Source organism: Melanotaenia boesemani, chromosome 1 (assembly GCF_017639745.1).
Source record: "Melanotaenia boesemani isolate fMelBoe1 chromosome 1, fMelBoe1.pri, whole genome shotgun sequence".
Classification (NCBI taxonomy): Eukaryota; Metazoa; Chordata; class Actinopteri; order Atheriniformes; family Melanotaeniidae; genus Melanotaenia; species Melanotaenia boesemani.
Genome location: NC_055682.1, coordinates 9,985,530 through 10,057,618, shown reverse-complemented (window position 1 = coordinate 10,057,618; position 72,089 = coordinate 9,985,530). Strand labels below are relative to the sequence as shown.

Below are 72,089 nucleotides of genomic sequence, written 5' to 3'. Positions count from 1 at the left end.
CCATGAAGAACTCATTAAATTCTCATTTGTTTTTACCGATCATTTCGTACACACATTTTGGGATCAAAAGTCCTTTCACTTTCACACTGCACAGTTAAAGGATGTGGACTGTGATCTCCAAGGTAACCATAAAAAAAGAGAATGTGAGGTAATTATTGTGGTTTTGCTGTCATGAAACAAAGCCTTTCCAATTCTGCTCTCCTGCAACGACCTAGAAGTGCTGCATACGCAATTCTTTCCATTTGTCACCTAAACACTGAATGACTCCAGATTCTCAAATGAAAGCAGGCCTCTGAGACATTTCCTGGGCACATTAGGTTATAGCTGGGCAAGTCAAAAGGACATTTATGTTGAATGATCTAATCAACGGGCAAATACAGCTTTAGGTGAACACTGAGGTGCTACAGTGGAAGATCAAAGATAGTGGTGAGGTTAGCCAATGGCCTTTTTTATTCCACATCACAGTAAATCTACAAAATCTGGCAACAGCGTTAAGCCTCTTTGGTTTATAACACCTATTAAATGATAAAGGCTCAAATGCACTAAAATCCTGGACATCCAAAATGCTGCTTGGAAGGAAGTGACACATTTTCCCCAATATTTCTGAGGTAATTTTTCTGTGGGCAAATTTACTGAACCACAGAATGCTTTAACAATGTTTTTATTTTAGCATTAAACTTGTTTAAAAAAAACACATTCAAGTGTTGATTATATTTCAATTTAATCTACAACTAGAGATGTAATTACTATGACCAGAGAGGGCAACAAGGTAGTTTAATTTAACAACTTCCTTTAAAGTTCTTTTTAAACTTAAATATAGGGTTACTGATGCCAACTTTTAATAGTATATTGTGTATCCCTGCGGGGATTTACTATGTGATTCTGTTTAACCTCACCGACAGTAATGCAGATGGTCCTTGTTTTTTGTTTTCCTGACAGTTGAGCATGATTACACCTACATTTCGTGTTCCTCCACCTGCAGAAATGTTCTAATCATTCATTTCTCTCACTTAAAGTAGTAGTTTTTCAAAGTGTGGTAAGCCTTATCTTCATGTCACTCTGACACTTGTAATGGATCATTAAGAATTGCTCTGATAGTGATTGCATCTGGACATCTTTTCAAATTGGCTTCTGCACCAGTTACTTTATTTTTTTGCCTTCGGTTCGTATTAATAACGGTAAAATAGAAAAATAAATGTGCTGCAGTGCATCAAATCTTTCCTGTTTGGAAACTAAACAGATGTTATAAATTTGATTCCAAGCAACTGTATCCAAGATAAACAGTCTCATCTCTTTGGAAGAAATACCGACACACTGACAGAAGGGTAATGAAGATGAAAAAAAGCCACAAAAAATTGCAATCATTACTTCTGTCACATTCTTTTTATATTTATTTACATGACAATAGCAGCACAGAGAGACATAAAAACAATTTGTATGAAGATGATGAAAAAACATTGATGGATTACATCAAGGACGCCATCCAAATGAACCACTTCCATCTAAGATTAGAAACAGTAAGTATCCAGGAAATGTGAGAGGAAAAATGGCTTTTAACTGAATGAATTCCTCAAGATTTCTCTGATGTGCCGTTGATATTTCTGTGCGTGCTTCCTTTATCCGTCTCATCGCCTGTGTGAGTCTGGATTCTAGGACGGCAGATGTTTCAGCACATGACTGGATGGTGATGTCATCGGGAAGCAGAGGCCTCAATTATGTGTTCTGTTCCAAAAGAGACCAGGCCCCCACACCAAAGACACAGGATGTATATTCAGTTCTAGTTATTATTAGAAGTCTTCACAGAAGTGCGCAACAATGCTACTAATTCCAGCTTTTACTCACTCAGTAGACTTAGCATTAAAAATAGAACATATTTAACGCTTTAATGGCTTAAGTTATTAGGGATTACCAAAAAGAAGGGTGGTTCTTTAAATATGTTCTAATAAAGGAGAAAGAATCTTCCTAAGATCTTTTTTAATATAGATATATACAGAATAAAAGACACAAAACATGCAGTGTCATTCTGAATGCTGCAAACACCCTGTCCCACCTTGTCAGATGTGCTTTATTGGTTTAAGAACTGTCCCTTTGCAGATCACTGGAGTACATTAAATACACCGTCATTTTCATGAAGTCATTTAGAGAATATTGGCATGCACTCAAGTGAAGAGGCACAAAGCAGCAGCAGCAGCTGCAAACAAAAAAAAAAAAAAAAAAAAAAAAGAAAGATGGGGTTGAATGCAGTCATAACTGGAATTTACAGAATTTGCGTCATCTCTCTGCACAGGGGAAACTGAGCCATTTGTCATACAGTACAGATTGTGCTGCCATGTTGCCTGGAATCCTCAGAAAAACTGAATCTGCTGCAGTGGGATCTGTATGGTATAACATACGGTATATGGTATAACCTTCCACCAACATATGGTATAACATAATATCTATTGTAAAAAAGCGACACAGCTAACCACAAAGGTTGTTTAACATGGTTTGATTTTTTTAAATGTGTTCTTTTGGTAGTTGAAGTGCTGTGTTTGATAACCATGAGTTTTAGGTAAAATGCAAATAGAAGAAAAACAAAAAAAAAATAAACATTTTTTAGAGAACAGAACTTCATTTTCAATGGGCAGCAGCATTTTGGTGTGGGCTGAACAAAAAGACAACATGTATTGTTTGTGATTGGAAAGAATCCAAGCCATGTGTTGTTTGCAATGAATTGTGATGTTTTTGAAAAAGAAAAGTAGAGTTTTCTGGGGTATTTTGCTTTCTAGTGACCTTAATGGAGAGTTGCTTGACAGGAAGGAGGTCAGAGAGAGAGAAAGGGCGTGAGGGGGTATGAAAGGCAGCAAAGGGTCACTTAAATCTGACCAGCTGTGTTGGAGAACTTCAGCCTCTGTGCACAATGCTGTCAATATTAAACAATAAACAGCTCAAACTCTTCAGTGTGCCTGAAGTGGGACTTGAACCCTGGACCTTCAGATTAAAAGTCTTGTTTTCTACCATCTGAGTCATTCAGGTCCTTCAGTCATTTTGTAAATTAGTTCTTTCTTTCCGCTTTATTTATTAATTTGCTGTTAAATTTACATTAATTTTGTTGCTCTTTTTCCACCAGTTGTTGTCCAAGGGTTAAAGCTGATCCACCCATCACATCAGGTAAGCTTTGTGTGGAAGTTTTTGTGTTGCTTGTCTCCTGCTTCTGCCTTAATCCTGACTTTTGAATCTATTTTTTTATTTCTGTCCAAAGTCAGATTTTTAGCAAAGCTTTTCATTTGTCGCATATATGATCCTAAGGTTATGCAAAGATGTGTCCTATTCGAACAGCTTTGCAATGACTTTTTCAAATCACATGTGCACACCCACATGCTCACACATAGTAAGTTATACAGTCCAGCCATGGTACTTTCCATACCTGGACTGCATGCAATAATTTAATTTGTGTGTTGTGTGTACTTTGCAGTGTTGGAGCTCTGTGGCTACATGTTGGTTCCATCTTTCTTGAGCAATATTTTAGATATTATTTTAGAGTTTTATGTTATTTCAGGAGTCTGTTAAATAAACCACCTGAATAAGCTATCGTTCAGATTAAAAACTCATCCTGTCAAGACCATCATTATCATCATGATGGAAATCTACCTTCTGCAATCACAGGTAAAGGCGCTGGGTGATGGTGACATCTAGTGGTCAGAAGCGCATCAGCAGGGGAAATTAATGAGAAATTATTTCAAATAAACATAACAATTAACAGATGGTATTAGCTATATTTAGGGACTTTTTCATTTTAGCCCAGCCCTGTTAGAAAGAAGTCAGTCAAGCTTCTGTAAGAAAGAAAATTAGCCTCAAACATGCAAACAGGGTTAGTTCATGTGTATTTACACTGTTGAGGTTTTGTTTTATTAGTTCCAGCCAGTCTCCCTGAAGATAAATGACAGCTTCTGTTTAGAGTGAAGAGAGTAGAGTTTTGTGAACTTGCCATTGTGATAAGATACATTAAGATCACATAAAAATGAAAGGTACAGGCAGCTGTTGTACATTTTGTCATGATAATTACTTACCCTACAGATAGGAATGTTTATTTGTTGATTTAACATACTGTATTATAAAGAGGATGATGGATATTGTGTTAGTTCTTTTTATTTAGTCCTTTAACTTGTACAATCTTGTAAATAAAGCTGTTTGAATCACAGTCATTATAAGTTAGTATTTACATCTAAATGATTTATAAACTAAAATCTAAATATTTTCCTTGATGCTGAGCATGAAAATCTTGAATCTACTTGTTCCTGCAATGTGTTCCTAATGTTTAGGATTTTTTACTTTTTTTTAACGACACATCAAACTCATAAAAGTAAAAGAATGTAGTTCAGATTTTTGTTTTTAAAAGCCAGCGAATGGCTTTGGGATCTTAAATATAAAATCATTGTAAAGAGAAATACTTTAATTGTCTTGGGTGTATTTTTAATGAAAATCTTGTTCAGATTTAATATTCAACATGTGTTTGCACTAAACAGTTATAAAAAAATAGACGAGAAGCTGCTTGGGAAGAATCTGATATATTGACTGGGGCTTTTGAAATGAGCAGTTAGCGCTTTGGTGATCATTGTGTTAGTTTTTGAAAAATTAATCTTATCCTCTGTTTTGTACCACCAGAGACTAAAGGATAATAAATTGCCACTTGAAAATAAAGATTTTTTTCAAGCTACTCCTACCCAGATCCTAATTTGATTTATAATTCAAATTTCAGTTGAGCTTCAAGCCCTTTTGACTCATTGTGTGCAGTTTTTATTTATAACTAGAAAGAAACGTGACATATGTGTTTGCTAAACCATCACAGCCACATGTGTGATCAGTGTTTGTTTAAACAGAAATCAGAAGAAACTTCTGTGGTAACGTCATTGTGCTTTCACATGTTTTTTCTGTTAGCAATGAACAAATGCAAGGAGGGGAACTTGTAAAAAGAATTATTACCAAATGTTGTGGCTCTATGATGCCTTTTAGACTGCTGAAGCATTCTGTTGTTATTTTAAAGCAAATGTGGTCGGGGTATAAGCTTGATCCACTAAACAATAATCTCTAAGCTGCAACAGCCGGCTATTTTCAGCTAAAAAACATCAACAAAAAAATCCAAAACAAACCAAAACAACAAAACAAAGACTGCAAGTTCTTATTTTGCAGGTCAACAAATACAGAAAAAAGTTTGCTCCAGATTTTTTTCCTCTCTGGACTTAGCAGAGGTCAAACCAGTGAGAAACAAAGTGAATGTTTGTCAGTTGGACAGAATCATGAGTATTTATTACATTCCCTGTTGACAACACTGCAAATATCAACAGATTTTATTTCATAGCATAAAAAAAATATGTGAGGAAACATGATGAAGAAAACACAAAGCCAACAATGTCGCCCTACAAACCTAGAAAAGACAAAGCCCTCCCCTTAGGGAAAATACATCTGACACACATTGAGGCCGGAACAAAGATGTGGCTGGTTGGAAGAAAGAGAAGCAAGTTCTTATGTTCTTCTTGTAGAGGTAGCTGTCAGACAAGAGGAGTCAGCGTTATCAGTCAGTTGATTAATCGCCTCTAATGTCTGTTATGTATTTATATGTATGTTTATATTCAAACTGGCAAACACACCTGTCATGCATCCACTGATGAGAGAACTCACTTTGTATTTGCAACAACACACAACCATAAATAATAAATCAGATATGAAGACAGTTTACATGATTATTGCTGTTGTATTTTTACTAAATTATTGATGGGCTTTCATCTGTTCTTTGGCTCAATGTGAATAACTTTGTTGTTTAAAAAAAAAAAAAAAGAAACATTGGATTGAATAGCTAAATGTGTGTGTGTTGCCCCTGGATGCTTTCCTTTTTATATTACAGATGATTATGAAAAGGATGAAGGAGGATCCAAATGCAAACAAAACCAGGGATGGTGTAACTGCCTTATGTCAAAATGTGAGACCAGGCTTATGGGCTGGTTGACTGATAAGCAGCAAAACAGGAGGCAGGTAACAGTCAACGGGAATCAACAGGAAGCAGGATTACCGGGACAAGGATCAAGCTTGTGAGAGGAAGTGGAAACAACTGACTGGGAGGATGATTGCTATATATGCAGGGGGGCTGGTGGGAAATGGGAGCAGGTGAGGTGGATGTGGAAATCAGGTGACAAAGGGCTTTTGCAGGTTGCAGAGAATAAAAGATGGGAGAAAAAAACATGACTCTGTGGTAATGTGACAAAAAGCCTGAATAAACCTATCATGTCCATCACCAAACGGCACACTGTCTCCATCTATCTCAAAAAAATGTATTAACGCCTGTCATCCAGCCTGTCCAAGGTGGGGCTGCTGTACCCTTATTCCACCAGTTTAACCCTGTCCTTTTCTTAGGAAGGTTCCTAACCCAGTATAATGACCCAGAAGAATGAGTGGCAGCCATGAAAAGAGCCGGCTGAGGTCTCTAAAAGCTATCTAAAGGAGATTCAATACTGTTCTATATAATTTCCTTTACCTGAAGAAATGCTTGAACAGCCTTTATGTAAAGACAGAACAACAACACCACACACACTTAGCACCAGGTGAGAGGCAGTGTACATACACTCATCTCTATTCCATTACAGCGGCTTAGGTTTAGTTATCAATAAAATCAGAGTTGGAGTATAAGATAAAATGAATAAATGCATGATTGAAACATAGTGGCTCAACAATAATTCAATCAACAATTCTAATTTTAGCCTGGTTTTACTGTAATACAAAGATGTAATTATCATAATTATTCATATTTCTCTGCACATACCCTCTAGAACTTTAAGAGGAAGCTTATGCTGCACACATAGTGAAAATACAAGCTTCTACAGACTTTGCCCACTGACTGTATACAATATATAGACAAAGCCATCATAAAGTCACTCACTGGTTTGTGGACTCATATTTCAAAGCCAAGAACTTAGCATTTTGGCAGTATTCATTTGGTCCTCTAAAACCTGAAATTAAATGTACCCATAGGGTAGTGATTTGTCAGTCACAATGTAGCCAAGCTGTGTTCTGCTTGATCATCCATTTTTCTTTAAATGTGACCACGATACACAAAATGGACATCATTTTCTAATACATAAGGTGCTGAACTAGAGATTAAGGGCATATCTCATAAAGAAAATGTTCACTCCTGAAATAGGGGGCAATCTATCTCTTATATACAGTATAGAGCCTGGAGATTGCTTTCAGGAGTTAGTCCAGATCAAATCAGACAATACTGAAGTGATTTAACACACCACTCAAAACATATCACAGATACCACATTAAAAAATAAAGAAAAGAATGGATAAAAAACAGGAAATGGGATTGTTATAAGTTAAAACTATTTTAGGGAAGAAAATCAAATCCAGAAGAGAATGGGTGATGAATTTGTGGTACCCTTCATACTGAGGGCGATAATGAGCAGAGTGGAAGTGGGTGACTGTAAAGGAACTGAAGATCAGCTGATGCAACTGGTAGGAAAGTGGAAAGGTGGGAAAAACATGACAGGAGAGGAAGCAGATGGGAAGAGATCAAACAACAGATACAAAGCTTGGCATAATAAATGCTGATTTGTCTTTGTAATGACTGTATGTGCAAAAATACACAACTGTTGACTAATACACCAGACACAATACCTTAATATGATCAAAATATGTACACTGTAAAATGTAACATTGCTTTTAATAGAAAATATCTAGTGGATATAACTTAAGTATAATCTAGTTGTTAGTAATACTGATCTTAAATAAGTTAAATGAACCACAATGTTGAACAATTGAACATACTTGAGTTGAATCAGTGTAATTAAGAGAAATAAAAGAGAAATAGTGACCGTGGAGGAGCATAATTTCCCACAATGCAGTTCACCTCTATTACCAACAAATTAGACATAATTCACTTTATGAAACCTTTTAGTTTTTCTTTAGCAGATTTGTAATAGTTGAAATTACACAATACTCTTTGAAAGTACTTTCTTGCTTTTTTGTTTTACTTGATTTTTAGTTTATCAATAATTCAAGTGATACAAAAAAGTTTTGATTGATTTCAGAAAGATGTAAAACATCTAAAATAAACTGTTGTGTCCATTTTCCAATCATCCAAGCTAAGTTGTCTCAAATTTTCTCTTTTTTGGGTGTCTTTTATCTTTTTGATTTGTATAATTTAGAAATAATAAAATGTATTTAAAAAAACAAACAAACAAACAAACAAACAAAAAAACCCAAAAAACATCCCGTGTCAACTTGATGATCTCTAGCTCCAAAGCTTCTGATGTGAGTAAACCATTTCTCTGCTAAACAGACAGGAAAAGATGTTCTGGTCTCCATATTGACCTCAAATTAGCAACAATCCACCTTTCACCATAGTTTCAGTGTATAGACTACACGGACTGCTCTTAAATAACTGGCCATCCCAGTGTTCAAAACCAGTTAGCCAGGCAGCTGCTGCACTGTCACTATGATGTCTGTGGTCTCACATCAGCTTGAGCAACAAGTTTCTGCTGCAAAGCAAGAACAATTTTGAGTCCATCATTTACTTTAAGTCAGGTGGACTTTAAATCATCATGTGTGTGAAAATGAAACCAACATCTTGTGAAGCATCACTTATAATTTATGTGAAGTTTATCAAGTCAAGTTTCTTGCAAAAACCCAAATACTTAAAACAAAATCAAATTGATCAAGTTCGTAAAGTTCGTAAAACTAAAACCATTTTAGTTCATTTTACTCAATCACTCAAAATAACAAAAACTTATTTCTTTTAGGCAATGAGCTTTTTTTGCATATATATATTTTTAAGTAAATTTAACTAGTTAGATTTTGAAGTGTATGTGAAACATGCATTTTCAACATGTTTAGTAACCCCTTCTCTTCCTCAGTGTCAAAAACCCTTCAAAAAGCATTCTTAGCTTGGAAAAGTTGTCTGACCTTTGTGCAGGGAATAACCTTGCTACTGGCTACACCACAGTTAAGCTGTTTACATATACCTTTAACACCCTGAAACCAGCTCTCTCCACATCCATTAATAAATCAGATTATGTTTAAACTGCCTGAGGTGTGCACCTGCCTGCAGACACAACACTTCACCAGAGGAAGGAAGCAAAATACTCTGTCCATTTTATAATTTAAAGAACTATAGTTTTGTCCAAACAGGCAACTCACCGCAGGTCTCATAAAGACATTTGGCACACATTAAAGGAATCCACTTTCCGCAGACTATAATGCATCCTTTTATTGAGGTCTAAACTATTCAGAAAAGCTTTTGAGCTGGATTTCTGGTGTCAAAAATAGCCATGAGGGGGGAAAAAGATCCAGGAAGCATTGAAATAGGCTCATAAAGCTTTTATTGGCTATTCACAATGAAAAGTTAATAAGCTGCCAGTGCATTTTGAGCCTGTGTCCTTTATGATGACAATGAGACTGACATATGTTGGATTCAGAATATAGAGGAATAAAGGCATTCAAGCTAAAACAGGAATTGTCAGATTGTGTACAGACAGTCTGCATCTAAGGGTTAAACTTGAAAGATATCTAGGAAGGGCTATTCAGCTTTCTCTTTGCCTTCTGGGTCTCGTTGCTTTCTGTCAGACACAAACCTGAAGAAGATAATTCAACATTGACAGTGAAGTATCCTCCCCAGTGCCGCAGGAATACACCCACAATCACACACACAAGTCGCATGCTCTTTGTGAGGTTTAAAAGGGTATCATTAATGTTTTATTTAAGTTCAAAGCAATGGAACAGTAAACCAGGGCATAGTAATCAGGGCTAGAGACAAAAATGGAGTTTAAGTCTGAAAAACAACATTTGCTTTATTTATAAAAATAAAGCCATGTTCTTGCGTTAAAACAATACATTTCCATTCTTTGCTAAGTCAAACTGCATCAGGGTGTGCAGGCAGCTGTTATTCTAGTGTCACAGGCATCTTTTGTAATTAGGCTGCATGCTGCTAACGCCAATAAATTTATCTTCTAGAGGTAATTTACTGCAAAATATCATTTTCACTGACTCTGAGTCAAAAACCATTAAAGCTCGTGGGGAAACTACACAGGATTAGACTTGGTAAAAATGATGTTCTTTTTATGATCAACTGAGGAAATAAGTGAGGGAAGGCACAGTTTAGGTTTTTCATTATGCCTCTCCAAAGATTTGCAAAGTGTTTCTGTTCAGACTGAGACTCAGAATCTTTAGAGTGAAAACACTCATCAAATATAATGTGCAACAGGCTCATTTGAGAGCTCCATATTGGAGGACTTAGCCTTTTAACTGTACACATACATTTTCTTACTCAAAATGATCATTTTGAAAATGAAACGACTGTTAATGATTAAAAAAACATGGAAACATGGTTATGATCACGCTGGTCCTTTTAACATACTTAGTTTGAATCCAGAAATAGAAGCAATGTGGTCTTTTCTATCCTGTCCATTTGCATCATATCAGAGTAGTATTAATCTAAAGCACCGTATTCCTGCAGCTCAAAAGATGCTTCAAAAGATCCAGATAAGTGCACACCCATTATAGCATTCTTGCTATTATATGGTCTCTTTACAGCAATTTTTCTATCTGAATCTCGCTGTTGAAACCAAAGTGGCCTCAGATCTCTCAACAAGCTCACCCGTGTTCATATTTTTAGCCTTATTTTCTTCCACATCCTGAGAGTGCTTAGGATAATACACAAGATTACACTGTCAGTATCTCTTAATCATATGTTGGAAAGTTCTATCTATAAATTCTCAAAGGGAGCTCTGCTGTTGAGTGAACACTTTTATTTGGTTTAAAACTTTTACCTAGGATCTAGTTGGCTGTTTTTATCAGTCCTGGGTCTGGAAATAGAAATATTGCACCAGCCACAATTCCACTGTTGTGATTGTCTGTGACAACGAAGACTCATTTTACTGTACAAACAGGAATATTTTACATGCATTTTCCCTTGTTCTACACAGAAATATGTAAGCCATATAGTATCCATGACAATGAGACAATTATAAGAGCCTTTTACTATTCTACACTGAACTGAACAAACGTATGCACAAATGCATGCATGAATGGATGACTAAATTTAATACTATCCAGTATGAGTACAGAGCTTTGGAACATGGAGCATACATACATATGAATGATTGTAAGACCAGATTCAAAGCAAAAGGTAAAATCCTTTACCCCCCTACCCCCCACACATCCTCTTTTCATCATTATGCAGACACATTTGACTTATTTATTCACTTTTTAATGAATGAGGCTCCTTACTGAATTTATTCATAAAGAACATGACATTATAGACAATCCAAGAAAACACAATTTCATTTAGTGAAAGGAGCTGCAGTCCAGTGCTGCTGACCGTCTGGTTTGAGAAATGTAGTTCATGTGTTTTAGAGAAATGAAAATATAAAATGAGCTAAAAAGTATGTACATGTTTATTTATTATGAATTAAAGGAGAAGGTATAGTGGATTATATGTTTCTCACTGGAACAAGTAGAAAGCTGCTCAGATTTAGGGACTTTTTAGTATGAGAAGATTTGCTTTTTTGTAAAATACCAATCTGAAGTTCTTTTACTAAAGTTTAACTGAGCTTTTTGCTTTCTTTATTTCAGCAGAAAAGAAATACTCTTGCTGACTTCTTGACCTCACCTATAGTGGAAGTCTGAGCTGCGTAGGCTGCTGCATGCAACCATTTGCACCTCCATTTCATCAATCAACTGATCGGTTATTATATAAGACAGCATAAAGCAATGACAGACCATAAAACACTGTTTGTAAAATCAGCACCAAATGTATTATACAGTATTTGATAATCAAATTTCTGGCACTGGGTTTGCATTTTCACCATGTGCATGCATGGGTTCTCTCTGGGTGCTATGGCTTCCCCCCAAAGAACAAAAACATTCATGTTAGGTTAATTGGTATCTGCAAATTCTCCATAGGCGTGTGTGTGTGTGTGTGAATGGTCATCTGTTTCTCTGTGTTGACCCATCAATGGATTGGTGATCTGTCCAAGGTGTACCTTATCTCTTGTCTGGTAGTAGATAAGCTACTAAACAAGAGATGGTTTAGACAATGAAGTTTCTAATACCTATTTTCCCCTAATGTAATCACAATAATTCTTAAAATCCTTTGATACGCTCTTGGATACATATCTCACATACAGTCCTTAAAGCAACTCTATATAAGTTTCTGCTTCTGCCTCATTTTTTATTACACACTGACATTCATAATACATTCCTGGATCTGTCATTGCCCTGCAGCTTCAGGGCGTCACGTGACAGCTGTGCTTTGCTTTGCAGCACCGCGTTTTTTGAATATGCACTTTGGCTGACTCAGCAAGGAAACACAAGAGGATATTATCAGAGGAGGTGAGGAAAAGAAAGACTGAAAGTGCCATAGCAAGAGATAACACAAGAATCAACTTCGGACTGACTTTTAATGTCGGGAAAGAACCTAGAGATCTGACAGGATGCAAGATAGATGCCTAATTAGTCATTGTTAGGTGTAAAAATTTGCCAAAGTTTAGTAATGAAGCGTCAAGGAGTCAAAACAGTTGCATGCAATAATTATGCAAATGGTTATCCATTTTTAAAAAATGGTTGGATTTTGTTTGAAGGTTAAATAAAACAATTAAAATCACAAAAAATATAATTATCTTTAATTCAGGTTTCATATAGGGTCAAAGAAAATCAGCTAACCTGTACAGTTGAGATTTGGGAATTATGCTAATTATTGTGGTGTGTGGCAAGTCGAGTGGGGTGGGATGAATGTGAATGAATGAATTTGACAACGCCATCTGGGGGTGGCAAACCCCCAGAAAAACCTAATATCAAAAGGCAAGGTCCAATGGCAGATGGGTTCCCATACACAATTTACATATTTATTTTTAACAATTTTATCTTTAAACACAATAAAAAATATCTGACACCTGACAATCTCTGAGTAACCCTGTATGGGGTTAGATCATGTGGGTGCGTTCAGCCCTGTAACCAAACAAACAAACAAACAAAAAGGGTTAAACATGCAACAGAACATGCTTTAACTAAATCAAAATTAGAAGCAACCAAAAAGAAACCCTAACAATGTTACAACCTGGGCTGCACCCACAATAATGATCAGTCCATGCTTTACCCCTCACAAGGGCACAAGAGTAAATTGTTAGTCACAGAAGTTTGTCTCCACCGCCGATGCACCGGAGGAGCGAACAGGAAATCACACGGAGACAAAACAGCAGGGTATCCACACACAGATAGCTTGGGACGCGCTAATCCCTGTATCAGTAGTTGCACCCCCCTCCCATGGGGAGGGAGAAAAAAAAGGCCAGGAGTACTGCGGCAGGTCTGGATGGATGGCGATGGATGGCACCAACTCATTTGTCTCGCAGTACCCTGCCGACGTAACACTGCATGGCATGCGGTATTCAACACGGCCTGGACAGCCAGTGGACCGCAGCGGATTGCAGGGGAGATGATGTTAACACTGGCACCCGTCCTGCCAGCATTCAGCACCTACTGCGGGGACAAATACCTGTCCAGATATAAAGGCGCTCTACTCCGCCCAGCAATCAGTGCCACATGCGCTACACCTTGCAATGGCAATGTGAGTGAGGAAATTGGGGTGAGAGAATCTCACTTCACTACATGTGTATCATTAATATGTGCATGTTAATATAACAAAGTGGTTAAATTACGAGTCATATAATTATTTTTTAATGTTAAATCGAGTCTTGGGAGAAACTGAACTAGTTCAAAGTTCAGTGAACATGAACTAGTTCAAAGTTCAGTTCACACATTTTAATATGAACTAGTTCAGTTTATAGTTCACAGTTTTAAAAATTAACTAGTTAATAGTTCTTTTTTCCCAATATGTTGCTGTGAGGTATTATCCTCAGAATACTGGCATTTTCCTATTGTCCCTTTCAGTCCATACCTGTAGCCAGCTGCAACTTTCACTCCTACAGTATAAAAACGTGAGGAAAACCTTGCTTGAATGGTCTTTCTTAATGAGGGATTATTAATATATCTGAGGTAGTAACCAGGCTGAGGTAGGAAACAAAGGATGTACCTCAAAGTGTAATATTTAAAGTGCAAAACACTTAAACATCATTTATCTTTTCCTTAAGTCACTTTTCAATTTTTTCTGAATGTACCTGTATTTTTTCTGACATGTTTGTCAAAAGAAAAGTTCAAGAATTTGGATGATAAAAGTGCAACATTCAGCCCAAAGGAATAAGAAAAAACAAAACTAAAAAAAGACATGCAGACCATATATCAAGTGCATTTGTCAAGTTTATAAAAGCTGAGGGTTCCTCCTTCCTCAATGGCTGCAGGTCTCCAACAATATACTACAAAAGGTTTTCCAGCTGCGGCTGGAGATGATGACAACGGAGCTGCTGCTACTGTATGCTGTTATTTAGTTTTGGGTGGTAGAGGATCTGCTTTAGCACGCCATTGGCAAGTCTTTAGATTGTTTTTTAGTGACATTTAGTTCACATACCTTGGAAGGCAAGCTGGGTGCTCTAATATGCCGTTTCAGGTTTAATGTTGACGTTGTTGATGTCCAGAGTTGCTTCTTGACGCCCGGTGTGCAAAGTTTACACAAAAAGGCAAGATTTCTCCCACCTGGATCATTACTGACCTTTTCAAAAAAATATTTTAAGTGATCATACAAAGATACTGTAAAGATCATTGAGGCAGAGGGGGTGTTGCCACCTTCATTGGATTTTGCCTCCATGTTTCACAGTTTGATGATGCATGCGCAGTGTGACTCTGTGGTGGCTGGTGTTGAGAGATTTGATGTTTTTCACCTATATATTAAGGTCTGTTTACGATGGGCTTTAGCCGGGATTTTGCCAAGAAGGCTTCATGGCAATCTGGCACTCTCTTAAACAAAATACAACTGTGAGAGAACGCCGTTCACAAATGCCAGAATGGGTGCACTTACAATAATGTTCATCAGGCAGAAATACAGTACGCCTATTTACGTTGAACATGAACATGAACGATCATTCTATGAACTCATTCAGGCACAACACTGACCATGCACTTTCCTAACCAACTAATTTTAAACATGTACATTAGTTCTTTTTTTTTCTAAAGGTTTTGTGGGCATTAGTAGCCTTGATTAAGCAATAGCTAGACAGGAAAAGGGGCCAGAGGGAAGCAGGGGCAGCAACAAAAGTTCCTAAACCAGGATTCAAACCTGGACCAGCTGCATTGAAGAGGTGAAGCCTCCGTATATGGTATGGCTTCTATACCAAGTGAGCTAAACACTGCCCCGTGTGTATTAATTAATACCAATGTCTAACACCTAACCATAATAATTTGACTTTTAGCAAACAACCTTTTCATTGCACTGCTCGAAGCTAATTACAGACAGATGACTCATCTGTTGTCAAAGTAAGGTGTATTGGTAATGTGTTTACAGCTTTAAGAATTGTACAGCAGGCTGTCTAACCTGATGTGAATGAAGACTTTTAACTGGCACCAAGTGCAGAGACTATTAAAAATGACTAATTAGGTCAATATCAGTATTTTATATTTGAAATTCTTATTTTCTGTTCACAAGTCTCCAAACTGTTATACAACAAGTTGACGATCAGGCACTGAGCATCTTGTCTTTTCTGTGTTGTCGGACCTTGTTGATGTCTTGTCAGCAGATTCAGCATGATGAATCGGCGTCTGCTCTGTCAGTGAGAGAGATCATTCTGATTGGCTGGAGAAATTGCAGCTGGAGAAATCATCAGTTGTTATCTTTGCATCATAGCTGGCAGTGGAATGTTGTCAGTGCAGTCTGTTGAGTTTGTTAGCCCAGAGGAGACACAGGGAGGGTTGGGTGATGATGATTTTGTGTATAAAAACCTTCAGAGACAAAAATGGGACAATCCTACAGGAAATTGCAGCCATGTGTGTTGTCCCTCTGTTAGAGTTAATATTGACAGTACAGATTCCTGAGCCAATCATGTTTAACAATGAAGGAGGCAAATGTTTAATAGCTCAGTGTTCAGCTGTGTCTTTGTTGTCATAAAAGTCTCACAAAAAGTAAATCAAATGGTCACAAATGCTGTCTATTAACTTACAAACTGTCACAACTTTTTCTCTTTCACTTTCCATTGCTCTTTGGTTAAGTTTTGGTATCTCAAATAAAAACTCTGCTAGAAAACTACAACAGACCCTCTCCTAGCATCTAATACACATTTGAAATCTGTGTTGTGCAGCTTACCAGGGTGATTACTTTCCTCATCTGCAATAAAAATGTGGTGCATGCACTAAATAAACATTTAGCTGGAATATAGTCTGCTTTGAGAATTGTACTGGGCGACAAAAATTCAAAAGAAAATCAATTCATGTTCATGTATACAAAATAAAAGTTATGCATGTCATCCATATATTTACATTTGTCACATAAATGTAAAAATGATAAAAAAAAAACACTTTGTTGTCTCTAGTTTAGTTTTAATTCTCTCCTTTTTCTTCACAATATTGTCAAGAAAAAATGGTTTCCAGTAGTAACTGGATGTATCATTTGGACTATTCGGATCCAGTTACAGGAGATAATATTAGAAATTGTGTAACATGCTGTGTGCCCATTTTTCAAAATGCTGATGCTTGTTATGATTTCAGTTCTTCTGTTGTTGTGCAGCTTTACTGCCAAATACAAAACAAAGACAAAACTGGTTGTCATATTTCTGTGTGTCACTGAGATCTGAGTGATTTATAAATACATCACACCTCTGTTATCAAGCTCTTCATATTGTACCGGTATACTTTTCATGACATTTTTTCTTTGTACATGCCTGATGAAGTTTTGCGATCCCATTAACTTTAAACGCTGACAGACTACAGGAGGTACCAACAACAAGCTGTCTGTCAGGAATTCAGTGTACTTTATACAGTGAGCCAGAGTTAAACCTCTTTATGGCAGTTTATCAAAATTTGAGCTCTAATATAACTATGCCTTCCTAACATTGTTTAAATAGTTAACTTGATTATACCAACGGCCGGACACGTGTCACTGCTTCATAATAGAGGATGTGGAAATGTTCACAACACACTGTTCTATTGATGTTTTTATTGTTAAATATCAAAAGCTAGAAAAACCCTTTCCCTCTCCTCATTAGGTCAAACATTTAATTTGTCCGAAATCTAAAAATTTGACCTCATTAAATAGGCTCATTAACTGGTATGGATCCCACTGTTTTTGGCTATATGTGACCTATATCTGATTTTTTTTTATTACAGTACGAACAGCAAAGATACGTGTTAAATCTGACCGGTCACTTGTGGTACTAAATAGGATGCATATCCGATCTCTTATCCGTCCTAAGTTTAAAAGTCATGTTGCACGTCTTACGTTTGTGTCACTGAAGTGAGACAGCACAATTCTGCATCAGAGAAGGTGGCATGTGGCAAGATCAAATGTAAACAATTGATGGAACAATATCTCATAATTTTGTTGTCTCTAATTGGACAACAACTTAGTAACTGATGCTCCCACATTTGCATCACCATGTTTGTAGAATCCATATTTACCTCTGTAAACACAGCGTGCTGCGTGTGATGTTATGTCTTCTGTGCATCACTTCAGGGATGAAAATCATTCACACTGGATCCTGAAGGCAGTCACATCAAATTAAATGAATCACAACTCGATTTTTGCTTAATCTCAGCAAAAAATCAGAATTGAGCATTAAGACCTGCAGCGTGAAAGCAGCCTGAAGGCTCATATACGCTCCATTTACATATGTATATAGGTATGTCAGTTTCAAATTTCACTGCCCTCATACTTCTGTGTCCTTTATCTTGACATGATTGTTAGGCAATACATCAACCAGAGGGCAGTGCAGAGTGCAGAATTCGCCTCCGAGTTCTGACGTCAGTTTTAGATGATAGCAAATACAGCGACAGTGGAGAAGATCATGATAATTTACATTCTTAGAAAGAGACATAAAAGGAGGCAGCACAGTAGATGAAGGTGTATTTAAAATAAAAAAGCATAATGCCAAAGAAGCGTATAAAACATAAAGAAAATCATCTCTGGTTTCATAGGAGTGCAAGCTGCAGCTATTTGCTGCTAATCAAATGGACCTGGTTAACTGATCATCAGAAAGTGTAAGCACCTCTATTAGAGTCGGTATAAGGGCAACATCTCATACCAGCTGTTAGCAGAGTGGTAGAGAGGTGATGATTTGGGCTTGTGTTGCAGTTACAAGATTTTTTTTTGCACTTATTGAATTAACAATGACTTCTTCTGTATTACCAAACTAGAATCAAATGTGACACCATCTTTCCGACAGCTAAAGCTTAGCTGAAACTGGATCACGCTATGGGCCAAAGATCCTAAGCACAGCAGCAAATCAATAGAAGCTGAATGAAATGTTTTGTTACCACCATAAGGGAGCTGTGCATAAACAAATGCTGTGAACCTCAGTGAACTGAAATGACACTGTATTGCAGAGTGGACCAAAATTCTCTGCATAAATGTAGGACACTGATAGTGTTATACAGAAAATGATTACTTCAGGTTATTGCTGCTAAAAGTGGTTGGACAAGCTGATATGTCATGTGTTACTGTTAATTTAAGGTTGTATTTGTCTCATTTTAATGTTCCAAAATGTAAAAACCTGGGGTGTAATTTCTTTTCCACTTCACTGTATTTCATTAGGGAATACCAATAGTGGAAGCTAATGTAAATTTATTACAATCATTCTGATTGAGGCAAACATGTTCAGTTCGGGATTGGATATGTTATCTAACTTTCAAATAGAAACTTGTACTTCTCTGTTTCATTTAGAAAACAGTACAGGCACTCCTTATTCTTATCTCAGCAAAGCACATCGGGTTTAAGTGCCACTTCATCCGCCTCACTCGTCTGCTCAAATGAATTCAGCCGTTGCATGACTCACTTGACCTAGGAATAAGACAAAAACAATCCCGTCTCATTTGACGCACAGTACCTGTGAGTTCACAAAGTCACATGTCATGCATTGAAGCCTGATATAGACTAGAGACAAAGGCGTGGATGCAACTCGAGCTTGCCAGCCTCCTCTCTGTTACCATGACGACAGTTGTCGTCTCCAGTCCCCAGTCCCTTGTGAGGAGAAGAAGAAGAAGAAAAAAAGGGCTCAAAGGACGTGTGGTTAAAGACTCCGCCCACTGGGGGTATTCACAGATCTAACCTGGCAACCAAAAATTATTAACAGCTAAGAAATAATGAGGTGCAAACAAAGCAATCAGACCCTGCAAGCCTTGTCACTTTTCTGTTGTTCTCTCTTTCATTTTCATCCCTTCTCTGTGTGGCCTTTTCATAGCATGCAACTGGGTGTGTTGCTGTCGCTGGCAGGTGTAGAAACAGGTTGGGCAGGTTGTTTCCTGAATGCCACTCTGTTAGGCCCTCCTCTCTCTGTCCCTGCTTCTCTTACCAGGACGACTGCTGATTCACTCTCACATAGTGGCAGGTCAGTGAAGCGATTTTGTTTCTTGTCCACCTGTTCTCATCTGATACAACCAAAAAATAAGGTAAGAATTCGCTGAGGGGAGATTTGGTCTTTAGATTTAGATTTTTCACAGGAAGTATGTGAGACTTAAACTGTTTGGAGGTGCTCTGAAATAATACGAGTAACCTTTTCTTAGAGTGATATTTTAGTGTATAACATTTGAAAGTAATGTTTACAGGTGGTGATTATAATGTGAATAAGTCATACTTGAAATATGACACCTGGTGCTATAATACCACAAGCGACATATGTAGACTAGGATATTGTATAAACTTAAAAGGGAAAATTCAAGTGTCTGTCAGTTTTATAACTAAACTTAAGAGCTATTAAGCAAACAAACATGGAATAAGAAATCAGATTTATTTACATTTTGTACTTCTGTGGACAGGTAAAACAACACAACCACCAAGAGCAAACATACGAACTAAACAGAATGTGTCACCATGTTATTCTTATCATATTGGATAATTAGGTGAACTTTTGTTATAACATACAGCAAGAAACATCAGGTTGTATGAACATAAATGTAACATAGATCAGTCGTAGATCAGAGTATATTAAGTTGATAACATAGGCAGACTTTGAACAGTATAAATATCACATAATTAGTGTTTGTGAGTGGGATGAAGGGTTTTCTTTTTCTTTCTGTCTATGTTGTTTTGTTAATGTGGGTTTGGATCTCTGGAAAGTCAAGGTTGACAGAGCCGTTGAGGAGAGCTCCTGCAGACAACAGATTGGAAAGTCTTTTCAACAGAAGGCTTCTCTGAGCGTGACGGGTCAGGAGTAAACATGTTTCCCTGTCTTTTCGACCCACTGACTCTCAAAGGCTTGTTGGTGGGACGCTTTTGCTTAAATACACTTTCAGAGCAGAGTGTGGGAGGATGTAAAAATTGTATGATAGACAGGAAATGACACTGGTTTGGAATCAACAGCCCACATATGTGGGCAACACAGGTTCACAACAGTCACCTGTGACATTTCGAAAGCCAGTTTAAAAGCATTGTTTGACGAGCGGTCTTTACATAATCAATTATTTCACCAGTGACGGCATGATGGCAAATCAAGACAAAGAAGTTATTCTGTTGAGCTGCCTGTAAAACTTGTTCTACATTAACTTGCTTCATTTAGGTTTTCACATGCCTACTGTGTAATTAGACTTTTACCCACAGAGTGTTTGGAATGCTGGAATTTATTAAAATCATTTATTCATTCATTTAATTTTTGAGAGTTGTTGCTTCAGTTTGATGAAGCACCGTCCAAACACAGGCAGTAAATGAGGGGGAGAAGAGAGGAGAGAGGTCTGAAAAAAAATGTGTTTGTTTTAATCTTCAGGCTAAATCTCTTTTCTAAATGCTCCATGAAGAGAAGCTGAGAAATCAGATCTTTATCTGCTGTGATGTAACAAAGTCTTGGTTGCTCCTAATCCAGTTGCCATAATGAAAGTTTCCATTTACATTTATGGGAGGGACAGTTGCACTTGAAATGCCAATATTTCTTAGTTAAACCTCTGGTAACATCATAAATTTTATCTAATTGAATGGACAAACCCTTCATGACATCATCCAGAAAACTACTGCTGTGGAGTGGTGAGTTTTTTGGATGCTTGCCATGTTGACTTTCCTGGAACCACAGTGTGGAGCTTAAGAGGAATCTTTAAAAGTTGATTACAGGAAAGGAGTGCATTTGGTTGTGAATATACATCTACTGTCAATATTTTTTGATTGAGCATAACATGAGAGAGCTTGTGAGAGGTTTTGGACCCAGTACCAGGCAACCATCAAGACTGTCACACTTTAAGGCATTTTCTAAACAGCTTTACGTCCAACGTTAGCTGTCTTTGCCCATAGTTCAAACAGCCTTGAGGCAACATATAAGTGCATGTAGAGCCCCTCAGCTTGAAGACCGTTTAAACTCTAGTACCATTTTTAGATTCACCTTTACTGCTGATGTGCAGCACACACACATACAAAACATATGTAACCTATGTCTTTTCCCTCAAACAAAACTGTCTTGTTAAATTTATAACATAGTCTTATCTAATTATATAACTATACACTCTGCTTTAGGCCTCTAAAGGCTGTTAACGACAAAACAGCCAACACACTATGCCCTGCTTATATTCTAGCATCCTAAATCTCTCAACACAAGGCTGTATACTGTAAAGACTCCAGATAAAGCAAAAGTTTGCTAGTGCATTTCCTGAATCCCTTTTGCTATCTTTTGTGAGCATGTGCACATTTTTGCCTTTGCGCATCACAGTTCTAATCATTGAACACAGTTTCATTCAGCTGTCTCTTGTGAGCCCCTTGTAACACCATTGTTGATCTTTTTTTTTTGGTTTCGCACTTACTCTATCAGTGACTACATGATGTGACAGAAGAGATGACACAAAGCTCTTTAAACAGATTGAAATAAGTTTCCTTTTTCCAGAAGAGTAAAAAATACCAACATTTTTGTTGTGACTGATATGCATTCCCACTCCCCCATCCCAGTGGACTGAATCATTTCCCTAAATGATAAGCAAATGTGGATGGTTTGATTGATTCACACAACAAGCAGGGGGAAGCCAGCAGCAATTCACAGCTTTCCATTTATTTTTGAAAGACCAAAACCCAGAAAACAGCATGTGTGGATGACAAACAAGCTTGCAGAGAAAAGTACCATAGATTTCTGGATTTTAGCAACAGAAATTCTTAGACTTAAATTTTAGACTTATAATCAGTAGCCTAATTTATTTTTAAAAGATAATGGGTATTTATTTATTTTGCATAGAGATTAACAGTTAGTAGTGACACATATACAAAAAAAAAAAAAAAAAAATTAGTCCAGTGTCTATTTCTTTTTGTTAGTAGCATCCATGTTGAATTGCTAAGTTGAAAATATAGTAGTGATATAACAGGTAAAACCAGAAATAGAATCCTATGACTAACACTGTTCCTGCAGGCAGCATTATTACACACCGATGGGGCCTTTCATGCTGATTGTGATAAGGAACAAAGCAGCCGATCAACAAAGTGACTAACAGCAAGCATACCCTGTAGGGAGTTGCAGTCATTTGTGTATAGGAGTTATGCCAAGGGGAGAACAGATAACTCACAGAGCATTTGTGTTAATTCACCTCGTCAGTAAGTCACAAATCTGACTGGAGCTTGTGTTTTGACTTTGTTGAACTCTGTAATACTGCAGGGGTGATTGCAGAGGAATTCAAAGAAAAGCTCCCAATGTAGAAGCCTGAAATGTCATGATCACAATGTTGTTAATCATCCACTGAAAAGGTCTCTGGAAATCAGGGGGTGGGACAGGATCAGCTCTTCAGGGTTTTTCTTTTTGACTTGTGTCAGAACTACTGACCTGCACATTAAAGACAGCAGCTTTTAACTTGTGAAAACAGGAGCAAGCAGAGATGTTGCTATCCTAGGCTTTCATTGTTGTCAGGGTGAGTTTAAATGCTGTGATAAACACAAGCTTAACACCTGTGAACCTCTTCAGATGGTGGTTAGTCCTAGCAGGGGGTAAGAAGACTTTTCAATGGCTAAAGAAAAACAGAACAGAGAGAATAAAAAAGAAAAGCTGCTTCATTCAGCTTAATTTGAATTCAAAAATATGTTTTTTCAAATCCCTTTACATTCAGTATGTTAATATAAATATAAATAAAAGTAGTTGCTGTTTAGCACTTACTGTAATGTATAGTAATTAAAATAATGTTTAAGTATTTTCACTAAACAGATTTTACCATCCTCAACTCAACTCAACTCACTTCTTCTATTTTAAGATGATTTACATGACCCAGGTAAGTCTAAACATAAGTTTAGTAAAAAAAAAAAGGTTAATAACAAATTTGCCAAATTAACAGGAGCTTATTAAATTAATGAGTTATAAAACATTATCTAATGCCACTGCAAGCCAAGAGAACATATATTTTACATATACAGTCTACTGAGCTTTAAATGATAAAAGACAAACATTAATTGAATATTTAACATTTGACACACTGACTAAATAAAAACAGTCTTACAAATGCATGCACCTACTAAACAGGAAGGCTGCAGCTGATACTCCATATCTCCATTTGTTCTTGAATTCTGGTAAATTATGGCTTCAAAAACATTACAGCAGAATCTTAAGACATTGACATTTTGGATTTGACATACAATCTCCTCATAATTGTATCTTTTAAAAAATTGAAAGTGAAAATTTGTCATGTTTGTTCATTTTTATGCAAACTGTGTTCACTTTGTTTGAAATTACCATTGACTGGAAGATTTTAATAAGTTCATCCTGAAGTTCATTTAGGTTTTTTTATGTCAAAATTGTGAGGAACTTACTTCCTCTGGCGACAGCCATCGCTAATGCAGAGACATGTTAATTACTAACTGGGATTGTCACTATTTCCAAATTTCCTTCTCAACACTCCAGGATGAATCTCCAAGTGTCTGAGGGTGTGAGAACCTAATCAAATGTGGTGTGAATGCAAGCAGTTCTTGTGATGGTCCCAAGGTCTACTTTGTCCAATGAAAAAGAGGTCCTGCGTGGTTATACAGTTTCAAGATTCTCTTGATTTTGCCTATACTGGTGAAGTTTGTTTATATATATATATATATACATATATATATATATGTATATATATATTAGTGCTGAGCAACTATTAACCTTTTTAATCATGACTTATCGCATTGTTACGCGCAAAATATCTCTTTCCTTTAAAAGGAAGGCCTAGACCGATATAAAGAAAATGCAATAATTTTTGGTTTACAAACACTAAATCAGGGGTCTCCAACCTGTGACTCTGGAGCCCCAAGTGGCAAGTTTTTTAAATCTGTCTTTCCTGTCATTAGGTTGGAAACTATGGACTTTATTTATTTTTTTTAATTTTTATTTCTTTTTACTTAGAAGAAAGTCTGTCTATCCTTTTTTTTTATAAAGGTTTTATGCTTTTCTTTATTTTAAAACCTAAGGATGGAAATAAAAATGTGGTTCTTCAAATATAACAAATATCCTATGGTGGGTCTTCATTAAAAATATTAACTAATTAATTAAGTTGCCTTTTTCAAAAGGTCTCGTAACATTTGCAGCTCTAAATGAGTTTTATTTAGCTGGCTGAGGTAAAAATTATGGAAGCTATTCTGTACCTTATTTCAATTTAAAATGGATTAACAGAAATGCTTTTTCATTTTTTTTTTTAGAATATAGCTGCAATTTTGACTCATGAATAAAATAAATAATAAATAATTCAAACTGCATTTTCATTTTCTTCTCCAAGACTGCTCATTTTGTAACTTAATTAAAATGATAAAGAAAAGGACATTTAAGATTTAGTTTTCCAAACATGCCCCAACAAATAGGTACCAAAATCCAATTTAAAATGCCAAATTTGTGCATTAGTAGAAAGGCTTTTTCATTTCAATGTCAAAGGTGCATTATTTGACTCATTATAATTAATAATAGATCATCCAAACTGCATTTTATCTTCAACTTCAATTGCTCTTTTTATGACACAACTAAAAAGGAAATATAAAGGACATAGTTTTTTCATTTTCATGTCTGCCCCGCAAAACATGTTGCAAAATTCAATTTGAATTTGTAATTCAAGGCGGTGCAGGACAGTGACGTCAGTGGCCGCTCTTCTTCTTTTAAATTTTCGGCCCCAGTCTGACTGAGCAACGCATCTAAGACGGTAAAGGGCCGTGTGCATATCTGACACTGGAACATGACAGAAGAGTAGAGCTTGAAAGTTGTGTTGGTACCACAGACTGTTAGAAACAGCGAGAAGAGCTCCATCATGTCCATATCTATGCCAGAGCTGCTGAGCTCTCGAAGGATCGGTACGAAATGTTTTGAAGCCTGAAACAAGCAGTAAATAAGTACTTGTTGTGTGATGATTTATTAATTATCCAGCTACTGCATGTAGTTTTTGCTTTATTTGCTTTGGCTATATCCGTACCACCACCAGGCTATATGGTGGTGGGATGGTTAGCACCGAGGCCTCACAGCTAAAAGATTGCTGGATTGAGCCTCGGCTGGGGGGAGGTACCAGCATTTCTGTGCGGAGTTCGCATGTTCTCCCGTGTATACACACCATCTATGAACTGGACTAAGCGGTATAGAAAATGAATGAATGTTTTAGCTTTTATTGTCTAAGGGTGCACATAGACTCCTCAGTACAACACAAGTCAGGACAGCTGGTGTAGTCATGCATCAGCTGGAAAAATGTGAATATTTAATGACCTTGAAGCAAATCTTGTCAACTAATGAGGATGATCAGAATTATCCATATATGCCTTTTTAAAAAAATATGTAATTTTTCAAATGACTCTTACTTTTCGAGAACATGTATAAAAAGAAGTAAGAAAATGTTTTTTTTCTTTCTTGTGTTTCAGAGTGAAACCAGAGTGAAAATGAAACATTTAAAAATCACAGCAGTCCTCCTCCTGCTTGTCCAAGTGTTTCACTTGGCATTGCTCCAAGATTCAACCGACTCCCCGGGACGCACTATTGATAAAAGCTGGCTCCGTCAGAAACCCAAAAATACAGCTCAAAATGAAAATACTCAATTTCCTGACGAAGAAAGTGAAAATTATCAGGGGACTGATGCTCCACAGTTTACTAACAACTTCATAGCATCTGGCTCTATGGCAATTAATTCTGAAGAAGTTGAGAGTGGAAATGAAACACATGAGTATTCTGATATTGTGACAACTCCCAACCTGGTATCTGAAAGAAGTGCAACCAAGCAACCAGAACTGTTAAATTCCACTATTCCTAGTATGACTACAATTTTCTCAAACTTGAGCCAAACAAACATGACAGAAGCCAAGGAGGAATTAAATTCAACAGTGATAACAGCAGACAACTCCACCAGCTTTCCATTTTTCTCCAATGACACTGAATTACATTTGACAACCTTGGCTCCAGAGAACAATACCACAGAGGAATCCACAACACCACCATATGCAGATAAAGGGTTAACAAACCATACTGGTTCTACAAACACAACTGGGATAACCACAGCAGCACCGAAGACATCCAAGACATCCACCACATCTACATCTAGAACAGTGTTGCCCTCTGGGACCTCAGATATGAGCACCATGACTATGACTTCTTCTCTTCCAAACACACCTGAGAGGGTGAACAAGACCGGGAAAGGTGCAAGCAGCTCAAAAAAAGGTAGTGCTATAGAATCAAGTGTTACAGTTCCCTCTAAACAATTTCATGTCTGAAAAATGGATTTGTGTGTCTTTCTATCAGCCTAACATCCCTTTAAGATCAACAATATAAGCACAAAATCCTCCAGGGATCACCTTAGTTCTACAGTAACAGTATGTTCTTTGCTCATGAGCACATTTATCACTGTTGCATGCTTTAAACATTCCCTTTTTCTGCCCTTTTCCTGACCCACATTTACCTGCATCTATTTTCCCACTGGCAAAGGACAAATGCCCTCTCTTTCAAAGGCAAAAGTTGGATTGGGTTTCAGGTTCTATCGATGTGGCCACTATGAGTGAAGGGGTCTATTACAACCACCCTCTCAGCAGTACAATGGAACCCTGTTTTAATGGCATAAAAAAAGGTCTGAAAGAGGCAGCAAGGGACTGAGGTCAGAGATACATGCTTCTGTGGAGGAGCGTGAGACTAGTTTTTGGTGTCGACCTCAAGATCAGAGAGATTAGAGTGGAAAAGGCTGCTTGACATACACACTTGTGCAAATCAATTTGCAATTCAATCTTTCTATGTATCCACTTGAAAAGCTACTTTCCCTGGAAAACACATGTGGGCAAGCTCAGTGGCCACAAACAAGCCTGCAGAGGGCTGGTGTAGGGTTAGGATTAAAATAAAAATCTCATCACACGGACAGATATGACAGCAGGAAATAACACTAACAGATGATGGCAATAAACAGTAGGAAAACAGCTGTGAATCTGTTGACAACCCGTAGAAAAAAAGGCTCCACAGTTACCATGACAGGCACAGCATGTTAAAAAAAACATACAAAGACATCCACTGCTGTGTGAAGAAAAACAAATCTATAAATATGGGCTCAAATTTCAAGTTACCTTATGGCATCAATAAATCAAAATAACCACTCACGTCAAGTGCTTGACCTCACTTGTAGCCATTAGAGGTCTGAAGCTTCAAGCTAAATGCTAACATTTGTCATGCTATAAAGCATCATAAGATGACAAAATCAAAAATGCTAACAATTCTTCTTCTGCACAGATGTCATAAATGTACAATCCATTAAGTGATTACTAGGAATCCACTAGGTTGTTTAGAAATGTCAATAAAAATCTTAATCTGTACCAAATTTCAGAGTAGTTGCATATCATCAAGACTCTCTGGTTTAGATAACCAAATTTCCCAAAAAGCCATCAAAATTTGTTAAAAGTGGACTTTTAATAATAGGTTTCAACCCAACATTAACATAAGCATATATATATATATATATATATATATATATATATATTTAATTTCTTTTCCAAACAACAACAAAGATAAAGGACCAACAACAGCAGTAATTGTTCCACATTGTTCCAAATTTTACTGAGACTGACCCAAAGTAGCAGCAAAAAGCTATGACATTTTTACACTCAATAGGAGGAAAAGTTAACAATATTCTAACTTTTTATCTATGAGCTGTTGCTGTCAGTTTCAGTGCCTCCATTTGAGACACTGAGGTCACTGAGAAGAAAAGGGTTTCTGGCATTTTCAGTGAAAATGTGTGTACAACTAGATATGATGTTTCAAATGGTGCCTGGTTGTGCTGGAGCCTTATCAAAGCCTTCATCTACACTCTAATCCCAGATTGGCGGAGTTTACTAGAAATTTGTGTGGAAACCCATTTTCTTAAACCATTCCAGTTTTTACAAATGCTGAAACTAAACATGTCAAGTTATAGCAACATGGGAGACCATTAGACTTTACTCAAACGCATTAGTTCACTTAACTAAATTTCTTTATTACCCTTTAGTTTTTTTAACTAACTCTCGTAAATCAGAAATACACAAATTGTTTAGTTCTTTCAATTAAATACTAAATCTTACTAACTCAGTTCCATGGACAGTCAACTTAAAAGATTTGGCTTGTTCCAAACACCTTGTAATGATAATAATTTATAGTTGCATCTTGGCAAAAGATTTGGGATCCAGAACTGCAATCAGCAGAACTGAGAAGGTAACCATTTAGTTGGTAATGGGTTTCTTTTCTTGAACTGTACATCTCACTCATTTCATGGTACCCCTAAGGACACTTTACAACATAAAACAACAGAATATGAAAGGCAAGTAAGAATAAAACAACAAACAAAATGCACAGAAGAACATAGAAAGCGCAGAAACCATTTAAGTGGTTACAGTAAATAGGCAGTTTTGAACAGGTGAGTTTTGAGTTTGGATTTAAAAATTGAGTATCAGAGTTTCTGATGGCTTGTGGCAGGAGTTCCAAAGCTGAGGAGCAGAGCGACTGAAGGCATGACTCCCCACGGTGCTGAGGCAGGCAGAGGGCCCAGTTAGATGTATGGAGGAGGAGGATCTACGGGAATGAGATGGGGTGGCCATATGGATGATATCAGACAGATATGCAGGGGTGAGGTAATGGATGGCCTTGAAGGTATGGAGGAGCAGTTTGAACTGGATATGTTGCAATACTGGGAGCCAGTGGAGTTGCTGTAGGATGGGAATAATATGGTGATATGAGGGGGTTTTAGTGATTATTCGGGCAACTGATTTCTGAACCATTTGAAGCCTATGGAAGATCTTATGAAGTAGGCCAAATAGGAGAGAGCTGCAGTAATCAATGCAGGATGTGACAAGACTTTGAACAAGTATAGCGGCAGTATGGGGGGGTTAGGGAGGGGCGGAGTCGATTGATGTTTTGTAGATGGAAATATGCAGACCGGGGTAACGTTATTGATGCATTGAAATGACAATGTACTGTCGAGGATGACACCCAGACTCTTAACCTGAGGGGAAGGGGAGACTATGGAGTTGGCAATGGTCACAGAGAAAACTGTTAACTTTGGATAACATACATTTTGTACCAATTAGAATGAGTGCTGTTTTGTTACTATTGCTTTTTGTTACTACCAAGTTTTTATTTCAGATAGACAGGAGGTGAGTGAGGAGGGTGGGAGTGTAGAGTTGGGCTTGCATGAGAGGTAGAGCTGGGTGTCATCCACGAAACACTGAAAATTAATGTTGAATTTGCAGAATATATGGCCAAGGGGAAGGAGGTATGTGATGAAAAGAAAGGGCCCCAGGACAGAGCCCTGGGGCACACCTGTAATGACTGGAGAGGGGTCAGATCTGAATGATTGTAACTGTATGAACTGACTGCAGCCAGAGAGATATGAGCGAAACTAGTCAAGAGGAGTGTTAGTGATACCGGTGGAGGAGAGTCTACTGAGGGGTGAGAGATTGTATCAAAGGCCGCACTCAGATCAAGAATGATGAGAATTGAAAGTAAGCCAGAGTCAGCTGCGATGAGGAGGTCATTTGTAATTTTTATGTGGGCAGTTTCTGTACTGTGGTGAGGGCAAAAACCAGATTGGGAGGACTCATAGAGGTTACCTTGGGACAGGTGTGAGTGGAGTTGAATGGCTACTACTCTTTCAAGAATTTTAGAGATGAATAGTAAGTTAGAGATGAGGCAGAGGTTATTAAAATTGTTTGGATCAGTGCCAGTTTTTTTCCATAAAGGAGTGACAGCAGTTTTGAATGATAATGGCATAGTACCAGAGGTGAGTGACGAGTGAATAATGACAGTTATGAGGGGAAGCAGTGAGAAGAGGCAAGATTTGATCAAGGGTGTGGAGACGGGATCAAAGTAACAGGTGGTGGGCTTGGATTTACCTATGAGGTCAGGGATTTACGAAGCACTGGGAAGTTGAAAACTAGAGAAGGGCTGGCAGTAGAGAGGAGGTTCAGGTAAGGAGGGAGGTGATGAATTTAAGTAGCCCTGCCACTTCTGACAGAAACATAACATGTTCAGTTATCTTTGCTAATCATAACTATTACACTGCACAAGGCAGAAAGCTATTAGAACTCATTTGTCTTAGTGATGAGATACTGTTTATACAAAACATAACATTGTAATGGATCACTACTAAAAAGTTTATGTTTAAACAAAATCTGAGCTAAGCCCTCATTTCCACCGGGTGCATGTGCACCACATTACAGGTGTGCTGTGGCCCCCGCTGCTATTCGCAGCTGTTTTAGTCAGTGGTTTAGTTCCCACTGTGAGTGCTTCAGCACATGTCAGAAGCATCCTAGAAGCGCCTTGTCGCGGCTCTCCACTAAACCTACATGTAGAGTTCGGAGAGCGCACCCAGAACGTGGTAAACTATGCAGTTCACATAGGATCAGATGTAAACATTACTTGTTTAACCGATCAGGGGGTCTCAGAGTTTTTTTTTTTTTTTCATTATGGATAACGAGACGTTTATTCTGGAAGTGGTGCATCACAAGATTTTCCAGTTCTCTTATAATTTTGTGATCTCACGGATCCTGCTTGGCGGACTGCACTCACAGGTGCTCCACACCTGACATACTCCCGGTGTGAAATGACGCGCCACGGAGGTCGGAACAAAACCGTGGCGCAGCCCGGTGAAAATGGGGGGTAATAGTGTACTGCAGACAGATTCCTCACAGGACTTACTGATGATTTAACAGCCACATTTGTGGATTATAATCTCTTAACTAGTGTAAAAAAGGCTATTATCTTACAATCTATGAACATATCCCAAAAGTTAATCTATTGATCTGTGTTCTGAGTTTCTTTTGGTGCTTGTGTATTCTCATAAAGAACTGCATAAAAATCTGTTATTTCAGGCTGACCAAGTTATGAATTTTAATGCCTTCTTAAAAATGTGCTGGATATATGAACAACAAGTCCCAACTGAACTGAAGTATTTTGAAAGGTGTGCTGGGTGACTCTAAACAAAGAATAAGAAAAATAGCATAATTTCTTACCATACAAAGATTTTGGATCAGGTCACTGGATGGTTTGCCAGGATAATATCACCATCCACTGACCTGCACTACCTTTAAGGCCAAAGCACTAAGGCTAAGGGGAGTAAATGCTGTTTTAAATGATACTCTTAAAACTAGTCTAATCAAATATTATAATATGGGTTTTATTAAGTTAATAAAAAGGAGAGCAGGCTATAATTATATAAGCTTAGTACAAGATTTTTCCAGTCAGAATAAAAATGAACTCACAATTTATTATATCTACTTGCAGGAGAGGAGAAACAAAAAAGAATGGAAAGATACTGGTGTTTTGCTTCACTTTGCCCCAGGTTAGGGGCAAATTGATCCAAGCAAGTGAATGAATTGAGCCATTTGTAAATAAACAGAGAAACTGAATTATTTATGTCTGAGCCCAAATAAAACATGAATGTTGCATTTCTGTTTCAAAGGAGATTGTGGACAACTTGTGTCACATTCCCTGAACTCAGACAGTTAAGTGGACGAGTAGAGGAAGTTTTGTTTTTTGCAACTCAACTCAGTGCCATAGCTAAAGTATAGAACTGCTGCATTTAAGTTATTCAGGGAGACATTGAATCTTTTATGCCCATCAAGGAGCACTCAGTCACAGTGCAATTTTTTCAGAAGAGAAACACAGCATGCCAACTTAAAATATTCAAATGTATTCAAGAAATGTTCATGATTTTGGCATGTTAATTGCATTAATTATCACAGTGTAAATTCAACAGTGCTGACTAATTGGGATGAGAAGTGTGCTACCACACTACAAACACATTTTCAGACGTAATTATAAGACAATTAGCCCTCAAAGTTGCAGTTAATATAAATAATTTTGTTGTTGACAAATTATTTATAACCGTCTCTCACCCCCTCAACCCCTCATTTCTTTAATGAAGATTTGGATTCACATCTTTACCAGAGTAAAAGGAATGTGGCGTGGGTAGCTGTGCTGGGAACGGCAGCAGCCATGGCCTGTGTGGGATTGGTGGCCTACATCATCCTGAAAAAGAAACACCAGAAGGGTTTCACTCACAGGAAGCTGGTGGAGGAGTACCCTTCAGACCCAGGTATGATAGCTTCTAAACACCTGCTGCAGAGCAACCGATTGCTTGACTACATAAGTTTTGCTGGCTTGATTTGGCCATTTTTTCTGCTTTAAATTGTCTGGATTGTTTGGAGGGGACAGATTGTAAATGTAATGCTCAAATGCAACTGCAAGATGTGATGCCCTAGTTATCGCTTCATAATGAGATGCATTAACTCTCTAAAAAACTCATCATCAGTCATTTACTGTTTACAATAGGTGGCTGTTATGATACCAAGTAAATTAACACCTGTTAATGACAAAGCTTTAGAGGTACTTGCAAAATTATTTTATTGCCTCTGGGCTGTGTTGTAGCTGGCTGCTAGAGGTGCATAACTTACCCTGATTTAATAAGGTAACCTTCTTATAATGAGGTAACCTCATCATGCAAAATATGATCATGTACAATGATAGCTAACACTTTGTCTTAATCTCGTCAGGAACAAAGAAAAATAAGAGAGTATTTTGTCTCACGGTTCCTCTCATACTTAATCTTTCTGTTAAGCTCCAATTGAATTTAAACTGCATGTGTTTACACGAGGTTAAAGATTAAAATTTAGCTTTAGTTTTTCTTTCTCTAACACACAGTTGTAGAGCTTTGAGGGACAAATAATTTTGCCAGACATGCTGGAGGATTGAAACCATTTCCAAACTATGCTGAAGTGTTTTATAGAGCAGGGATGTGCATGAACCCTTATTTCATTGAAAACAAAAAAATAAAAACCAAAAACAAACAAGGCAAAAACTTAATCATTTTGATAACAATTTAGTTCTAGTCTTAATTCTAGTGATTTCTCTATTATTAAGTGTAAGATCGATAACAGTTTAATGAATCATACACATAATCCAGTAGTTTATACGTTGTCATGTTATGATTTTTAATGGCTGAGTTGTGGCTAATGTACTTATTTCCGAGGCTGGTTTTAGTAATCATTTGTTGTAGATTGTTGGTATGAACTATTTATCTCTTGTATGCATCCACTTGCCGCGGTCGAGGCATACTGATGCAATCTGTTGGTTTTCTTATGTAACTTTTTAAGAATTGGCTTGAAGATGGTCATAAATTGGTAAAATGTGGATTTGTATTAAACGGATCACAATGAACTGGCCTGAGTTGATTGTGTCTTTAAAGAACATTGAGATAACTTTGTTGTGAATTGGCACTATAGAAATACTGCTGACTTGAATTGAATTAAATTGAACCTTTCATCTGTCCTGTCTTCTGTATTGACTTCATAAATGACTCAACACTGAGACCAAAAGAATTATTTGGCACAGGTAGCACCAACTAATTTATTTTTCTTTTCTTTGACATGTATTTCAGAAGAAAATTAAACTTCCCATATAAATCTAGAATGAGTGGGTGGGATAATACATATGCAGTTTCATGATGAAATTCTTTACATCAAATGTTAACTCTGTAATTCACAGTTCTCAGACTGGACAACAGTGAACCTTTGGACCTGAACTTCGGTGGTTCAGCCTATTACAACCCAGGACTCCAAGGGGACAGTATCCAAATGACCAACTTTTCTGGACAGCGTTAAAACTGAGGACATCCAAGAATAAAGTCATAAACTTACCTGAAAAAAGTCTGCCAGTTTTGGTACTGCCATGAAAGAGGCATCTTAGAATATGTTCTTTTTTTTCTTGATAAAACTGTCTTAAAGCTACATTTGTGGATGGGAAAAGGTATTTTATATATCTGATGTCAGTTACCAGAATTCATATTTCAGATGCAGAATATGTATTGTATAGATGTGTATAGATTTATTGTACTTAAATAGAATGATTACTGAAGGCAATATGTGGTGTACTGTTATAGCCAAAATGTCATATTTAAGTATGTTGCCAAAAAGAATCAAATGAAGGCTTTCAGAATGAAGAATTTTCTTCACCAACAGTAGGGAGGAAATTATTATTTGTTTTAACGTTTCATCTAATTTTAGTTTCTTTTAAGAAAATAATTCAGAAAATTATTCTAAAGCAAAATTTGAAGACAGAAAACAAAAAGATGAAACAACAAAACAACAACAACAACAAAACAAACAAACATTAGAATATGTCTAATGCGAATAAATACGGCCCCAGCTGATCAAAATAAAAAAAAAAAAAGAAAGAAGAAGAAACAACAAAAAGCCATTGTCCTGCTGTTGTAATAACGGATGACAGCTGGCCCATTGAGGCATTTGAAACCAAATTCAGAAGGCACGGTGAACAATAACATTATCCATATCGTCAATCACCTGCTGTTACAGCATGAGGCAGGCAATAACAAGTCAAATTGAAACTGCTTTTGGAGATATTCTACAACTGGTAGCCAGAATCTGAGAATTGAACCGTCAAAACCAAAGACCTGTTTTTTTTCCTTCACCAGTGAGGGAGGTGGAGGAGGGCTGTTGGCTGTTTTGTTATTCATAGACTGAGATTTTGGTATTCTGAAAGGAAGTTATGTATCTGGTCCTCACACCACTCGGCAGTAACAATTATATCACTATTATTCATTACTCAAGTCTTCCGACCTCCAGGTGTCTAAACTGATTTGACTTTGTCTTATTGACAGTGTGCACTTTAGAGAAGTTAGTGTTTACTTGCTAAATAGCCAGGACAAAATTATAAATAAAAACCATAACTATTCTTTTTTTTCTTTTATTCTAACTTTGCTTTAAGAGAACCTTATGAATGAAAATATTCTCTTATGATAATATGCAGGGATTAACCATGTTTTTGTCTTATGTATCTTATTTTTTAAAGAAAAACATTGTATTACATTGTATACGTCAAGAAAATTTACCTTGAAAATAAATCTTTTCGCTCCTTCCATCCTTTCACTCATCATTTCCTAAGTGAAGCCTGCACTCAATCAATATGCTCCATGATTATGATTGATATGTGCCTCCACACAGCCAACAGCCAACAACAAGTTGGAAATGTTCTGTTAGATGCAGCAGGCGAGGTGAGCTTGTTTCATCCTCGCTCTAATTTCTGACATCAATCAGCACTGTGTGTCGCTACTGAAAAGAATCACTTGGATTGCTGGGCAGATGGATAATGGGAGACTTTGACACCTCAGCTTGTCAAAATTATACAGATCTTGATGATGCCTTAAAAAAACAAATTCTTTAAAGATGTTTTCCTTTATTTTGTGATTTAAAGTCTCCGCCAAACACATTTAAACTGAAGTTTTTTTTTTTCTCAGTCACATTAAAATACATTTGAACTATGCTTAATCCATATCTATAACAAATTTTCAAGAATTTTGGATTTTGTGCTCAAATCAATTAATTAATGCCCAGTCCCTGATGAAGAATGTAAATATCGCTTTCGGGGGTGTTTGTAAGTTACTTTACACTTCCAGCCAAGCATAAATTAATTGAAATAAAATTAAATGATTGCTATCTAAATTGAAGCTATGTCCAACTTTTATTGGCTAAATTTGAATAAATTTTCCTCAAGCTAGTTTGCTGGAAATGAATTTAACCTACAAGTCATGCGTGTTGTAATATCCCAGATCAGTCCATCTTTATCTGATGAACCTCTACCACAGTTAGCATGGTCAGCAGGTCATTATGAAGGAGCCTGTGGTTTTTAATTAACACAGGGTTGTGTTATTAACTGAAGGGATCGACAGACAAGACAAGTTTCTCTAAATTAGTTCTTTTAAATACCAAAGCTGTATATTTTGTCCATTTCCTGGTGAACATAATTGCTCATAGCAGACTACATTTAAAAAATTAGTAGTGTTCCTTTGAAGTTAATTAACCAATCAAAAAATTTTAATTAGTGGTAAATTGTGTGAAAAATCAAAATGCCAATGACAGATAACAACAGAAACAGTTTTAATGATATTAATTTTATCTAATTACTAAAATAACTGTTAGGCTTTTACTCTCTTAGAATGAGACATTTATACCTACTGTCCATCAGTCTACATACATGGCAGCTGCCATATTTGTGTCCCTATTTTTACTATGGTATCTCTGAATAGACAAACAACTGTGTGAAGTAAAAAACTATGAGCTGCAACACTGCAGTAGTGGTTTTCTTTGACAGGTGCTAAAGCACCATAGGAGATAAGTAACACCATAAAAGGACCATAGAAGAAGACAGTTCACATGTAGGCAGCCATTGCTGTATCTGAGGCCACTGGATCCACTTGCAGCTGAAAACATGTGTGGAAGTATTATAGCCACTGACGGCCACTAACCCAAGTAATTTTTATGGACATCTTTACCACTAGATGTAAGTAATACCATCACCTCATTGGTGGTGGATGGGGTCTGTGGGGTGTTGGGTAGGTGGTGGTGGTGATGCTGTGGACCTGTCCTTGCCTCAGGGCGCCTGGCCTTGGCATTGGGGCAAGCACTAATCCCACAATGGTTTTGTCTGGGGTGGTCTGGTCCTATTAGCACCTCGGTGCCCGCTGGGCCTGCTTGCTGTCTGCTTGGTGCCCTGCTTGGCACCTCTGCTCTGTGGAGCCAGGGGCTCCTGTTGGGGGTATCCTCTCCTCTCAGCTTGGTGGCTGTGCAGTTCTTCCAGCTTTAGCTCTCGCCAGGGCTCTGTAAAACTATAACCACAGGGGAAAAAAAAAATAGCCCAGTGCAAGTTATGCCAATGACACCCCTGCATCACCCGATTCTGCTGAAAGGCCTACGTAGGAATCTAATAGGTCGTGTCTTACATATGATTCGTGGATTATGTCTTTGATGAGAGTGTATAGTCAGCTGTGCAGCTGACTAAATAATATGAGAGGCCCCTTGAGAGATAATTTAAACTTTCTCACACATATACTACAATACTCAGACACACTTGCTACTATATTCACACACACATGCTTCTAAACTCTCACACATGCTACTATACTCACACACACACCATTATACTCACTCACACATGCTACTATACTCACTCACACATGCTACTATACTCACACACACACACCACTATACTCACTCACACATGCTACTATACTCACTCACACATGCTACTATACTCCCACACACACACACCGCTATACTCACTCACACATGCTACTATACTCACTCACACATGCTACTATACTCCCACACACACACCACTATACTCACTCACACATGCTACTATACTCACTCACACATGCTACTATACTCCCACACACACACACACCACTATACTCACTCACACATGCTACTATACTCACTCACACATGCTACTATACTCCCACACACACACACACCACTATACTCACTCACACATGCTACTATACTCACTCACACATGCTACTATACTCTCTCACACACACACCACTATACTCACACACGCATGCTACTATACTGGCCTACAAACAATAGTATGCTCAATCTTAAGTACTTATGTAGTCTCTTCCATACATAATCATTCTTGTATTTAATATCATGCTTTATCCCATAGACTTCTATACCCCTTGACATGTACCATGTCATTTTACATCTACTAACATACTCTATTAAATTATACACTGGTCACACAAATTAAAGGGACACTTTTTTTATTGGGCCTGGCATGAAATCAGTTAAACCTGTCTGATAATTTTCTGGTTGGTTAAGCAGCTGAGGGCATCGTTAATCACTTTCAGCTGTATTGGTGTTCATGGAATTAACAACAGGTGCACCACAGTGGCAACAATTAGAAAACCCTCAAAACAGGACTGGTTTTACATGTGGAGGTCATTTCAAGTTTCTCCCCCTTGATCTTTTGTGGCTGATTTTTCACTGGTGCTGGTTTTGGCTTGAGTAATTATCTCTACTGGCAGTATGAGGCGATCCCTTAACCCTACAGAAGTTGCACAGGTTGTCCAACTTCTCCAGGATGGCACATCCACACGTGCTGCAGCAAGAAGGTTCAATGTGTCTCCCAGCACAATCTCCAGAACATGGAGGAGATTTCAGGAGACTGGTGGTTATTCTCGGAGAGCTGGACAGGGCCGTAGAAGGTCCTCAAGCCATCAGCAAGACCGATACCTGCTCCTTTGTGCAAGGCGGAACAGGCTGAGCACTGCTCGTGCCCTACAGAATGACCTCCAGAGGGCCACTGGTGTGAATGTCTCTACCCAAACAATCAGGAACAGACTTCATGAAGGTGGCCTGAGGGCCCGACGTCCTGTAGTGGGCCCTGTGCTCACTGCCCAGCACCGTGGAGCTCGATTGGCATTTGCTGAAGAACACCAGAATTGGCAAGTCCGCCACTGGCGCCCTGTACTTTTCACAGACGAGAGCAGGTTCACCCTGAGCACCTGTGATAGACGTGAAAGAGTCTGGAGAAGACAAGGAGAACGTTATGCTGCCTGCAACGTCGTTCAACATGACAGGTTTGGTGGTGGGTCAGTGATAGTCTGGGGAGGCATATCCATGGAGGGACGCACAGACCTCTACTGCCTAGGAAATGGTTCTCTGACTGCCATAAGGTATCGAGATGAAATCCTTCAACCCATTGTCAGACCCTACGCTGGTGCAGTAGGTCCTGGTTTCCTCCTAATGCACGACAATGCCCGGCCTCATGTGGCAAGAGTATGCAGGCAGTACCTGGAGGATGAAGGAATTGAAACAATTGAATGGTCTTCATGATCCCCTGACTTAAACCCAATAGAACATGTGTGGGACATTATGTTTCAATCCATTAGGCGCCGCCAAGTTGCTCCTCAGACTGTACAGCAGCTCAGGGATGCCCTCACACAGATCTGGGAGGAAATGCCACAAGACACCATCCGTCGTCTCATTAGGAGCATGCCGCGACGTTGTCAAGCATGCATACAAGCTCGTGGGGGCCACACAAGATACTGAAAAGCATTTTTAATTTGCGGAAATTAAGTTTTTGGAAAAATGGACTAGCCTGCCACATCTTCATTTCACTCTGATTTTAGGGTGTCTACACAATTGAGCCCTCTGTAGGCTGAAAACTTTTATTTCCATTAAAAGACTTGGCATCCTTTTGTTCCTAAGACATTGCCCTGTCGTTATTTATATAGATATCCAACTTCATATTGAGATCTGATGTATCTAATGTGTTTCTTTAAAGGGCTCCTTTAATTTTTGTGAGCAGTGTATGGGTGATTCTCTGTTTGCAGCAACATTGTGACTTCATGGCCTTTGATAAAAAAACAAGTAATGTTTTATGTTTTTAATATTTTGTTACTACACTGACATGTTTAACAATAAGAAATGCATAGTGGTCAAGCTCAGGAGTGGATAAAATGATAATTACAGGTATTCCTCTTAAACATAGTCTCTGAATGTGTTCCAACCTGTTAGGGACATTTACATATGGACCACAAATAGTTAAACATGTAAATATTGATCAATAATGACTTTTTCTTATAAAGACTATGTCCCTTTTGCTAATATAATATGTTTTATTCTTTAAATTGTAACAGATAATTTAGTTATGAATTGTATTTGTCTGTATCATTAAAAAGAGAGAATTATTTAACTCATTTTTACTGACAACATGGAAAATATTGGTAGTTTAAAAAACTTTTATATATATATGTGTATTTAATGTTCCTCACTTCCTAATATGGTGCAACAAGATTCACAGTCCTCAATGTTTTTAGTAAAAAAAATTAAAAAACACCTTACTAACAGGGTGGAATGGAACATAACAGAATGGAACAGAGTATAACAGGGTGGAAAATATTTGTTCCCAATTCCAAATTCTGATGATTTTCCTCATTGTCCTGCATTGTGCCATCTGAAATGACAGGTATTACAAGGATTGGTGATAGGTCTGACTCCGTTGCCACCTCTTTCTGTATTTCTCTGTTTTTGCTTTTTGTTTTGCCAGGAGAGCTGTAATTTTTTCTATTTCTCTTTCCAGTCTTTGTTTATTCCTTTTTTATGACTTTGACCTAACTTTCTTTGCCTATAACAGAAAGAAATCAAAAGACATAATTAACATGCAGTTGTATTCCTATGTTTTAAGAATAGAAAAATTGAACTCTAAAAAATAATCCTGTACAGATCTGAGCTCAAACCTTGAATGTTCAGCAGGTGAAGGGCCTGTTGGCGTATCGGGGGTATTGGGTGATTCGGGTGGAGAAGGTATCGCTGCCCTAACCTTTTCCCTGGTTTGTGCCTCTCTCTTTCTTACTTCCACTTTTTCCTCTGGGCATGCTTTTCTCGCTCAGTGAGGTCTGCAATTCTTTTTTTTTTTTTTTTCCTGTCTTTCCTGTACATATATATAGTGTTAAAAGACACACAAATATCTATAAATATGAAGTAAATAAAGTTAATAACATTAAATTATAATTATAATTATGACTCTCCACCCTAATCTCCACCCTGTTAGGTCCATGGACCTAACAGGGTGGAAATTTTTTAGCTAATCTAGCTGTAGTTCTTTAACTGATCAGCATTTAGCTAGCTAACCCTTAACAGAATAACACACCTTTAATAACTGAATTTAAGATATGTTTTTTTATATTCTACTGAATAAACATTTTTCATTGTTTACAATAACAGGGTGGAACTTTAAGAGTGCCTCATACAGGTCTAACATGTTAAAGATAAAAAAAAAAAGTAAAGAGAGAGCTACAGTTAAGCTTTCCTTTTTTTTCCACAGTTGAATTACCATCAAAACCAAAGATGTCACTTCCTGTAATCGGCTTTTATGGAATTTTAGTCTTTTTTTTGAAGGCATAAAGCACATTGTAACAGGGTGGAAAATTACTACAGGGACATGTAGAAAATGAAGGAACTAGCAAATAAAAAATATAGTTTCACCAGATTCAAGTGTATAACAAAATAAAGTTTAGTCTAGTTTATCAAGTTATGAAAAGAAATATATATCTATATATAATTTAATGGCCTACACTTCTTGAGGAAACTGATTACATTGCACTGCGGACACATAGAAACTGAATGTGTTTGTCATAATTGTCAAAATATAAACTAATATCTGAAATACATTTTATTTATGTTTAAATGATGGCAAACACCTAAGTGCATAACTAAAGTACTTTGTTGTAAATATTTTGAACATTTTAGAAAAAATCAGGGCAGGACAAACATGTGGACATTAAATGTTGCCACAAAAAAAGAATCACCCGTATATTTTTTCTAATCTATAAACCACTGATCTCTCTTGCAGAGTAAACTGTGCATCATAGACATACACAAAAGTTTATTACAATTAAAATTAAGTTGATAGTATATGCGAAACTAATGTTTAATCAATGTATGAGATCGTAACACTATACTATTTGAAACAAAATACAAGAATATATAAAACACAAATAGTCCACATGAATCCAAATTATCATGTGGAAGTGACAAAATAACTGAATGCAAAATAGAATATGGTGTGTGAATGAGAATAGTTGTATGTGTGAGAGAGTTTGATTGAAACGGAAGGTAGTTTGGTTGAAACGGATGTAAAACTACATTCTCTGTTTGTTATTGGTTATCTCCGATGAAGAATGAAGCGGGACATCGGAACGTGGCCCACCCTCCTTGTTAAAATGCGAATATGGCGGACCGGGAGCGCCTGAGTGAGGCAATTAATCTATTAAATAACATCTTAAGCACTCCAACTGTTGTTTCGACAATGTCTGAAATGTTGCAACAAAGTCGGCAGCCGTCATCCACAGGGACGTCTTCAAACGAGGCAATTGAGCAAGAAATGCGGCGGATATTCAGGTCAGGTGCATCAGGGAGTGCCAGCAGCTTTACCTCCGAAGCTAGCCTCAGTGCTAACACAGTGAGTCGGCCAAGATTTCAAACTCAACAGTATTTTGGTGGATGGACTTCGAAATCGAGGAAGAGGTGAGTAAATTAAAAATGGGCGATTTTTAAATAGTTCTTTTTAGTATGTCGGGTAGCATCAATGTTTTTCTGTCTGCAGTTTAGAACACTTTTTCTTTACACCTGACCACATGTTGATTTAAAATTATGGGATTTAACTGGAGCTAAACAGTTGTAAACATGAATAATTATGTCAGCTGCCTTTAGACTTCTCGTGATAGGGACTGCACTTAGGCAGGTAAACTGGTTGCAGAAGTGTTGCCGAGGCAGTTTTAAGTTTCCATGTGTTGTCATTTAAAATAAAACCTGAATGTCTCCGTGTTGTTACGTTACCTGGCAACCGTTTGGAATTTCTAATGGCCATTGACATAAATGTGATCTTCTTTACTTAATTTAAGCTAATATGATTAAATGCTTTTACCTTTTAGGCCTGCCCTTCCGAATCATCCTACCTTCAACAAGGATGTAGTACTCTTGCCCAATCCTTCATGGGATAAAGTGTGCAAACATAAAACAAAGAGAAAACTTCATGAACGTGGCTACATTTTAAGTGCCTTTGAAATGAGAAAAGCATGGGACTGCAAGATGGTCCTTGCGGAGATAAAAGAAGCATTCAAGGATAGAATTCCTGAGGATGTCAGGTATGACATTGGTAGTTTACTAAAGATACAACATACACTGAAGCTAATTTGTTGATGCTGACATATTTTGAATTTTTTTTTTATTCTATGTTTTTCAGTATACAACTGTTGATGCCATGTGGAAACAAACTTGTTTCACCAAAGTTACGTGAAGGCCAGGAACTGAATGGCTTAATGATTCACAAGGTATTCAAATCGAAGGCAGTTTATATTAAGCCATCAAGCGGTCTTCCTTTTACGGTAAACTATCATAAACATTTAATTCAGACTGCATATAAAAATTTTATTATACTTTGTGTCATGGTGTGGTAGTGGACTCCACCCTAACATCTTCTAAATGCACATTTGTTTTGCTTTAGCTTGACAGCACAGACTCGGAGGACAGCTGTGTGGAGCTTGACATGACATCTGCATCTAGTGACCAGGGGACTAACACTCAAAGTCAGACAAGTAACTACATGATTACAAGGTCCAGACGAAACCAGACTGCATTAACAGAAACTTCCAGTTATCCTTTGACCAGAAGTACCACAGCTACTCAGCTTTCGGCAACACAGCAAGCAACCAATGATCACCAGACCAGAAGTAACCAGACTCCACTGACACAAGCAACTGGTGATGATCTGACGAGGGCTAACCATCCCTCTGTAGCATCACATACATCCAGTGTCACTGGCTTGGAGAACCAGATTTCATCTACTGGCAGTGATGACTATGCTGCCTACCTTTCAATTATGGGTTCCATCTCAGACCCCTCCTCTGATGATGAAGAATTAAATCAGGCAATAATGGCCAGTCTCCAGAGCCATGTGTGAGTGGTTATTGTGTTATAGGCTCAGTCATTTAATATTTACACAGGCAACTTTGGCTGCCATTTATTTGTTAAAAACCTTACAAATCACCCACTCCAAGATATTTGAGTAATATTTCTCATTTGGCATCTCATTTGACAAAAAAAAAAAGAAGAAGAAAAAAAAAGGACCACAGATATACTGTTTGCTTAGCAGCTCTATACATAATTTGAATTTATGAACTAAGCACCTAAAGATAAATAGTCAGAACCAAGAAAAATTACAAGGGAAACAGTCTGCAAATGGTAAAAAAAAAATTACATGACAATAGTGACTGAAATTATATTTGTTTTAATTTAATTTATGTAATGACTGCCTGTAAAAAAAAAAAAAACCATGAAGATCCACTTTAAACTTGCTTCTCTGCTAAGTTTTCTATTATGTGTCCAAGCAACTCTAGTTCATCACTCAAGTTAGGAGTCTGGTTGCAGTCTCAAAGATTCATAGGTCATAGTTGAGTGGCTTAACAAATAAAACGCATTTCTCTCAAAGTGACCAGATAGAAAGACTGGAATGAAAATGTGGGAAAAAGAAAAAAGTTAGGAGAAAAACGTCCTTCAGAAAGATGGAGAACTACAGATTAAGACCACATTAGTATTGCAACAAAGTCTGACTTCTTTGAATCAAAATGTAAATAAATTAGCATTGTGCCAAGACTTGCAAATTACTGTATTCTTATATTGGTACTAGACAGAAGATTAAACATGCTTACATTTATCATATATCCAAACACTAACATTTTTTATCTTTCAACAGGGCATCTGAACAGCCAAACATGAAGTCAGCACAGGAAGTCCTTCTTAGTCTGGCATCCCAAATTGACACTAACCAAAGATGCAGATTCAACATTAACAGGTCTTTGGTACTGGATGGTGCTCAACGAGGCTTCAAACGACTGTCTTATAATCCCATGTACCAGATGTCCATAAAGTTTTCAGATGACTTGGGAATGGATGAACAGGCTGTGGACCTCGGTGGCCCTAGAAGAGAATTCTTGCGTTTGCTTTTGGAAGCTCTTGCACATTCACCAATGTTTGAAGGAAGAGATGGCAAACTGAACTTGGCTCTGGACAGTTTTGGTATATTTTGTTTTCATTTAAATATTTTTTTGTCATATTTGTTTTTCCCAACCTCTGTTTTTTTTTTCTATGGCTTTTCTTCCATTTCTACTGATCTTGTTTTGTTTTCCATGCCATGTGTGCTTTAGCTCTGAGAGAAGATCGATATTTTATTGCTGGCCGGGCTATTGCTGTAAGTCTTGTCCATGGCGGTCCTCCACCAGGATTCATTTCACCAACGTTGTATTCTCGTCTAGTTGGTGGATGTTCCTCTGTGAAGCCTGTGTTGGAAGATATAGCTGATGCAGACCTCTATGAAAAGGTTAAAAAGGTAAAAAAAAAAAAAAAAAAACACTGTCTACCAGTTTATTTTTCTTCCTCTTAAATGAACCTTTTTTCAGTGATGTTTGTGAGCTTTTTAATATTCTGAATGTTCTACTATAGTTAACACTGTTTGGGAGTTTCTATGTCGAACAAACAAAAGAATATCCCAATTTATAGCTTAGAACCAATCTTCTGCAATGTGAATGATTCAGCAACACCTAACCCTCAGCTGATCAGAAAATAATCGGCAGCTCTGTTAAACTGTTATATTTATTTTTACTATAACACTATTAAAGGAGCTACATTTTGGGTTTACAAATTATTTAAATTATTCTTTATTGCTGCATTTTCAGGTGTCAGAATGTACACATTTGGACGACCTGATTCAAGCCATTGAACCACTGCAAGACTACCTGGCAAATGCTGGGTGTCTCAGACCACTGAAGAGCATTGAAGACAAGTACTTGATGGTTCAAGATATTCTCATGTTTCAAGTGGTCCACCGAGTCAGTGGAGGATTTGAAAGGTTTGTGAAATACGGCTGAGAAGAAATTAAATTGGTAATATTTTTTTATGATGTGAAAAAATATTTTTGCTACCATTTTGAACTATATAAATCCAGTGCTTAAAAAAAATCTTAAACTTTTCTGTCTTTTTTTGTTTTTGTAACCTTTTCGTTTTACTTTTTTCCTCTGGTTGGCTGACACTGATCCCACAATTGGAGAATATAAACATTGTATTTACGTTAGAATTTAGGGTCTATGCGTACACTGAGTTCAGAACATGTGTGTGTGGGAGTACAGTAGCATGTGTGTGTAAATATAGGAGCAAGTGTGTCTGAGTATTGTAGTATATGTGTGAGAAAGTTTAAATTATCTCTCAAGGGGCCTCTCATAAACATAGTTCATATGTACTATTTTAAAATGTACTTTTTGTATACAGTGAAGATTTTTTATTGATGTTTAGGAAAAAATACAACCAGTAGTCATTTTAATGTTTTTAATCTTGCCTTTTCCTAAAATTATTGATAGCTGCTAGATTTTTGATTAAACACTTAAAATTACTAACATTGTAATTGTTACTTTGCATAAGTGAGTTGTTCCTATCTCACCATAATATGTGTGTGTATGTATGTTTTTGCTTTTCTTGTGTGTCTTTTTTTATAGATTTATGGAGGGGCTGAAGACACTTGGTGTTCTGGATGCTATCAGAATGTATCCAGATAGTTTCAGGCCCTTAATGTGTCATGAACCATCGCCACTCACTGCTGACACAATGGATCATCTTTTCAACATCAGGCTGTCTGCAGCAGGAAGCAACAAGAGGAGGGCAGAGGAATGTGTGGTCCCATTTTGGAGGGACTACCTGCAGGATGTTGAAGGTAAATATTGCTGCTAGGTATAGCACATTGTTTTATTTCAACTGTTATCATTACATGTTTATTTTTGGTTGTCTTTTGGATGTTTTTCATGTTACTTTAGACTTTATACTAAATTACAGGTGGTTACATTTTTCTATAGTTATTGCTTGTGTTTTGTCTTTGTTGTAGAACAAATGGGACCATCAAAGCTTGGCAAAATCTTGGCTTTTGCAACGGGTGCAAATGTCATCCCACCGGTTGGCTTTTTCCCTCGGCCATCAATTGATTTCTTGCATGATCACTCAGGCACCCCTGGACGCCATTTGCCTATGGCAAACACTTGCATCAATTGCCTTAAGTTGCCACTGCTTGATACATATGAGGATTTCAGGGAGAGTATGGACTTTGCATTAGGTAACACACAAGGTTTTGGAAGAGAATAATGTAAAATAATATGTACAAGTACCTGTTGTTTTTGTTTTGTTTTTTTTTTTACTTTACTACAAACAAAAACATCTGGATTTTCATGCAAAGTATAAGTTACCACAATGTTGCTGTTTTTTTTTTTTGTTTGTTTGTTTTAAGCAATGAGCCAGAAGATTCGTCCTTTTTGCTTTTTTTATTTTATTTTATTTTTTGTGTGTGTTTCACAATCAGTGCATTTACATTCCAATTTTCTTTTTTTTTTCCGTTTAGAACATAAAAAACTGTGGTTCTAAAGAAATCAAATGTTTGTTCTGTAATTTCTTGAGGCATATTGTTTATCAGTATCCCAGCCAAACTGTTTAAAAACAAAAATTGCCACAATGTTTTAGTTTATTAACGACTTAATCAGTTACTGTTGTTTGAGAACATTTACCAGGCCTAAAAATAATACAATACCATGGTTTCCATCCTCTCTCAGTGGGTCTATAGTGTCTTGAATTCTGTTCATAACTGTTGGATTTACATTAAACTCATTAACTGGAATAACAACATTGTTTTCAGTCTCTACTTGTAGAGGGATGTCCTCATTGATTTCCAAGTTCTCAGTTCCTGCAAAAATGTCCTGAATTGCACCAGTATTGATACCGTTTAGAACCCCCCTCTGCCACAGTTGAAGAGGTGTTTGTCCTCCTTGTGTAGATAATCCATGGTGGTTCCACTGATTTCGGAATTCTGCAGTTGCCCTCTGTACTCTTGGTAGGTAGATGTAGTGTAAGCAAAACAAATGTAGTTCATCAGTAGAATCTAGTATGCCTTCATTTTCCATGAAGCTAAAGAGGTTACTGAAGTGGAAAGAAACGACTCTATTTAGCTCTGCCCACAGACGTTCAATCCTCTGGTTGTGGACACTGCGCCCGGTAATGACACTGCCTCTGTTCAAGCCCCGTCTTTCTAACATATATCGAGCAACTTCTGTGTTCTCCATGCCATGGTCACAGCGTACCCTTAGGGGCAGTCCAAAACACTGAATTCCGGTACGGAACAATCCCAGGACAGAAGATGCTCTGTTGTTGTTAAGACACTGCAAGTATATGATTGTCCGACTAAAGCCATCAACACAGCCATGAAAAACCATTCTCCACCTCACCAATTTGTGGTTTCCATCGATGTGCCTGTAAGGAGAAGCATCACAATTAGTTTTACTTCAATTAGCACTGTTGTCCAATGTTTGCAGACTTCAGAATACAATCTATTGCTGTATGCATTACAAAGCTCTAATCTTGTAGACAGCATGTTTATATCCTAGTCCATTGGAAAAAAATGGGTACAATTATGGGAATTTTAAAATTTATTCTTTGTTTCAATGCTTGATACCTATGTGTTCCATTCAAATGCTTTTTTAAAAACTTTTCATCATTTTTCATTTTCATTTTGAGTCATCCCATCTGTCTTTGAATATCAAGAGTCTAAATCTTTTGTTTACCATACCTGAAGGAATTGCTATGATTCCTTAATTCCTGTTTTAATCTGGTTCTAAATGCCAGCCTTGTGCATTTTTGTAGAAATATTTTAAAGTTTTACAATTGGAATAGAAAGCATTTATAATATAAATTTGCTATTAATATTTAATATTAATATTTTATATAATTTTTTCTGTACAGTGATTTTAGGATTGAAAAACTAAACTGTTTTGAAACAAAGATAAATAAATAGTACTTAGTGATTTTTCTGACCTGTGTAGTACCTGCTTTATTAACAGATGCTTGGCTCATGAGATAGTCTTTCAGTCTTGTATAGTGTGTTTACAGCCTTTTGCTTGTGAGATAAGGGTATGCAATGAAAAGTGAGAAATAGAGTTAAATATGAAAATCAGGCTAAATTTACAAAAAAAAAAAAAAAATACTTGGTTCCAACAACTTTTAAGATTTAAATGAAAGACTTTATTTTTGTTCTTTGTTTGTCCTTTGTGTATTTATTGTAGTTTGCGGTTGTAAACTACAAGAATAGCAGTGTCAGTACCATACTAAATACTTGTATTAAAGTATTGCAGATAACACAACTTTGGTGTTCGTGGCCTACATTTCTTAATATTCTTTTCATACTTAACCTGAGGATTTTACTATTGCATAATTTGTGCTCATACCTGAGTACTTTTTTTATTTTGAATTTGAATAGTGTATTTGTACATTGTAATCTTTACTTAAACATTATTTAGTAGAACATCTGTACGTTATTTTCTACTGCCATAACAATTTATTTCATTGTCAAAGATCCAGACTTTTTGAAATATTACAAAATACTTACCATAACTGATTTGGAGTTTGAACATTGTAAATTCTTCGACGAATTGTATGGCGGCGTCGGAAGGCCCGTCCAATTGGATCAAGCTGTTGCAGACAACGTCTCACTCGCTGGCGCTGTATTCTGACATTGCGGGATCGAAGACTTCCTAACACATATCGTTCACCTGCATTTGGGGTAGTTTGAAGGATCTCTCTTACAATGTCTGCCAATTCTTCATCAGACATTTCTGTATAGGTTAGTGGCCCAATTTGAAGTTGTTGCCTGTGCCTGTACAATGTCCTCCTGCTGATTCCAAAGCATTCAGCTATTCTTTGCCAAGTCATTCCCAGAGATAAACAGTACGTAATTTGTTCATGTTCTATACTGTACTCAGGACGACCCGGATGACCAGTTCTCACTGTTGGTGGTGTTCTCGAGGCTAAAAGATCTCTTTGTCTCATTTCCACAGGTCTTAAACTTACGTATGAATTCATTATGGAACAAAAACATGCAAACAACGCATCCAAAATGGCTACACTTTGATTATTACCCCTTTCAAGTTGATGACTAATTGAGAGAAAGACAGAAATTGTCCTTGTATATCCAGTTAGCTCACTGAATAATCTGTCCATGAGCATGTTGTTATGTCCACCGCTGTCAGTTTCCCTTACAATGTCCTGAACACATCTCAGTGCATGAGTGAAAAAAATAGTAATGTCAGCCTCATTACAATTTACTTCCACAAAAATAAACAGACTTTGAAAAAGGAGAAAAATAAGTAGCAATCTCATTGTTATCTATCACTAGTCAAAATACAGCTGTAAAATTGTCATTGAAAGGACAGTTGCCTGTGGCTCAAATTTAGCTAGCAGTACTAAATGTAGGTGGAATGTTTGTTTTCAGAGGTGTTACCCAATCAGGAAATGAGGATCTAAGTCATCTTCCTGTTTGATTAAAGTAACTTCCTTTTAAATCATACTTGATCACACATAGCACCATTCCCTCTTATATAGACCATTAAACTTTTTTACACACACAATTATGTTCTCTTATTGAGAACATAATAAATGCATATCCTGCTTTATAGAAAGCTATGAGGTATGCATGAGAGTATAATATAATTTTTAAGTAAGAACAGTTGTATTTGTAAGAAGGAAAAGTTGTGAGTATGCATGAATATGGTTTTGGCTCAGACAATAGTGTGTGAAAGTATGGTTATGTATGCAAGACACTATAAAAATATTGATGAGAAAGTATACTATTGTTTGTATGAGAGTATAGTAATATGTGTGTGAGATTGTAGTAGTTTTTGTGTGAGAGTATAATAGCATGTGTGTGTGAGTATAGTGGTGTGTGTGTGGGAGTATAATAGCATGTGTGTGTGAGTATAGTGGCGTGTGTGTGAGTATAGTGGCGTGTGTGTGTGAGTATAGTAGCATGTGTGAGTGAGTATAGTGGTGTGTGTGTGTGAGTATAGTGGCGTGTGTGTGTGAGTATAGTAGCATGTGTGAGTGAGTATAGTGGTGTGTGTGTGTGAGTATAGTAGCATGTGTGAGTGAGTATAGTAGCATGTGTGAGTGAGTATAGTGGTGTGTGTGTGTGAGTATAGTAGCGTGTCTGAGTGAGTATAGTGGTGTGTGTGTGTGAGTATAGTAGCGTGTCTGAGTGAGTATAGTAGCATGTGTGAGTGAGTATAGTGGTGTGTGTGTGTGAGTATAGTAGCGTGTCTGAGTGAGTATAGTGGTGTGTGTGTGTGAGTATAGTAGCGTGTCTGAGTGAGTATAGTAGCATGTGTGAGTGAGTATAGTGGTGTGTGTGTGTGAGTATAGTAGCATGTGTGAGTGAGTATAGTAGCATGTGTGAGTGAGTATAGTGGTGTGTGTGTGTGAGTATAGTAGCATGTGTGAGAGTATAGAAGCATGTGTGTGTGAATATAGTAGCAAGTGTGTCTGAGTATTGTAGTATATGTGTGAGAAAGTTTAAATTATCTCTCAAGGGGCCTCTCATAAAATAAGATGTGCTCCTCACACTGCCTTCATAGCAAATCAAATATAAAACATTTCAGATCTCCAAGCTGTTTTTAAGCAAGAAACGTGCAACATTTCCGTGAAGCCAAATTTCACAGTGAAGCTTTGATGTCAGTCAATGCGTCAGCATCCACTGAAGGGAGCCATGATCTGCTATAAAGCATTTTTCCTGTCCTCAATTGTTTTGTAAGGAATCTGACAAGAATAATATAAAACATGTTAATAAATTCTGTGTTATTAAGCTTAACAAGTAAGTATTTCTGTGCTGTGGGAGGAGTTTTTTTTTTTTTTTTTTTCTTTTTCTAAACCATAAATTTCTGCTATGTCAGACAAGTACTGTCAGATTTTAATCCACTCTTCAATACTATCTGAAAGGCACCTGATTGAAAGCTGCATACATTTTCCTCACAAAAACGACAATGATCCCAAACAGACAGGCATTTCTGGGTAGAAGAACATGATGGAGCACACCATCATGTGTTGAAATGGTTGAAGCAGTACAAATATTTGAAATGTTCTTGAAGGAGCCTGAAGAACTCTTCTTAAACGCTAATGAAAAAATCACAAGAAAGAAGGCTCAGGTTCTATTGAAGAATAGAAACAGCATTTGAGTCTCTGTAATGAGTAGTTCACTTTCTCCATATTAGATGGCAAAGTTTTTTCCTGAGATAAAAACTGTTTAAAAGACTCCAAGTCAAGCTTCACATTTGGTTTTGGCTTTGTTTCGCCTGGACAGACGGTCTACTCCTTCAGTGTGTCACAGGGTGGTTCTTTGCAGCTATGTTTTAACTGCAGGAACATCTGTCATGTGTATTATCACCTTCAAAGAAAGAAAAATATTTGGGCAATTCCAATATGAAATATTTATTTTTTAAGTGCTATATTTGCTGCTGTCTGTAAAAGGGAATCCCACTGTAAGAGTCCTCTACATGCTCATGGCTCATCTCTAACAATGGTCGAAGAAACTTCAAGCCCGTGATCATTTTTAACTTTTGTGTCATTTAATTTGAGTGTGTTTCTGTTTTCCACCCGTTTTTGTTGTATGTAATCTGTTGTTTTATCTGTGCTTCATGATCTTGTGTTTTTAATGTCTTTTTACCTGCCTCGGGGCTATGGATGGAAAGTAGCATTTTTGCTATAATCTAGGATGTTTGTGTTCTTAAATTTTGTACTAATGTCTATTAACCTGCATAGCCCCAATTACACAAATACTAATAGAAAAAACAAACAAACAAACAAACAAATAAAAACAAGTTATTTTCTTTTCTGTACTCAGGCCTGTTGTTGTTGTTGTTGTTGTGTTGTTGTAAAGCTCTTCCTGTCAGATCTCCAATTCTTCAACTATATTTAGTAACTTTGAGAACCAGGAGGATGTGTTGGCATATGGAAGCTGATGTTCATCTGCTTTTTCATCCTCCGAATGTTTGTCAACCTGGAGTTCAATCTGTTGTTTCTCCCTTTTACTAGATTTTGTCCCTGTGGATTCATGGGGGCTGGCTTGGCAACAAACACCTGAGCAGCTTTAGCACCTGGTTAGCTCAGGTCTATTAATGTCTTCATTAAATGATTTTGTTACACAGAAAGTGAACAGAATGTGAATTTGAAGTTATGTTAAATTTGATCCCTTTAAGCAAGTTCAAGTTGTTTTGTTAAGCTGGCACAAACAGTTTAAGTATCTGCTGTCAGTCTCAGTTGTGTTTGCTGCTACACTCATGCAGGGTGACTCACATTTCCAAGTTGTTTTCATATTTACTTCAAACCTTTAGCTTAACTTCAGCACTGGGATTGGGTGTGAATACTGCTTAGTTGGAAGACAGAATGTCAGAGTATCATAAGTAAAAAAAATATATATATATTGCCCTAACTTTATATGAAAAACACCAAGAACATATTTAATTCATCATGGTTATATGTGTTGTTTTTATTTACAGTGTGAAAGAATTTTTAAATACTGTACTTGAGATTAATAAAAGCTTATTTTAGGTTAAATAAATAATCCTAAAAAAGAACATTAACAACACTTATTGTTTAAACTGGTTCACCAGAAGTTAAAATAATAAATAATCAGTTGGGGAATGCTGTCATTCACAGATGAGAAGAGAGGCTCAATAACACTTGCATGTTAAAAATGGAGTAGTCAGTCATCTTGTTTCTAAAAGCAGGGTGAGCAACTAGCTTAACCCTAGCCAAAGTTAAAAAAATACACTTGCAAGTACTCTTAAGCTCAACAATAATTATTCACCTTGTTTGACAGAGCTGTACACAAGCAGGGTGAGAATTTCTTCACTAACAATGACCAAGCAACACACAATTCCCTGACTCCTTCTGAAAATACAGTTGTTCATATTTAACAGTGTGTAAGAAGTGGTTTGAACAGATTATAAGAACAGTGACAATTAGTGAATGTCAAAGTGTGAGAGGGACAAACAGGTTATTGCTGTAGAAATTCCAAGATCAATTTGTTTGTATTTGTGAAATATTGCTGCATTTTTACATACAATGAAAAACTAAATTTGCGAAAAAAAAAAACAAAACAAAAAAAACCTAAAGGAACCATAGTCAATATACAAATATCTTTGTTTATTTAAAGTAGACTTGTATTGTGTAAAGTCATAATCAACCAACCTGTAATTAAACACTTGTTTTAGGTCCCTTAAATGTTGCCCCTCTCTTCTCAAAGGTTTGTTCAGAGGTTGTTGTCTTGTGGGTCATTTCAGACTTATAAACTGTTAGTTGTACATTCATGTTCAGATTTGTTGAGGTCACATGTGTTCCTCTGACCTATCCAACCATTCTGAGTACTGTACAGGTTGTTGTTACTTGTCAGCTGTTAACCTGCCTGACCGACATATAAAATGTTTTGTTTGCAAGATTTAAGGTGTGAATGGGTGTGAAAGCGTCTAGGGATTAGAGTCAAGGCTGCATTGCAGGCATTCTCTGTTTAGTGCTGGATTTTCCTGTATAACTTGCATTTTTTCCACTTCCCTCGCAAACCATCTTTCTTGTCCAGAAAGTGTAAATTCCTGTTGTCAATAGAGTCCTTATCCTTTAGATCTACTGTACTTAGATTGTTGAGTCTTGAACTTGTATTGTCAAGTATGGCCAGTGTATCACCTAAAGTAAATCACAGTTTTACTTAAAAAAACTGCTTCATAGTATTAACATGTGGTCTATTTGAATAGCATTAAAAACTCTGAAATGATTTGGTTTAGAGTTTCAGTTGCAATATTTACATCGGCTTGGGAAATATCTCATCTCCTTTGGCATTTTTCCTGTTTGTTGACTTGCAACCTTAATTTGATTCACAATGCATGACAACAACCTTGAAGATGCAAAATATTTGTTATTAGGGAACACCATAGAAGAGAGACCATTATCTTTTACTAAACCTAACCAACCTTTTGTTATGTGTAAACTGATCCGAACAGTGAATGAAAGAGCAAATGAAAACAAAATTAAACAGCAAATATATGATAAATGATGTGATGATAAATTTAATTACTTCTGTATCTCATCTGGCTAAATTCTAAAAAACAGAAACAAAAGACAATAACTATTTTCTTCGCAATCCTGCATTAAAATTGCAAAAGATAAACATGTCATTGTACTATGGTACCCTTATTATTCTTAAACCTTTCTGAAAATTAATGGTAACTATGTGCCCTATGATTGAACCACAAATGATTGAAAGAATAAGCTTCGGAGTCTTGTGACTTGCCAAGTTCTTGTCAGTACAGGTATGTTCAGTATGTTGTGAAGCTAGATGCTTTTTTTAATTGTATAAACTAGGTTAGAGCAAGCCCACACGGGAATCATTTAAGTGCCTTTAATATTCCCAAAGGTATTCAAAACCAACATGCTACATTTGCATGGAAACCTGCAAAAGACATTGTTTTGCATTTAAAAGTACACCTAAAGACTGTAATGACAACAGTAGATTTCAGAGGTGTATTAAAAAGCACACTCAAGAGCATATCACAGAATGTGAGAAATGAGGCCAGACAGAAAGTTAACATTCTCCTCCTGTCACTACCGTGCGGCACAGGTTGGCTGTTTTTGGCAGCTTATACATTATCCATGTGTCTAACAGGGTGTTGTCTGTCAGCGATCTTTCTACACTGGTCGCTGCTGCTGTTGGGTCACTGGGGTGGATCTGAAAGGTCAGCATCCTCCTCTGACAGAGCACAATCTAGGACAGATAAACAAATATGAAAAGCTTCCAAATACAGATGACACAGAGTGAGTGATATTTGCATAGATAGTCAATGAATACTGAAGAGCAGCATGTAAAACAGCAGGGCTTATTTCAGCTAAAGGAAATCAGCTGTAAACCTGTGGAGAATTGCAGTGGTATTCAAAGCATGGTACATTTTTGGATGACATACACTATACCCTCAAGGCACAGATGCAAGTTGGAGACAAAGAAGTCTGACTTTCACTTAGCCTTTACTTCATCAACCTCAGTGACTTTAAGCTTGTATTCAATGGGGCATATAGAAATACACTAACATCTACAGAATATAGAGCACTTGTGTCTGATAACACTGACTAAAATAAATGTCAAGGCAGGAATTACAAGTAGTCTGCTCTACAACAACCATTCTCTTCTATAGGGACATTTATTATAATCTACATTGTCACAACACTACTTTTACAAGTGCAGATACATATTAATTTTAAATACACTCCTCTGCTCCTGAACCACCCATTGTGTGTTAAAAAAAAAAAAAAAAAAAAAACATTTTACTCTTCTGAGATGCATTTTTCTTTTTATCTGAATGAGTCAAGAAAAAGAAAAAAAAGATTTACTGAATGTCAGTGACTGACACTATCTTTGCACTAAGAGCTATCTGTAAAAAGAGGGGTAAATAAAATGGAATAAATCGTTATTCAGATACAGGTGAGAAAGGTCAATGTGGATTTGGGGACAAATTGTCTAAATTATATCATTTTAACCCAGTTCAGCCAAGGAAAGGAGAAGACATATTAAACCAGATGGCAAAAGTAAAGAGGCAACAGGTGTACAGCAAAAAGGACACACTGTTCTCAGAGGTGAAAAAATAAACAAAAACACAAACAAATAATAAAAACAAACACTGAGCTACCTACCCAAACTTAAACACAACCCGTTAACACATCAAGTCTTTGTGCAGCTAATGAAAGAGAAACTATGTGTCAGGGTGTGCTACAGGTACTAAACCTGGCCTAGTTCCAGATAGTTTATTATTACATGCCTCACTGTAACCACAAACCTGCAGACAAAACATTATGGCTGTACCAGTAGTGAGTACTTTCATTTATAGTTTACAGCCTTTATGGTATTTACAGAATAATTAAAACCAATGCATAAACTGGTTGTACAAATATTACATGGCTAAAAGTAAGCAGCACAGGAACAGCCAATAAATCCAAAAACACATGACAAGTATACACAGAGAAGAGCCATATTGCAGTCAGCTGCTTACATCAAGACAGCTGTAACTATCACAGTGACAGGAGGATTGGATTTTTATAGCTGACCATTGTCAGGGATAATGATAAGGATGAAGGCCAGAACATCATCTATTACCAGGTACCATGAGGTGGAGTCAAGAACATGGAGCCAATCCTGGACAGGAAACTGTACAGATAGCTTTGCATTCAGCTTAAAACCAGTTGGAAAACACTGAAAATATCAGTTTAAATAAAATGTTATCATCCCTTTGCTGCCTATCATCCTTAAACTAAGGGGCTGTGAGAGAACTTGATGTATTGCATCATAGAAGACAAAGCTAAATAGACAAAATAGCACTATTAGTAAACATATAGAAATGTACAAATACACAATAAATGCAAATAAGGACATTGTACGTGCTTGAAACAGCACAATTTAATTCTTTTCAGGGACACATTACTTCTATAACAGATTAAACTAGTTTTAGTTCCCCCAAGACTTTTGTTTCTGCTATTTCTTCCTTAAAAAAGAAGGCAGCTTTGTCTCTGAATGTGTGCACGTACGGACATGTGGAGTCTATATACACCATAACGACTTACTAAATTTCATAGCAAAATTGTTTCTCTTTTTATACTCCCACCGTGTCTGACTGTTTTTCCCCTTGCAAACAAGGGCCATAACTCCTACTGCTCAGGGGCGGACTGGCCATCTGTGTGAGAATCACAGAACGTCAGTACTCCAGGACGGCCAGAGGCCGCCCACCACATGATGAGGGTATAACGGCTGTGGGCTGCAGTACTTGGAGCCACGCAGTCATCACCTGTTTTTTTTCCCTACTAATCTGTTTCACACCACAGTCCTATAGGTGGCAGCAATGCACCTTTAAGTTAGATGCCATTCCCGTGCCTGTCAATTAAGAAGCAGAAGAAGAAGATGATAGTGGTTAAGTGTTTATATAAAATATACTGTTAATAAACGTAAAGAAAAGGGTGGGGCTGAGTCTGTGAGGGGGAAAAAAAATGCAACATTTTGAGGGTGAAGCTGCAAAAAGCCGCAAACTTACTCAAACGTTCAACAGCAGTACAGCTACCAGCACAGCCATCAGCAGCACCACTGCAGCACAAGTTCACGTCAATATTAGCAGCATCCAAGAAATGAGTGGGGCCACATGTGATGATGAGAGCTGGTGGATACAGGGTAAGTATGGAACATGAGAAAGGAAGAAAGAGTTCCTTGCATGGGCTGATGTTAGCAAATGTTATTCAGGTTACAACATTTTTTATCTGTACCAAGTTTGTGTTGTTCAGTACAAGCCAAAAAATGGAATTACATTAGTTATTATTATTACAGATTATGGTAGTTAAGACAGCTGAACTTTAAACATTTTAGCTGCAAAATACCACATGCAGCAGTAATATTAATAAAATATAAAAAAATCGTACAAAACTGACAGGGACTGTTGTGCTTTTACTTTTTTAAAGTTTTGGTAACATTACAGTTAATACTTACATACTTAGTATTATTATATGTGATATTGTTATTTGTGAGATAAGAATTAATTAGCTGACTGCATGAATTGATTAAGATTCATTCATTCATTATCTGTACCACTTTGTTCATTACATGTCGCAGGTAAGCTGGAGCCTAACCCAGCATTTAGCAGGTGAGAGGCAGGGTACACCCTGGACAGGCCACCAGTCCATCACAGAGCCAACACAGCAACACAGAGAGAGACAAACAACCACAGACTCTCACAGGGAGAATTTAGAGTGATCGATTAATCTAACATGCATGTCTTTGGATGGAGGGAGGAAGCCGGACTATCCGGAAAGAACCCAAGCATACATGGGGAGAACATGCAAACTACACACAGAAAGGCCACTGTTGCCCAGGTTCGAACGTTCCCCCACACGAAGCTCAAACCAGCCAACTTCTTGCTGTGAGGCACCTGCTAACCACCACACCACCGTGCAGCCAATAATTAAGATTATTAATGAATAAAGTAATTTCAAGATAGTATGGAATGTATTATATGATATGCCTTTAGAATCAATTGAATGAATAAAACCTGGTTTGTTTTTTTAAATCCATTCCATCACTTATTTTTTGAGGTTGAGCTTAGACGGAGGGCCTAGGATGACAGTAACTCTAACTTAACCTTAAATTACTTAAAGCACCCCAAGTCAGACAGTACCAGCCTAGAGTTTTTTTTTTTCTTATCACCCTTAGAAGACAAAATACCTGTCAGTACAGAGTGTTTAAACACAAAGATGGCACAGACAGAAAATGGCTCACATACCGTGAAAAGACCCATACTCTGTATTGTGCAGCATGTTTAGCATTTACCAAACCAAAGCAATCCCTTCATAAGGGGGACACATGCCTGAAACTATGAAAGAAGTAACATGCACAGAGGTTGTGCTGAGGCATATTTTTTGAGGGCATCTAAATCAGATATAGCCAGTCTGCCTGTGGGCCAGGCTGAGTCAAAGTCCAGGGCTGTTTCTTAGTCCCAGTTCATCGCTGCTACTGCTTCAATACTGTACCCAAGGTAAATGTTTGATGCTTTTAGGATGAAAAACTCCATAAAAATGTTTTTTTTTTCTTTTTTCCAGATGAAGTAATTTTGTGAACAGAGAATTAAGTAAGATTTTTAAAAATAACAGGTAAATAAGAAGGAAGTTATGATTTTGCATCAGCTGGGAGGGAAATAACCCCGTGGTCTCTGAGTTACAGGAAGAGGAAAAAAACAAACAAACAAACAAAAAAAAAAAAAAAACAAAGAAAAATGTCACTAATAAATGCTTTCTGAAGGCAGGGTGAAGCTTAATGACAAATAAAGATACACTATGAATAAGATAAAAATAAAGATACATGAAGTCCTCCCCAAAGCTGTCAGAAAGGTTTTTCAATTCTTCAAGTAGTGTGTGTCGACAGAGTTTTGAAAGCCAACTGTCTAAGCCCTTTTCCAGCCCTTATCCATTTACAGTATGCATGGAAGTAAGCCAATCAGATGATGGGAATCGGTCCTGTGAATCTAGCATTTGGACAAGTATAACAGTAAAGATTAGGAAGAAATAAGGCCAAGGATGGACTGCTGAATAAAAGTAAACCATTGGCTGCTCTACAAATAGAGAGAAACTGAAAATGAAGCCAACTCTTGCTTAAAAGGTACAGTAATAACTCTGCTTTCAATCCTGTAAAAAGCTGGAAGGCCTATAACAATGTCAAACAGCCAAAGATATAACATAATGCTTTCATCAAATCTGTAATCAATCAGGAATAAAAAACAGATATGAGGGAAAATTTGTCTTCATTTTAGTCTGCTGGAATATAACTACATTAGTTTTACCTGCTGTCAGGACAGGTTGGATGACATTTCCCACAATGGAATTTTAATGGAGTCAGAGGTTAGTCGAGGAAGGGTTGAAGAATACACTAACGCAGATGTCAGCTAGTTTCAGCCTGGTTCATTTTGCTCCGTGTTGTTGCTTTCAGGTATATGTGTTCTCATGAGGTTTCACAAGTCGGCTGAGAACTTATAGGCACGTTGACAAGTGACCTAACGCCCACTTGCTCTTTGACCCAGTTTCCAGTTGGAGGGCAAAAAGCCGGTGCCCTCCACTGTCAGAAGACGTGAAGTTGACAGCAAGTTACGCTAAATCTAAATCTCGCCCTGAAATATTATGAAATCAGTATGGTTAACACGTGTAGCGCTGTAGGCTGCACAAATAGACGAAAGAAGGACAGTCATGTCTAATTTAATAGTTTTCCAGAGGATGTAAAACGCAGAAAGCAGTGGATAACAGCCATGAGGAGAATGCGGCTGGATATAAATTCTTACTCTGCTTTGCATGTGTAGTGGGCAGACACTACGTAGCCTTTTAATTTTTCCAAGCAGATCCACACCTGATGCTTCCGTTTCTTGTCGGTTATCTTCTGCGATGGCATTACGGCACACTTTAAGAAACACACTACGTTCATGCGTTCATTGCTGTGGTACAATATCTGCCCCACATGTCCAGACACAAAGAAGTTATAGCCATCTAGTGACTTGTATGCCTTCATCGCCTCTGCTGTATAAATTCCCGGCGTGTTAATGAGGTAGTTGTACATATCGCCATACTGAACTGGCGGTCATTTCTGAGGACTGTCAACCCATAGATCGTCAGCTATTTTAAATGGGTCTGTAAGCTTTTCGCTAAATACAGTTAGCTTTGCACTGTACCTTTCACGATCATCTGCACAAAGATGATCTAAATTAGTAATACCTAAATCTTTAGTTTTCATAATGTGAACAGATTTGGTCAAAATAACGATATACTTGTACGCTACAATGTTTTGGTCATCACGAAAGCAGAGCTTTTTGCCCTCCAGCGTAGTGCACATGCGCGGGATTACCGGACGTAAATAATAACATTCAACGTGCGTATAGGATCCCAGATATCATCCATGCTTATTAATAATTTAACATTAGTTCTATCAGAAATCTAAGACTATCTACATAAACTCCTAATTAGATATTAAAAGGAACCCTGGTCTTAAAATGTTTTTTGCCCTGTTGTTTCAAAATGAATTGTTAGTAGTAAAACTCCCAATTTCTCCTAATTACTTTAAAAATCTTGTGTGCTTACTACATTTTCGACCTACAAAAGTCACTATTATTTATATTGTGCAGTGCATTCAGCAACAACAACATGTAGCATGTTACAACCCTCTCAGACTCTATAAAAGGAAAATAAATAACCTTATCTCTATCTATTTAACAATTAACCAGAAATAGTATTAAAATGATCAAATACAAACAAGCACGTCTCCTAATGAGAACGTAACTTAAATTATCTACAAATCCAAATATACAAAAAATGACTCCTAATGAGTAATCCAAAATCTCTTAATCAAAACTCAAAATCACTACTCAGAAGTGAGTGTCTCTTCTACCCAATCAAACACAATCGTGTAAACTAACAAACAGGGAATCTAAAGGCTTACAAACCACCAGGGTCAACTACAACCAGCATCTACAATCCCAAATTGACTAACTGTGCACCTAAGGTAGAGAGCTTGCATTTCCTCGTTTTTAAAGACCCAGAGTCCCTCAGATTGGTCCTTTCCAAGAAAACGCGGGGGTTGTAGCATCCAATCACAGTGGCGGGGTAGAAGGTTGGTCCTGCTGTAGGTGGAGCTGTCCTGACATCAACCAATCACCGAGAAGAAGGAAGGGGAGGGAGCTCTCAGCCAAATCTGTAACCAATCCTCTAGGTGCAACCGAACAGCAGAATTTACAACACATTCACAGGCTGTAGGTCGGGAAATGTGACATAGCATTTGCTCTCCAGACATTGAGAGATGGTGAGGCAAATGTGACTTGTTTGTGCTTAGATTTTCTTCTCTTCTTGAATTGTGGATTGACAGAAATGATGCAGCACTTTGTTGCAGTTTCCAGTCAAAATAAAACAAAAACAGCTTGAAAGTCTTCAACAAGATTCACATTTATGTTCTTACCACGTCTCTACTGTCACCTCTAAGTAATTGCATCAAACACAGCTATATTAAATTTCATATAATTTCAACTTTGCATATAAAACTAGCTCCAGTTGTTGTTTTGTTTTAGTTTTCAAATTTTCCTAGTCTGGCATCAATAAAATGTGTCTAATTCTGAGTTTATAGCCCACAGCTTTACTAATATTACACTCAGTGTCTGGTTCAGACTGAAAACCAGTAAAAAGATTAGAGAATATTGGACATATATTTACCAGGGTACCACAATTATGATACACAATTGATTCTAATGTGGCTCCACATAGACATGATTTGTAAATAGGCAACTGATATCTAACATGTTTCCAAATAAAGACTAAATGTTATTTGGCAGCAATGTTCCCACTATGACAGCTCCTACAGCAGCACCACAGATTCCATGTAACTAAAACAAATATAGGTAAAGGGAAGACAGAACAGCTTGTGCAGCAAACAACAATCCAAGTGATTTGTGGAAAGGTGTTTGCATTGTGGACATAAATGTCCAATATTATTGCTTGGATTTTTTTTAAATAAAAATCTCAGTTCCATTGCAAACAAGAAGCTGGAGGAAGACATATGACTGTTTGCAAAGGATTATAGGAGGGAGACTTGTAGAAATTGAAGGCAGTTTGACATGAAAACATCACAGTGTGGTCTGTGTGGTAAGAATGGTTCTATGATGAAAGTATGTTTTCTATAAGGTCACTGTATAATTGTGCTTTTTATAATCATATAGCTTGCTATACCATTTATTGATCTAAGCAGGCTCAGAAATCAGAGGAAACTGCTGCACAAAATCTTCTACAAATGATCAAAACCTAGTCATTTTTTCAAATTGGGAAATAAAATACAGATGAAAAAAAGTGCAGATATTAACTTGGTTTTCTTTCTTTTTGTGTGTGTGTGTATTTGAGTAGAGAAATACTGTAGGCATGATTCTAATAATGATGGAGTCAGTAAGTCTGCAAGTATAACACTCAGGGACAAAGGCAATACATCAAATTCAGGACATAATTGGATGGATATTTAGAAAAGATTAGTGTATTTATTAAAGTAAAGTCTGTTGTGAACTGGAGCAACTCTGTGTATTTAAATTAAGACAAGCCTATGTTTTAGAGGTATCCCAGTTTAAATGTTACAAAAACTGCCTCACTAAGGAGAAAGTTAAGATCAAATCCTGTAAAGGGTCTTGAGTTTACCTTAAATGCCCTGTAAAAATGCATTTTGGAAAGCAAATGATTTGAACACTGAATGAAAACCTTAAGCCTTGCATCTGATTTAATCTAAATAGTAAATAAATCTTTATATAGATGGACAATCATCACTCATTTAATTTCCAAGCACTGTAATTAATTCAGATAACTTTTCTAGCTAATATTTTGGCTGTCATATCCCACCCTTCACCTCCCCCTACCTAAAAAAAAGGTAAACAGAAAAAAAACAACAACAAAAAAAAAACAAAACAAAAAAAACAAACAATACATTGACTTTTAACTGACATTATCAAAATCAGACACTGCCAAACTTCACCTCAAGTTATTATTAAATTTTTTTTTCCTGTAGATGCTGTTCTGAAAATGCATCAACAGATTTGTTTTTCACCTTTAAAATTAAACACAAGAGTGGTGCTCAAAGGCATAGTTTGACATTTTGGAATTCAGAATATATTGATTTGTTTGTGGGAAAAGGAAATAACTTTTATTGTCTATTGGACACAAGACAGACAGTTAGCCTAGCATAGCACAGAGCACAGACCAGAAGATCAGCTTCCTGGAGAGCAGGTCTCTAAACCGCTTTAGAGCAGTTTAGACTATTTATATCAGTATTAATTAGTATGCTGAAAAGATTCAGCTTTAGATTTTGTTGTATTTGACAAAACCAGAAAGGATCATTGCTGTAGTCCCAAGTTCTTTTTCCCAGCCAAGTTAATTGGATGCTGGTATAGGGGCTTCACTGTATAACACAGATATAAAGGGATATTGCTCTTCTGTTGGCCAGACAGCACATAAGTGCATTATCTGGAAAAACAGTGCTAAAACAAATTGGAAATTGGAACATCTGCAGTTTCATTTGATTTTAGCTATTGGGTTTCTCATTAGCTTCATAAAAGCAGAGGCTTTTAGATCGATTGAGCCAGAAGATGAAATCTAAGACAGGAAGATAATTTAATGAAAATATCTGGCAGAACTAAAAACCACAGAGAAAATGAACTGATAATTGGACAAACTTTCTCCACTTTAAATGATCATGAAATATGATCAAGACTCCCAGATCTGTGAGATTTTATTGTTTTTGTTCAAATCCTACTTTTTGATGTTTGTTATCAGTGTTGAAAGATGCATGGATAAGATCAATAACTTTATTAATTTACTGAAAAACCATATATATGTGTAAATATGTACAACTAGGAAGAAAGCAAACTTCCTAATAGTAAGTGTGCTCCTTTGGAGACTGCATCCCATCCCATCCCCTCCATGGAAAATGTCTCCAACCAAATAATTTACACCTTGAAATGAATCAGTGTGGGTTCAATTGTGAGATTGCAGTTGTCAGTTGTGCTGACATGCTGCTGGCTCAGTGCTTGTGCACTGTTCTTCTTTTATGTCTGGTCGTCCTGACAACATTTGTGGTTTTGGCAGATAAACAACCAGTGGCATACATAATAAAACAACAGATGGTTTGTGCCACTCAAAGTACCTCTTCAACACTAAAATGTTATTTCTCTGCTCTCACACTTTGTTTTTTTCCCCCTCCAAGCACGGATGCAAAATAACTCGCACACAAACCCTCACACACAATCAAACACACGCAAACAGGCTGACACGAAGAAGATCTGAGGAATGAAAACTGCAAGGCAGGCAAGAAATTTGCCTCCAGTCCTCTTCATCTCCAGTCCTCTCAAGAGCAATGCAGCTGAATCCCGAATTCTGAATTCCCTATCCAAGCCAATGGAAAATTTATGGTTTTTAAATATTTCAACAAACCTTTTACACAGTTTCTCTGCAGAAAACCTTAAAATTATTCAGATTTATTACCAACTCGGTAAGTATGAGAAATGTTTTTAAAGATCCTCCTCTACTTTGACACGCTACAGTTTGAATATGTTAAAGGTCAAGTACAGATACTGATACTGAAACCATAAGAGGACATGTAAATCTTTTATTCCAGAAATGATAACATCATAGCTATAAATTCAATCTAAAAGAAAATAAGCAGATCTGCATTTATCACAATAAGTCAAACATAAATTTCTTGGCAAAGGAGATTTACCCCTGCGTATTTGTCCCAACCAAATGTGATGCAAGTGCAAGGAAGGTGCATACCTCAGCAACTTCTTCCACAGCTCAATGAAAAAGCGGCAGAGTATTGTACAGAGTGAGCTCACAGGGGAAAATGTAAAGCAAAAGTAATCAATTATCACACCTCCCACCACATTCCCATTGCAGGACTCCCTTGATTATTTAAGGGAATTAGCTATCGATCAGCTAAGTGAGTCAGTGGGACAGCCACCAGCCATCCAGCTCTTCAACAACAATGTAGTGGACTGCCTACTCTTCAGCCTGCTATAAGTGAGAAATGCTGGTTAAGGACATGACACTTACCACTTGGCACCTTAGATTGACTGAGGAATACAGAAATTAAGCAATACTAATTATCTATGAGATGCAGGAAGGTTTAAACCAAGGTCAACAAATGTTGAGGAGAAATAATAATCTCTAACCATATGCCAGACTGCTGCAGTGAAGTGTATGCTGCAGCTGAGTGTCTGCAAACTCCCAGTTCATTATCGCCATCATCATCCAAAACACTTGCATTCACACAAGAGCAATCATCCACTGGGTTTAGGCATTAAAAAAGGAAATAATGCTTTACAAAAGTGCTCTAACAGAGAAAACTACAGTATTACTTGACAAAAAAGTCAGTGCATGTTGTTCCCTGAAGATGTGTCTGTTATGTGTCTAATCCAGTGACTGCCAGCATGAATCAACAGGCATCAGTAAATCAATTTGTATTAAAACAATGTTTTAAATGCATTATTATTATAAAGTAAGGGGAGATGAAATGTTTTCACATTTAACAGTTTTCACATTTTATTCTCCCAGCTGACCCAAAGCATATTATTTATTTATTTATTCATTTATTTTATTAGGTAACTTTCTAATGTTAGCAATAAGATATTCAGACTTTTTGCAGTTAAAACTAATTAAGTGAAACGAATTCCTGAAGTTAGTCTTTAGCATTTATAAATTATGAAAGCAAACAAAGGAAATGTCAAAATGTAATGGTTACTGTTTGGTTGCAAACTGAAGCAAACATACACCCAACAGTGTGGCTTTACAGCTTGTTTAAAGGTGGTCTGATACAATCATTTTAATAAAAAGTGGGGGACAGAATTTAAGTAGCTCATCCTTATATACAAGGATGTGCTGGAGGCTGAAGGTCATATAGTGACTAATAGCCTATTCATTATCATGGCACTCATTTCAGTCATAGGAGCATATTCAGCAATCCTTTGGTAGAGCAGTGTACTGTCGAAAGAATTGGGTTAAAAACACAAGATCCTTCTTAAACTTACACTCTGGGGCTCTTTGTTTCCGAAAGGTCAGCAGTGCCTTGATAATTTATCACCAGGTTGGAACCAGAGCAAATACATACATATGAATTTATGTCACCCCTGAAACAAGTTACGTGGCATTTCAATGACAAACACAGGCTAACATAAATAATTTAACATGATACTGTTTCCTATGGGACATACTGGCTATCATATTGATGGTTAATGTATAAAGTAAACAACAATCTAGTGACAAAAATAAAAACTCAAGCAGATACAGTCTTTTTCAGGAGGTGGCTGAGACCAAACCAAAAGCTTCAAGTAGCAGGAAAAATCTACACTAAATAAATGGCTACTTTATTATATGGAAAATGGAAAATATTAATTTTCTTACAAAACAATAGCAACCGAAAAAGCTAAACTCATGCACATCTTCCTGCATATCCACATCCAGAGATGCTTTGTGATTCCTTAGCTGACACTTTCCAGCAGATATGTTTGAGAATAAAAGACGGCAACAGCCATTTATCATTTGAAAGCTGCGAGCTGGTGCTGTGTGGGGAAATGCCTACATGGACGACAATCTGAGCTGACTGCAAAGCAGCTGCTGCAGCAACTGCCAACACAATGAGACGAGCTTGATGGCTCCTTATTGCAGCCACTTTTTCTCGAACAGGAATTTTACAGGAGCAGTTACAGACATGTTCGTCATTGTTTTTGTTTGGGCGTGCCATGCCGGCTTCACAAAGCTCAGATTTTAAGGAAAAAGCACATCACAAATATCATTTGGTGTCTGTGACAGGTGGCAATTAGTTACTGAAATAATTTCCTTTGTAATCATCTGCCCTGCAAGAGTGCAGTCACTTTGAGATGCTCTTGTTGTTTGAGTTGCCACACAGTGAACATTGTTCATGCTGAGCTTCTATTGATAATTGATGTCCTGGGTTATTGGCCACTTTCAGTGTCATTAGGAGTTCCTCTGTGTCAGTTGTGTGTCTCTGGGTACCACTGCTCCTGCGGTGCGTATCATGCTGTAGCTGAGGTGAAGGGCTGATTAAAATCCGCCACACACCACTGCACTGAGGACACTCAGTCACTTGGGGCCTGCAATGAAGAGGATGATATTACTTTCCCAGTTTCTCTTGCTCGACTTTGTTTGTTACTTTTTCTTTCAAACACTGTCACATGTCTGTAACAAAGGAAGGGAAATGAAATGTCTTTGATGAGCTTCAAGGTGGGAAATGAAGGGGTTGAATCTATTTTGGTGAGAAAATGTCTTAAGACAGGTGTATCCAGAGGTACAGGCAAACACCAGGGGCATGTTTCCTTAGACAGCATGTGATTACATGCTACATTACAATGCAACTCATTACTGCTTATGGCAAATTAATTACATGCCTCTCTGCTGAACTAAATTAAAACCTGGCTGGATGTGATACTCGTTGGCGGTGATGAACATGACTGCATTTGATAATTTGCTGTTTAAAAACTCAAATACTTCAAGCAAAGCTTGAGGGATGTTTTAGTTACACACAGAAAGAGCAAGAAGTATAATTATTACTCAATTTGTTACTGCATAATACTCTAAAGCTATATTTGAGGGCTATTCACTTCATTTAAACCCTACTTTGTTTGAGATGAATTTTGTAATAATCCAGTCTATAACCTGTAGATGATCTAATGGCAAAGATGCCATGTAATATTGACAAATACGTTTTAATCAGTGTAAGGGAATTTGCACTAATGAGAAGTGTCCTTGAAAAAGACATTTAACTCCACTGCTCCCAATATGTTCATCACTTCCAAGTTGCTTTACACAAATGTGCTATATGAATTACTGTAAATGTGAACATAAACCATTATCTCTTTAGCTTTCCAAGGCTGCTAAGTATTGCTCCACAATGTTTACTAGCTAATTAATCATGTCTGTTTCTAGGAGAACTGCTGCAGCTAGGCATGAATAAAGAACGTTTTGCAGTTAAAAGAAAAAGAGTGTTATATGCTTTCTATGCTACAGTATATCACATTAATCATCTCTTACTGTTGTACCACACATATTCAGGAATTTGAAAACTCCAAAAAGAATTTGCTTACATGGAAGGAAATATCCTCTGGCATTTTAAACAAATACTAAGGGCATCCTGTATCATTTCATTCTGCGTTCTTTGCAGTCAGCTGTTTTTGCCCTGGAGGGTTGTGCACTGTGGGTTCAAAAAGAACTTTTGTACAATAGACAACTTGCAACAACTTGACAACTACTGTCACTTATTTTATCTATCTATCATGATTAAAGCATTAAATTATAAAATTATATCACAAAATAAGGACAATAATGCAGAATTAAATCTGAAATAAACATACAAACATTAAATTTTAAATGTCAAATGACTAGGAAATTTGACTGTTTTAACCGTACACAATGACACAATGACTTGTCATTCTGATGGCACTGACATGTTTACTGACACAGATATTTACTTTTGAGAGATGAACTAAGGATTTTGTTCAAGGGACTGGCTTTTATGGGTAATCCATGGTGTTTTGCTACAAATTGTTTGGAGGAATGCACTTACTGTTGAGGATGATTCAAGAAATGGACCAAAACAACTGAGAAAAAATATAACAACAAACTTAATGTAAGCAAAATCTGATACTGACTTAGTTATGGTAAATCTTTCATGTGATTTGGATGGAAACTAGGCTGTGTCACACCACACTACTGCACACATATTAAACCTACTGAACCAAAAGGAAACAAAAATTTCCAAATGTTTTTAAAGGAATTTCAGTCCAATGTGGACAAATTTTTGTTGAGAATTCTTCCATTTGATGGGATGATTAAAAATATAATAAAACACAAACAATATTCTATATGTATTCCCAATGTACAGTATTCACTATATGTCCCAATAGTTGTTGACAGTTGGTAAAAATGCATCTTGTGTGTGTCAGGGCAAGAACACAAAGTCTCCTGTGTAGTTTGCACACCAGTATAGCAGAAACACAAGCTTCCATTCTAAATTTGTATCCTGTTCAATGTGTGGAAACCCAGCCAATAATACTCTGCTGTGGAGGCATGCACATGCTCTGTTGTGCATGCTTTAACCCAGATCCAAGATTTTTTCTTTAATTTCCTATAGCAACCAGGGCACCAGAATACAAACACAACATATGCACTGTGTGTTCACTGGGCTTACAGCAAGTAAAGATGAAAGCAATATGTCTCCATGAGACCATTGCTGGCTCATTGCAGTCATTGAAAATCATCAAGAAGAATCTGTAGTAAGTTTGATGAGCTTGTAAAGCTTTTGTTAGCTTTTAAAGCTTTCATTTTACTGCACAGCTATTTGAATACTTTTTAAATGTTTAATTAAAAGAGGCTAAGTTGCAATTTATAATAGACATATAGACATTAAAACCATTCTTTTTCAAGTAAGTAGTAACTCTGCTTTTGAGCCAGGCACCTGTTTTCAGTGTGTGATGGAGGTTAAGGCCACTTTAAGAGACATTCATGTATAAATCTATGATGCCTCAGTTCGAACTTTAGAAAGAAAAAAAAAGAAACAAGAAATCAGAGATATCCACTGTTCCAGAAAGAGACATAGCTGAACTTTGAGGTGAAAACAATAAACCAGTCAAGGTCAGGCAGCCAAAAGTAAATAAGGACCAGCAAGGAATCTGGAAAGTGCACACCAGACCAGCCCAGCAAGTGGTCAGGCAGAAATCTGCAACAGAGAACAGAGGGCCAGCAAGCCTGCGAGGAACAAATGGCTGTGGCTGTCACACTACCATGAAAATAAATCCCAATGTGTATTTGATGAATAAAAATTGCTTTCTATTTACTGCTACTAGTGTTCAAAAACTCCACATGGGACTTTTAAATGACCTGTCAAACAATTTCAAACTTTTTCTTCCTAGTTTCTGAATTTGTATGTTGGTACCCCCCACTGCATTTAATATCACAAAGCAAATTGTGCCTTCAACAAGACGCTGTTTTTTTCCTCCAGTTCATTTTTAAACCTGGCTATTTTCTTTCATGGAAAAACATTATTTGGTGTTCATTTTTATTTTAATGTGTATCTGAGTGCATAAATCAACATTCAATAAAACATGAATGGATTTCTGAACAATTCTGCAGCCCCTTTCAAGGAATCTCTGTTCTCCAGACCAATTCTATTACATCACTGATCACTGTCAGATGACTTCAGAGAGGATCAGAAAGTGACACTATTTTAATAACCGAGACATTTTGTTAAACAACCTACCTAAGAAAACCACCATTCAAAGGTCAAGACTAAGGGGGCGCTTCTCATGATGTTTTTATCATGGGCTTAGAAAGTCAGCAACCTCCAGAGTAATGGCAGATGCAATCATTGTGCACCTGCTGAACTGGTTTCCAAACATTCTGCTTTGCTATATAACAAAGGATATATATAAAAGGAACATTGATTAAATAATAATAAATAACTTTGCACTTAACATTTACCATGCCTGTAAATAGATAATGAGTTGCCCTTGCTGATATACTATTTGTTCACCTTTACAGCCAATATAACAAATGAGGCCCACCAGCTGTCTAAAGATGACACTTTATTAAACTTAAGCATATTTATCCCTCTGGCATGAACTTGTTGTTGAATTCATGACAAGGAATTATTTTATAATGACTGTAAGAAGAGTTGAAGCTATGCCAGTACTGGTAAAACCTGCTCTGTTTACACTGATTAAAACTAGTCTGTCATGGATGAGCTGTATGGAACTCCTAAAGGGACACAAGGTCATGTTTTCTGCAAAAAGGCTGTTGACAAAATACTTGCAGTAGCTACAACCCCCCTTGGCATTTACACACAGGTTTTAATTTCTATACGGGAGGCACTGTCTATCAGTGCAACTAATAACACGTCACATGAGACCACAAAGAATATGCTTGTAAATATCGTACTTTGTATTGCTCTACCATAAACTGCACAAAGATGATATTTTTCACTTATGGATCAAATGAAATAGCAAAAAAAAAGTTCTGATAGAGACAAGATCACCAAATCCAGACCTCTTGGGCCAGTTCCCTGCAGGTTTTTAATGTGTTCCTGCACCAATACACCTGGCACTGGCCTAAGAGGTCTGGATTTGGTGATCCGGTCAGGACTGTGGGGTGGATGAGAGGTGTGGACCTAAATGCTGGTAGATGACAAGAAAGAAAGCAGACCGGTGCAGGAATAAGGTTTATATAATATGGCATGGAGGCTACAATTAACTAAATGTGGCATGAACACTACAAAACATGAAGACTACAAT

At 37.1% G+C, this 72,089-nt stretch overlaps 3 protein-coding genes across 3 annotated transcripts; 2 read left to right on the top strand and 1 right to left on the bottom strand.

The window, feature by feature from the left end:
* Positions 1 to 19,289: 19,289 nt before the first annotated feature.
* Positions 19,290 to 35,380, top strand: muc15 (mucin 15, cell surface associated). Its single transcript, XM_041980234.1, has 4 exons — positions 19,290 to 19,511; positions 25,867 to 26,656; positions 32,370 to 32,540; positions 33,989 to 35,380. The coding sequence occupies exons 1-4, from the start codon at positions 19,305 to 19,307 to the stop codon at positions 34,102 to 34,104; spliced, it is 1,284 nt and encodes a 427-aa protein (XP_041836168.1). The 5' UTR covers positions 19,290 to 19,304; the 3' UTR covers positions 34,105 to 35,380.
* A 6,732-nt stretch (positions 35,381 to 42,112) lies between these two features.
* On the top strand, positions 42,113 to 46,989 carry LOC121644782. The gene is made up of 9 exons (XM_041992968.1): positions 42,113 to 42,333; positions 42,741 to 42,953; positions 43,052 to 43,193; positions 43,313 to 43,764; positions 44,561 to 44,883; positions 45,012 to 45,193; positions 45,540 to 45,712; positions 46,353 to 46,567; positions 46,736 to 46,989. Exons 1-9 carry the CDS (start codon positions 42,116 to 42,118, stop codon positions 46,987 to 46,989), a joined length of 2,172 nt encoding a protein of 723 aa, XP_041848902.1. The 5' UTR covers positions 42,113 to 42,115.
* Positions 46,990 to 47,232: 243 nt separating this feature from the next.
* On the bottom strand, positions 47,233 to 50,610 carry LOC121644788. Its single transcript, XM_041992981.1, has 2 exons — positions 49,277 to 50,610; positions 47,233 to 48,144 (listed from the first exon to the last, which is right to left on the bottom strand). Exons 1-2 carry the CDS (start codon positions 50,044 to 50,046, stop codon positions 47,382 to 47,384), a joined length of 1,533 nt encoding a protein of 510 aa, XP_041848915.1. The 5' UTR covers positions 50,047 to 50,610; the 3' UTR covers positions 47,233 to 47,381.
* Positions 50,611 to 72,089: the final 21,479 nt, after the last annotated feature.

What these genes read in the sequence shown, in the direction of transcription:
- muc15 (XM_041980234.1), top strand. Translation starts at nt 19,305, where the DNA reads ATGCAACTGGGTGTGTTGCTGTCGCTGGCAGGTGTAGAAACAGGTTGG. An exon ending in TGATACAACCAAAAAATAAG is followed by an intron (nt 19,512 to 25,866) that starts GTAAGAATTCGC and finishes CTTGTGTTTCAG; the next exon opens with AGTGAAACCAGAGTGAAAAT. An exon ending in TGCAAGCAGCTCAAAAAAAG is followed by an intron (nt 26,657 to 32,369) that starts GTAGTGCTATAG and finishes TCTTTAATGAAG; the next exon opens with ATTTGGATTCACATCTTTAC.
- LOC121644782 (XM_041992968.1), top strand. Translation starts at nt 42,116, where the DNA reads ATGTCTGAAATGTTGCAACAAAGTCGGCAGCCGTCATCCACAGGGACG. An exon ending in AGAATTCCTGAGGATGTCAG is followed by an intron (nt 42,954 to 43,051) that starts GTATGACATTGG and finishes TATGTTTTTCAG; the next exon opens with TATACAACTGTTGATGCCAT. An exon ending in GCCAGTCTCCAGAGCCATGT is followed by an intron (nt 43,765 to 44,560) that starts GTGAGTGGTTAT and finishes ATCTTTCAACAG; the next exon opens with GGCATCTGAACAGCCAAACA.
- LOC121644788 (XM_041992981.1), bottom strand. Translation starts at nt 50,046, where the DNA reads ATGAGATTGCTACTTATTTTTCTCCTTTTTCAAAGTCTGTTTATTTTT. An exon ending in CAAACTCCAAATCAGTTATG is followed by an intron (nt 48,145 to 49,276) that starts GTAAGTATTTTG and finishes TTCTCCTTACAG; the next exon opens with GCACATCGATGGAAACCACA.